Here is a 72,089-nt window from a genome sequence, read left to right on the forward strand (position 1 = left end):
GGTTCGGTCACTACAATTATGCCACCATAAAGCAAATGCAAACTCAAGATATTGTTAAGGGCTTACCTCAAATCCATGAGGTTGAAGCTGTATGCCAAACATGTCAACTTGGAATACTTAAAAGACTACCATTTCCTTTGACAATGCAAAGCAAAAGAAAAACTACAATTGGTGCACTCGGATTTGTGTGGACCAATGAATGAAACAACTCATGCCGAGAGGAGGTATCGTGTCATTTTCATTGATGATTATTCAAAGAAATGTTGGATTTACTTTCTTAAATAAAAATCAAAGGTAACAGCCACATTGAACACTTATGGAAAATCAAGCTCAAACAACCATCAAGGTAATCCGAACCGACAATGGTGGTCGGTACATTTCTAAAGCTTTTCAAGATATTTGCAAGTAAAATGGCATTATACATCAACTCGCAATTCCATACACATCACAACAAAATGAAATTAGTGAAAGGAAGAATAGAACTATCATGGAGATGTTAAGATGGTTGTTATTCGAGAAAAGCTTACCAAAGAAATTTTGGGCCGAAGCTGCCAACACAAGTGTATATCTTCTAAACTAACTTCAAAGTAAGGCAATTGAATCCAAAACTCCAAATGAATTGTGGTATGGCTTTAAACCTTCAATTGATCATTTAAAAGTCTTTGGAAGTATTTGTTATATCGTGTACATGACACAAAGAGGTCCACGCTAAACAAAAAAGCAAACGTTAGCATTCTTGTTGGCTATAGCTCAGTTTCAAAAGGTTATAAAATATATGATGTGTCAAAGATGCAGGTTTTTGTTTCTAGAGATGTTTTCATAGATGAAAACTCATATTGAAGTTGGAAAGAACATAAAGTGGAAGCAAACACCTATATTTAATCAAGAACTCCTTCCATCGATCAAAATGACCTTGATATTGTCAAGGATGATGATGATGATGATGATGATCCAGCTAATGAAGACTATGTTGAGAAGACAGGCACAAAATCAATTGTTGAACTTTATGAAAGAGCAAGGATGGCAACACCTAATCCAACAACATAAAATGAGGCTACAAAACATAAGGAATGGTAAGCTGCAATGAAGGAGGGCTTTTCATGCTAGAAAAGAACAAAATATGGAGCTAGGTGCCAAGACCAAATGGGTGTTTGGATCCAACCTAAACCTTGATGACACCTTAAACAAACATAAAGCAAGGCTGATTGTAAAGAGATATGTTCAGCAATACGAAATAGACTACATGGAGACCTTTGCATCGATGGCAAGACATGAAACTGTTTAGCTTCTACTTGCATATGCAGCCAACAATTCATGGAAAGTATACCATTTGGATGTAAAATCAAAATTTCCAAATGGTATATTAGAAGAAGAAGTTTATGTAGAGCAACCTGAAGGCTTTGTCAAAGAAGGAGAGAAAGAGAGTGTACAAGCTTCATAAAGCCTTGTACGAGCTCAAACAAGCTCCAAGAGCTTGGTATGCAAGAATTGATAATTACCTCACTCATGAAGGTTTTACAAGAAATGATAATGAGCCTACCCTCTATGATGTGTAAAATCAACTCGCAAGTGCACGAATCGTTTTCAAGTAATAAAGTGGAAAAATAGGGTTGTCGTACCCAAGGGATTAAGTATTAGGTACCAAAGATAATTAGGTTTTGATAATATTTGAACTAAAATTTAAGATGGCAATTGAAAACTAAATAAACTAAATTAAACAAAAGCAATAAATTAAAATTAGTTCAATTTCAAGTAAGAGAGAGAATTGAATAATTATGAATACTAGGGCATTTGATTTCACCACTAACTATTCCAATTTAATTACTTAAATATGTGAATTTAATTAACTAGTAATTTTGTTAACCACACTTAATCACAAAATTAATCAAAATTAGTTTCCACTCACAATTGATAATATTCTCATAACCTAATTTATTCCTTCCGGCCTATAAATTAAATCATGCAAATTCATCAAGCATAGATTAAGCAAATAATATGGCATGAGACATAACTATTTTCCAATCAATTATGCATTCATGTAAATCATTGGAGATCCATAATATTATCCTTTTCCAAGCTCAAATATTATTAAAATCATTCATTCCTTCCAGCCTATGAAAGCATTAAGTATACCAATGATTTATTAACAAAACATATTACTAGTTAAATAAAACTCAACATATATTATAATAATTAAACATTCATAGTTAGGGCTACATCATAGCCCTAGCTATGAAAATTAGTTCATGGTAAAAATAATTTCAACATCCATAATTATTAAAAATAATAAGATTCACAATTAAAGAGAAAGGAAAAGAGAATAAAAACTATTGAAGAAATTCTCCTCCAAGAGCTCTAAAACTCGTAGCCTTATTCTCCAAGCAAGCCCACGTCTCTCTGCCTCCTCCAAGCTCTCCAATTGATCTTCTAAAACTTTAAAATTTTAAAACCCTAAAACCCTTAAGAGAATCTTAGAAACTCCCAAAATTTGGTTTGCTTCTATTTAAGCCTCCTAAAAGCTCTTAAATAACTCTCTAAACTTGTATATCTTCCTTCAATGTGGTGGGGGCTATATATATAGGACCTTGGGAATCTTTTTCTCTCTTTATTTTCAATGTGAGAGTCTTGGAACATACCTTTTTTAGGCCATGAAAAGGGTTGGACGAATTTCATGTATAAAAAGGAAACTGGATATTACTTGCTCTCTACTACTTTCCTTTTATCTAATTCCTCCTAAAAAAATAGTTAATTAGTCTAATTTACCCTTAATGAAGCATGTGACATGACATGTGCCTCATTAATGATAAATTAACCAATTATTGCCACTTTTTTTTATCTTGGCCCTCAAATTGCCTTGATTCCCTCTTTTGATCAATGGTGGAGATTTAACTAGAATATTATTTTTTATAAATTCTAAACTTTAAATGATGATAACTCTTTGCTCGCACCTCGAAATCCAAAAATAACGAGACATTTGAAATCCTCAGATCGTGATGATTCATATGACATCCACTTCCATCATGAAATTCCCGATAGAATCTTTATGAAATCTTCAAGGTATCTTTTTGGAATCTTTTTAATGCTTAGTCCGTTCGAGCTCAAATCTTGCTTCCCACCATAATTCGACCCAAGGAATCCATTTTTATGGTTGTTTTCTTAAAATTCTTCCTCTTTTACCTAGATTAAGAAAAATACATAATTAAGTATCTTTCCATAACAAATTAACACAAACTAACAAATATTAAGCTATAAATATGGCATAAAATCATCAATATTTTAGACCTAACACTCTACATCAAAGCCAATACACATGAAGATAAAATGGTAACCTCTTTTTATATTGATGATTTGCTTATAACAGGTTGCAATACCGAAGCCATCCAAAAATTCAAAGACAAAGTGAAGGAAACTTTTGAAATGTCCGACCTTGGCTTAATGAACTATTTCCTAGGTTTGGAGAAAAATATGCTTTAATTTTTCTTGATAAGTTTCAAATTGAAAATGCCAAATTGTTGAAACACCAATGATTCAAAGTGCCAAGTTCAAACTCAATGATAGAAGTGAAATAGTGAATGATTTGGTCTATAGAAGCTTAATTAGAAGCTTTCTTTATCTGTGTGCTTCAAGACATGATATTGTTAGAGAATCATGGCAAGTGTTAGCCATGAAACATGCAAAACCGAGACCAAGGCAAGGTAAAAGCTGAAATGCCTTGGCCGAAATCATTAACCTAGTTTGTTTCATATTTGGTTTGTATTTTAATTCTAGCAAATTGTGTGATCTAGGCTAGATAAGTTGGTGCATAAAGACACCAAAATATGTTGTTTAAAGTATACTAGCTAAATTAGGGTTTAGGAAAAACCAAGCACCTAGATGACATGGAAAGCACCTTGGTGACATGGAGCTTCACCATTCGGCCTTTCTCTCAACCAATGCATGGAAGGACATATGTCATCATGCATGAGGACTACTTCATCATGAAGCAACTAATGAGGCAGCAACACTTGTCAACCAACCATGATGCATGTGGCAAAGTTACTTTACACATGTGGTTTTGCTTCACCATGAAGGACTTGTTTGTATTGGTTCTTAAAACCGGTCATGGTGTGCTTTCACACCTATTTTGTATGCTATAAATATGTATTACAGTTCAATGAATGACTATATTGAATTTTGGAGAAATATACCTTAGTTTCCATTTGAAATCAAGAGAACACTAAAACTGGCCTTGTTATAAATTTTCAGCAGCTTATTACATCAAAGCCGAGATACACCTTCACTCCAAATCAATTTCAATCCTTCATATCTTATTTTCTTTTGATTAACCTTGCCCTCATTCTTTCAGATATTATGTATGCTGTAAATGTGTTACCAAGGTTCATGAGTGCTTCATCTCAAAACCATTACCAAGCTACAAAAAGAGTCCTTAGGTATGTGAAAGGCATGGCCAACCATGGAATTCTATACAAGCATGGCAAAATGTGTACGGGTCTCCTCTTAAATTGATGTTCTAATTTAATAGACACATGTAACATCCCCTCCAATTCCACATATTGTTGGAATTCTAGTTGATTGGTTATTTCACATTTCAAACCACTAAGAAACTTTGCCATGGTTGCTTCTCTATCTTCATTCATGCTTAACCTCATCATAAACATCTCCATCTCCTTGTAATAATCCTCCACATACCTATTTCCTTGAGATAAAGATTGAAGTCTTTGATGCAGCAACCTATGATAGTGTGATGGTACAAATCGCTTCCTCATGGCTCCCTTCATTTGTCACCATGTTGTAATCAAGTCATCACCAACTCTCCTTTGGGTGTTTTACTCATTAGTCCACCATTGGAGTGCAAAATGGCCAAATTCTATTGCTGCCAATTTCACCCTCTTAGTCTCCGAATAGTTGTGGCAATCGAAGATCATCTCCATACGCTCCTTCCATTCTAAGTAAGCATCCGGGTCACTTTTTCAAATGAAAGGTGGTATATTTACGTTTATGTTTCCAAGATCATCATCTGCCTCCCCTCTCCTATGCCTCCATAACCTAGCCTTTCTTGGAAAGCATACATTTCATCCATTCCTTCCTCAAAATCATTTCCAAAAATTTCCTCTTCGAACTCCTTTCTAGGTCGTCCACGGCCTCCTCGACCTTAACCTCAGCCTCCATGGAATTCTTGCCTCAAATTTGGTCCACCTTGAGATGTTTCTAATCCGTTCAAATTCATCCACTGTAGTTGCTCCTAAACAGCCCTCATGTCCGTTTGCTCACCACTCCTATAGCTCATGAATCACCATGGAATCCTATGGATTCTTCGTCATTAATTCTTAATGGTGGATCTCCCCTTCTCAACTTTGAATCTGCCATGTTAGTATGAATAAAACAAAGATAAAATAGGACCTCACCAGATTCACTCCCTCACGTGTTTCACTCAATCAAGGTCTCGACATTCATGTTTTCACACTAGTTTCGGCTTTTACTCTCTTTGGAGCTCACACACTCTTGCATTTTTTCTCTCAATGAATTATCACAAAGTTCTAATTAAAACACCCATAAAACAGCAATTAGATCACAAGTATATTTTAATTAAACTTATCAACAAAACAGTAGCAAAAAGTAAGTAATACCAAATGAATTTAAAATACCTAAACTTCAGCTTTTCTAAGCACAAATAAGGCAAATTACAAGAAAACTTTTGGAATCAGTAAGAACTAGACTAGATGGTAAGAAATAAAGAATCCAAGAATAAAATTTTAGAGAAAGAAATTCAAACTCAAATAAGAATCAATTGGAACAAAAAATATAGAATGGTTGTTGGTTGTTGTTCTTTGTAATTCAAGTTTTGTATCAATTCCTTCAACTAATTTTAATCCAAATAATTTAAGCACCCAAAATTAAAATATCCAACAGTAAAATAAATTCTCAGCAACTCAAAATATTTCAATTTTCCAACAAACAAAATTCCAAACTCCAAATGCAACAACTGGACTTTCTGTGCAATTTTTTTTTATTTGGCTTTTCTTCTTCTTTTTTTTTTTTTTCTTCACTGAATATCAAACACAACTCCAGTAGTAAGAATCAACAATAAAACTTCAATTCCAACACCAAAAATCAAATTCAGCAAACCCATGACCACCAACAATAAAACACAAATTTGTAATTTTTTTGTAAATTTATATATGTTCCCGCAAACACTCCTTTTCTTTTTTCTTTTTTTTTTTGAATATATGAATGCAAATATTTAGGATCAAAACAGCAAATAAAAATCAACAATAAACTAAATTACTAAGAACAAGGATGAAAAACAACCAACACACTAAGAAACAAAAAGCTACGGTAAAAGTAGGACAACCTAATTTAACTAGGAATTTTTTTTCTTTTTTTTGTTTAAGATGCTGAACGTGTTTGAGATGGATGCAACCTTGGCCTAATACTAAAATTTCAGAATAACACAAAGACCAAATAAAGCAAATAAGGACAAATCAAACTTGAACAAAATCTTGGCCTTAATACCAAATGATACGAACATGGGAGGACCTGCACCTAAATCCATATTATATTAAACCAGATCTCATAATGTTCAAGTTCTAATGGTCACCTTAACCCCTAGCCAACCTGTGATTAGAAACCTTGGTATAATGAAGATGCCACAATAGGAGATGGATATCCTATTGATAAGTCAAACTAAAACACTCATTTTCTAATGGTGTTTTAGGTGTTCAAAGAGAACAAAGAGAATTCAATCTCACAAATAATTTTCTGTATGAGTAATGTACTGAATATTATTGATAAAAAAATCCCTTAAATAGGCTAAAAATTTACAAAACAAAACCCTAATTAACTAGGTAAAACCGGCCACCAAAGAGTAGGAAACCTAGCTTAGCCGAAATTCACCTCCTTTCCTAATCTAATTTGGATGAATTAATTCCTTTATTTTGAATTAGGAATTAATTAATTTACAATAAAAATAATAAAATAATATTAATTAATTTACAATGAAAATAATAAAATAATAACTTTCCTAAGATGATTTTTCCAGAAAATAAATAAATAAAAACCAAATGAAAGACTAATTTCCTAAAATGAAAAGTAGAAATCAAATTACAAAACCAAATAACTATCTTTTTTACTAAGCTGTCTTTGACCAATATTTGATCAATTTAAGCTCCAAATCAGCTTTCATATGCCTTATAGGATGAAAAATAGGATTATCATGGAGTTTCACACATTTCCTTTGCTTGGATCAAAGAGAAAAGTCCAACTTAGTAAAATACAGTAAAGCCAGCAAATAATACAGCAAAACTGGCCAACTTTCCCTCTCATGCATACAAACCCTTCTTGATTGCCTTGGTAGCTGAATTTAATTGATTCCATGACCTATTAAAGATATTTATTGAATCCATAAAGTGTTGGAACCATTTCTTGTTGCCCAGAGTCTATATTTGCATGAAAACAGGTACCCGGGTTCGTATCAGCCTCCACCACTCGGATGCTTAAAACAGGCTTTGTATCTTCAAGTATTGACGAGTCCTTTTGAGAATTAATTACTCCCTAAAAAAAATCAGTCAGATTGTCCTTAAATCTCTTAGCTTAAGCCCTAGAGATCGGCTCGATTTTCATCCGTATCGGATCAGCACCACAGTGGGTTGTCGGTTGACAGGCTTGGGCGGATTCTCATCATTACAAAGAGAAATTCAATCTCACAAATAATTTTCTTCATGAATAATGTACTGAATATTATTGATAAAGCAAGCCCTTAAATAGGCTAAAAATTTACAAAATAAAATCCTAATTAACTAGGTAAAACTGGCCACCAAAGAATAGGAAACCTAGCTTGGCCGAAATTCACCTCATTTCCTAATCTAATTTGGATTAATTAATACCTTTATTTTAAATTAAGAATTAATTAATTTATAATGAAAATAATAAAATAACTTTCCTAAGTTGATTTTTCCAGCAAATAAATAAATAAAAACGAAATAACTATCTTTTTATTAAGCTATCTTTGACCAATGTTTGACCAATTTAAGCACCAAATCAGCTTTCATATGCCTTGTAGGATGAAAAATAGGATTATCATGGAGTTTCACGTGTTGCCCTTGCTTGGATCAAAGAGAAAAATCCAACTTAGCAAAATACAGTCAAGCTAGCAAATAATACACTAAAACCAGCCAACTTTCTCTCTCATGCGCACAAACCCTTTTTGATTTCCTTTGAAGCTTCCTTGACTTCATTCCATGACCTTTTAAAGGTATGTATTGAATCCATGAAGTGGTGGAACCATTTCTTGCTGCCCAGAGTCTATATTTGCACTAAAATAGCTATCCGGGTCCGTATCAGCCTCCACCACTCTGATGTTTAAAACAAGCTTTGAATCTTTAGTTATTCACAAACCCTTTTGAGAATTAATTACTCCCTGGATAAAATTAGCCAAGTTTTCCTTAAATCTTTTAGCTTTAGCCCTAGTTATAGGCTCGATCTTCATCTGTATCGAGTCAGCAACCCCGCGGGTTATTAGTTGTGCGGGCTTGGGTGGATTCTCATCATTACAAAGAGAAATTTAATCTCACAAATAATTTTCTGCATGAATAATGTACTGAATATTATTGATAAAATAAGCCCTTTAAAAAGTTACAAAATAAAACCCTAATTAACTAAGTAAAACCGGTCACCAAAGAATAGGAAACCTAGCTTGGTCGAAATTCACCTCCTTTCTTAATCTAATTTGGATTAATTACTTCCTTTATTTTGAATTAGGAATTAATTAATTTTAAATAAAAATAATAAAATAATAAATTTCCTAATTTGATTTTTCCAACAAATAAATAATTAAAAACCAAATAAAAGATTAATTTTCTAAAACAAAAAGTAGAAATCAAATTAGGAAACTAAATAACTATATTTTTTATTAAGCTATCTTTGACCAATGTTTAACCAATTTAAGCTCCAAATCAGCTTCCATATGCCTTGTAGGAAGAAAATAGGATTATCATGGAGTTCCACCCGTTGCCTTTGCTTGGATCGAAGAGCAAAGTCAAACTTAGCAAAATACAGTAAAGCCAGCAAATAATACAGCAAAACTAGCCAACTTTCTCTCTCATGCGCACAAGCCCTTTTTGATTGCCTTGGAAGCTGCATTGACTTGATTCCATGACTTCTTAAAGATATTTATTGAATCCATGAAGTGTTGGAACCATTTCTTACTGTCCGGAATCCATATTTGCACGAAAACAGCTATCCTGGTCTGTATCAGCCTCCATCACTCAAATGCTTAAAACAAGCTTTGTATCTTTAGGTACTGACAAGCCCTTTTGAGAATTAATTACTCTCTAGATAAAAGCAGCCAGGTTTTTCTTAAATCTCTTAGCTTGAGTCCTAGTGATCGGCTCGATCTTCATCCATATCGGGTCAACACCCCAGCGGGTTGTCAGTTGTGCTAGCTCAGGTGGATTCTCATCTCAAGGAAGTCCACATTTTCTAGCTTAACCTTCTTAGATTCTAAGTAATCATACAGTGAAAAACCATCTTAACTCTTTGCTTCTACTCAAGGTAAGCTTCAGGATCCATCTTACCATGGAATGAAGGTATTTTAAGCTTGATACCCCCATTGTCATCCCCAAAATTACTCCTTCTTGTACTAGTTAACTCAACCTCTTCATCTCCCGAGCCATTTCTATCGGCTCCACTAGTATTTTCATCTCATCACACACCTTTTCCCCTATTTATTCTAACTTGTGAGGCGGTTTAATGTATGGAAGCATCCATCTTTGATTCAACTTCATTAATTTCTCCCTTAAGCTCTTTTATTTTCTCCTTGGATTCTGCCTTAAGCTTCTCCATCATGTCACCAATTAAATCTTGTAGAAGTCTTGGATCAAAATATGTTTTTGTGCTATTTATTCTAGAAAAAATATTAGTATAAAAGCACATTAATATAAGAGATCCTCACAATTTTACTCCCTCGCGTGTTTCACTCAAGTAAGGTCTCAACACTTGTGTTTGCATACTAATTTGGCTTTTACCCTCTAATGAGTTCACACTCTCTTGCCTTTTTCCTCTTTTGGTTAAATCTATTGGTTCTTTGCAAACTAAATCCCAAACAATACTAATCTGAAAATTAGATCCAATTAACTTATCAATAGAATTGGCTAACTTAGAAAAACAAGAAATATGCAAAAACAAATAATAGAGCAACTAGTTTCGGCCAATGAAAAAAATTGACCAAAGAATTGAAACAAATTGACCACTATAACAAATCTGGAAATAACAAGTGATTTAGATAGCAAAAAGACAATTTACGATGATAAAGAACCAATTAAACCAAAGAATCAAAGAGTAAGAAAATAATACCTTGAATCTGTCTTAATTGTATCTTTGAATCTTAAGGCTTAACGCTCCTTTTTCTAACCAAACCTAAATCACTCAATTTGCACTATACATATCTTAACCAAAACTAACAACAAGATCTCAACAATCTTCACAATAAACTTTGACTTTCACCTTCTTCTTTTTTCTTTTTTTTCTTTTTTTAACTTTTTTTTTTAACTTATCACCAAATATCAAGTAATTTAGCAGCGAAAATATCAACAAATATCTATCTCAATCCAAGTATTTCAACACAACTCACAAACTACACTAATGGATAAAGTTTGAATCAATTTGGTTCCACTAATGTATTTTGTCAAGGTTGTAATCTGATGCAATTTTTTTTTATCAAGATCCTATGATGACAATGCAAAATTAATGGCTAGAATCTAGTATGAAAAGATCACACAAAAATTGAATTCTTTAAAGAGAACAATTATGCAATTTTTGCCAAAATTCAAAAGTAAAAAGTTTGACACTCAAGAAAGCCTAAACAAAATTTAGACTCAAACAAAATCTAATGCAAGTCGTTTTTTTTTTTTGGATTTTTTTTTTTAGGGGATGTTGATGATAATGAAGAACTAACACAAATATACTAGAATGCAATCTAACCTAATGCTAACTTACAGCAAAAAACACAAAAATTAAAATTAAAAGATAATTAAACCGAAAATTAGAAACCTTGCTCTAATACAAAATTGATACGAGCCTAAGCAATCTAAGCTAGATTCAAATAAACTAATATTCGATTGTCTAATTGATTCAGGTTCTTGTGGAATGAATGGCATCACAAAGAGTTACAAAATTACCCTATTGATAAGTCAAGGATTAAACTTTAATTCTCAAGTTAGAAAAGTTCAAAGGATAGTTGTTAGAGAATCAAAAGGTTTAACTCTCACAAATATTAAATTTTACTAAAGATCAAAAGCTATTATATAAATGAAATTGAAGCCTTTTTATAGGCCAAAGTACATGCCAAAAAACACCTTCCGAAACTCAAAACCCTAAATTCTAACTTATTTCCTAATTTAAATTTGACTAGTCTACTCCTTTATAGTTTAGAAAAGTGACTAATTACATGACACATAAAGATTAGGAAACTAGTTAATTTTTCAACCTAAAAAAAATTAAAAACATAATAAAAATTAAAGGTTTCCTAAAGTCAAAATAAGACTAAAATTCTAAAACTTGGTGATCAAGCAAGACATATAATTGGCCTAACAAGGAAATAAACTAATTTCTTTCTTTTCAAGCCATGTTGGACAGCCACTTAGATGCCACATGTCCAAAGATACCATGTGATCAAAGTGCCACATCGTCATGCTCTTGAGAAATTACCAAATTGCCTCTAACTATATCTTCCCTCAAGCTTTTATATCCGCAGCCTTCAATGCTCAATATTGTTGCCAATTTTGATTCTTACTTAACAAAACTCTTACATTCTTGATTGATAAACACCTTCCAATAAGACCATTCAATATTACTTAAACCTCTTTGCACCAGCTCTAGTAATTGGTCTAGTTGGCAACTCCAATGGCTTAGGACTCCATCTTTGAATGCTACCATGATGATCCTCATCAGACATATTGTTTCATATGGGAGGACCAACAAGTGACCACATTAGGGGTCTGACATCTACCTATGGATACAAGTGTTCGGTTTCTTTTTTTTTTTTTTTTTTTTTTTTTGGTTCGTTCTAAAATTTGTATTTTGCCAAATGTTGCATGCTTCACATGTCTTAATTCAATATAGATTACCGATGGATAATTTTATGTTATATCGAGTACCTATGTAATTAATAATTGGAGTTTTTTTTCTTTATCATGCATTAAGATCTCATACATTTTATATGATAATTTTGTTTATATTTTTTTTAAAATTATTTTTGGATAATTATTATGTTATATTTTTAAGTTTTTTTGTATTTACTAAAAATCTAGTAACTTACTGAATTTTATACTTATTATTTACTGTTGTGATTTTAGATACACCATAATTTCAAGATAGTTGGATTTGGCATAGGTTATCAGTGTTTTAGTTGTTACTTCAATTATACTAAGATCTTTTAAGGTATAACATGTAATAACTCGTCCTGAAGTACACCAGAAATTTTTCAAATGTTGACTAAGTTGACCGACGTTCACCGAGTGGGGACCATGTTTACTTTTTGTTTCAGTTGGAGTTTTGCATTAACCAAGATACCATTGCAACGTACACGTTGACCTGAGTTTGTGGACTTGTAGCATGTCGAAAACAAAGTTGTGATTCGTTTTATCAAATATATATTGTACAAATAAATTGTTTGATTATTTATATTAAATGTTAAATTCATTTTATGTGTTTTTTATAGTCTAATTGTGGGTACTTAGTAGGCATTTATGTAATATATTATGATATGTTTTCATGTACTGAGATGAATCATTGGTTTTACTCCAGTGATTTATTGTTCTTTACTTTCAGGTTTAGACATATTCTTTCATCTGGAAGGACATACAAATGACCACAGTAGGGTTTGACATCTAGCTATGGGTATGAGTGTTTGTTTTTATTTTTTTTTTTTTTCTGGTTCTTTCTAAGATTCTTATTTTCCCACTTGTTACATGCTTCACATGTGTTGAGTTACTATAGATTAGCGATGGGCAATATTATCTTGTACCAAGTCCTACTATGTAATTCATAATTAGAGTTGTTTTTTTCTTTGTCATGCATTTAGATCTCATAAATATTATATGAAAATTTTGTTTATATTTTTTAAGATTATTTTTGGATATTTATTATGTTATCCTTTTAAGTATTTTTGTATTTACTAAAAATATTGTAGCTTGCTGAATTTTATACTAATTATTTATGGTTGTGGTTTTAGATACACCATAATTTCAAGATAGTTGGATTTGGCATAGTCTATCGGTGTTTTAGTTGTTACTTCATTTATAGTAGTTAGTATGGAAGACCTTGTTAGGTATTACATGTAACACCTCATCTCGAAGTACACCAGAAATTTTCCACATGTTGATTGAGTTTACTGACATTGATTGAGTGGGGCCCATGTTGACTTTTTGTTTCGGATGGAGTTTCGCATTGACCAAGGTACCATTTCAAAGTACTCATTGACCCAAGTTCGCGGACTAGTTACATATTGAAAATGAAGCTGTAGTTTAAAGGTTATAAGCAAAATAAGTTACAATCCAAGCTGTTCGAGTGGTGTTGTATTTGACTTTTAATTCTGGTAAAAGTTTAGTTTTGAGTTTGTATATAATTGTAAAGTACTCGTCAATACAAGTTCATAGACTAAGGGCATACTTATTTGAACATTTGGTTAAAAAGTTATGGACCTATGAAATTTTTTTGAGATTGTATTACTGTGTACAAAACTCTATGTGTGTGTCAAAATGTGTGCACTGAGCCAAATGATATTGTGCCATGTTTCAAGCTTCTAACCAATCCTGTGAGTGCACAATGGCACCGACGAGTGGTTATTGATTGGTTGAGGGAGGTCTAAGAGAGGAGAGAGAAAGAGGAGAGAGAGGGAGAAAGAGGAAAGAGAAAGAGGAGAGAGGAGAGAGAATTGACCTTTACTAGTTCTCCATGCTCTAGCCACCACCAAAATGCTTTCAGAAAATGTTAAAGAGAAAGCGTTGCTTAATAACAACAGTAAGCGACGCTTTTCTTCGGTGTCGATTGATAGAAGACTAAAAACATTAGCCAATGCTTTTGAAAACAAGGCGTCGGTAAAAATTTTTAATATTGGGTGACAGTTTTGTAACGAAAGTGTCGACTATTAAAATTAGACTGTTTAAAAGCTAACATGTAAAAAAATTAAATGATAGTTTTGAAGCAAAACTAAGAAAAAAAAATATATATATATATATAGTGTGTAGGTAAAGTCAACGCTTTTTACCTAAAAGCGTCGACTTTAATGTGTTTTATTTTTTTATATGTATGGTGTTCAAATTTTGTCAAAATTAATTGTTTAAAAGCTAGATTTTAAGTCAGTGTGTATTTAATGTTGCACGGTATATTGATTCAATGTTGCATTTAAAAAGTTAAATGTAATGCTTGAACATCTCAATACTTATTCAAGTATACTAACTAGCAACTTGAAGTAATAAATCAATTTTTTTTTAAAATTAAAAAGGCAAAGCCGACATTTTTAACCTTAAAAGTGTCAGCTTTGACCTTTTTTTTTTTTCCTTACTATATTGTTTAAACTTGGTCAAAATTTGACTATTTAAAAGCTAGCTTTATGTAAAAAAAATTAAAAGATATTTTTTAAGCAAAACAAAAAAAATATAAAAAAATATAAATTATAGGTAAAGCCGATGCTTTTAGGTATAAAAGCGTCGGCTTTGATTTTTTTTTTTTTTTTTTTTATATACTTGACATGCAAAGTTCATGATGGCGTGGTTGTTGTGCACTCAACCATATGCAAAACCTTATAATTACTAATATTATATTTTTACACATATACACATACAGCTTATAATTAAACGAAAAAGAGACATTATTTTTTAAATAAGGGAGGATACTTTTCTAAGAAAAATCATCACTAAATGGAAAAAAAAAAACCTTTAAAAAATAATTTTAATTAATGTAATTACTAATTCATTTTATAAATTAATTTTATAGGGATTTAAATATATCACAGTATCAAATAGTTTTTATACATGGTGTATGTTGATATCCTTTTTAAAATTTTAGAAAATAATTTAGATTACTTTATTTTATAATTTATATTATCTTTATATATATATATATATACACACACAAGTAAATGAAAGAACAGACATTAATATTTGTTTGGATTAAGGAAATTGTAAGAAATAGAAAGGAAAGCATTCAAATCTTTAGTTGAGTAATTTTTTTAAATAAAACTAATTTTTAAGAGATTTCATTTTCATAATTGTCTCGTTAAAACTTGAAAAATTATTTAAAATTTTTTTATGTTAAAGAAGTAATAGGCGACCCTTTTTTAAAAAATTGTCACCTTTTACAATACTTAGCGACACTTTTTTTTAAAAAGTGTCGCCTATTCTAACATTTAACGACCTTTTTGAAAAATGCTCTCTTAATATCTAGCGACGCTTTTTTTGAAAAAAAGTATCTCTTATTTAATAGTTATAATAGATAGGAAATAAAAATGTGATAAATTTAATTATTTTAAAAATTTTAATAGATAGTTAATAAAAATATGAATCAAATATACTAAAATATTAATCAATATGTTAATTAGCAATATGAAGTAAAATAATTAATTTATTTCTTTAATTTATTTGTATGTTAATTTTAAATTAATAAAAATTTGATATCTAATTCAAATTTAATGATAATCACTCTCATAACGGATTGTGGAGAAGGTAGGACTGTTTGGTATCTAATTCAAATTTAATAATAATCACTCTCATAACTCCAAAGACTATTTGGTATCTAATTCAAATTTAATAATAGTCACTCTCATAATGCTGAGGTCTTTTCAGAACAATTGACTTTAGGTTTGAAAAAAAACTCCAAAGTTAAGTATGCTCAAGCAAGAGCAATCTTAGGATGAGTAACGTCTTGGGAAGCTCTGAACAAAAAATCCCATAAAAGATCCCATATCAAGTGCAGCGGCTAAATTACTGACAATATCGGTAGAGAGTGATGAGTCCGCCAATGAAAGCGGAGTGTTAAAATTTCCATATTTAAATAAATCCAAAAGTCATCACCAATCAAAGAAAAATTGGTTTCTCAACTTTATAAAATAAATTAGCTCCAATTGTCATCCAAAAAAATAAAATGAATTAGCATGCTAAAACATGATATAGTATGCTCATAACAATTCTAATTAATTTAAAATATAATATATCCAAAGTGACTGTTAATCACAAACTACAAATTAGAAAGCGTGCATCATACTTAACAAAAACACATACAGTTCTAAATGTCATGCTAATGAATGTACAATTCTTAACTTTATAAAATAAATTAACTCCAATTGTCATCCAAATAAATAAAATAAATTTGCATGCTCAAAAGCATGTTAACATGATATAGTATGCTTATAACAATTCTAATTAATTTAAAATATATATATCCAAAGTGACCTCAAATAAGTAGACATTTGTAGTCCAAAAAATGTAAGTTAACTTCCCAAAAAAAGAAGTTAGTCCAAAAAATGTAGCTTAACTTCCCAAAAATAGAAGTTTAAAAGTCCAAAATAAATTAGAAACAAACTCCAATAAAGGTAAAAACAAAGTAAAACATGCATCAAAACATAAATATGGTAAAACATTCATCAAAACATAAATATATATATATATAGTAATGAAAACACTTAAAAGCACTTAAGCTTTGAAAAACCTTTTTAGAGCTTTTTAGATATTTCTGAGGCTTGGGAAAAATTTTGACAGATTTTTATAGTTTGCAATGTATAAAAAAATATTATGATACTTAATATTATGATACTTCTTGATTTTTTTAGATTTTTATTATTTTAATAGTAACCACGAATAGTTTTTCAAGGATTATCAAATTTTTCTCAGGCCTCACAATATTTTTTGTGGCATTAATATTTTTTTGAGACTTTTCAAAATCCTCCAGTGTACAAAAAGATAAAATTTCTACGGCCTTTATAAATCTAGCAAGGCTTTTCAAACCCTTTTAGTACCTATGGAACCTTTTTGAGGATGCCAAAATTATTCATGGAGTTTGGGAAAGCTTTTCGGAAGCTTATTGAAGTTCCTTTAAGACCGTAGAATTTTGTAGCATTTAGAAAATATTTTTGAGGACTAGTCTAATTTTTTTTGTGGCTTACTAAAACTTTTTTGATACTTAGAGCATCTCCTGAAATACAGTCTAAAATACAAAACATATTTTCTATCATAAAGAATATCTTTTAAGATAAAGAGTGAATTTTACATCATCCAATAATACTGTTTATTTATGTTCTCTTTTTTTTTATTTTTTTTATAAATATTTATTATTTTAATTATAACATGTGTTTCTTTGTATATGAATTATTTATTTAATATTATAATAGTAGCATTGAAACAGGTGGTGTATTAATTAAATCAATATACACAACAAACAAAAGGGAATTAGTGACTAATTTTTCAGCAACCAAAAATATTTTGTCACTAAAAGAGACCATTAATGACCAAAGGATGATTATTGAAATTTTTGGTAGTTCATATAGGAAAACGGTAGTGTTCCACTTTCAGCGACCATTACTTTGGTCTCTAATTCTGATTTTCAATGACAAAAAATAATTTGGTTTTTGAACATGAAAGTGAGAAATTATTCCCGCCTTTTTTTGATGGGAAAATGACCTATTAGCAACCGAAAATAAGTTGGTCACTGAAAAAAAGATATCATGTATCAATAATTTAATCACTAATAGTTTAAGTAATTAAAAAATGATTAGGAAAAATGAAAAAAATAAAATAAAATGAAGGAGTTTTAGTGACCAAAGTTCTTTGGTCAACAAAAATTGATACTAGTAACCAATTTGTTGATCTCTGATATTGATATACAATGACCAATCATAATTTGGTCCTGAAAGATAGAGAAATAAGCAAACCCAAGTAAACTGGCCATTGAAACAAAGTATTGGTCATTGATATTCTAATAATTGCTAAGCAAAACAAAATATTAGATAAATTACCACTTTATAATGATATTATATACAGCCAGATATATAAACACTATTATATATAATTTTGATATAAGGAAAACTATTTTCTACTTTATAATGCAAGCCATATTGATATATTAAAGATTAAGTTACCATTTTACAATGCAGATTTAGTTCGTAATCATTTTGTTTAGGTGGTAATATTATAAATCAACCATTTTAAAATAGTTTATATTATAAAACATAATATTTTTATGAGAAATTATATATATATATAGTCTATTTGAGAACAATTTGATAGTATAGTCATTATTTCTTGTACAATTATTCTAATTTATTTTCCAACTGCATACATATAGAAAAAAAAAAACTATATGATATATATAGCGATGTCTCATTTATTGAAAATTTACCATATGTTATAATATAAATCATTAGAATTGTCTCATCTCAATACATGATTAATAAAGTCCTATGCAATAGAATACAATCATTGAATTGAAAAAAAAAAAAAGATCATTGAATTTAAGTTCGTCATAATGTCCTTACTATATTATAATATATATACTTATATACATAAATATATGTACATAGATTTTTTCATAAACACAGATAAATTTATAAAACAGAAAAGCACATATATACATATTTATTTGGTATTTTACAAAAATTTTTTTATATTTAATCACATTATTAATATGTACTTTTTTTAAAATTCATTATTAATTTATTAATATGTTCAAATAATTATAAACATACATTTGTTAATTTTGACTGTGACTAATTTTTTTGAAAGAACACTTTTTTTAAATGATATTATTATGTAAATTCATTTTTGGTATAAAATATAAAATTTTTTGCTAAATAAGAATAAAAAACTTGGGTTTTTTTGGCAAAAACAAAATAAGAAAAAATATTCATTTTAACTTAGGTGGGAAATTTGCCGCCACATCCTTTTGCCCTTTTTCCCTTCTTATTGAAACATTTTGCCTTAAGCCTCATTCGAAATGCTACAAGCCCGTCCCCATTCAACCAGCCTTGTGACTCCATCAACGCCATCCCACTTACTGGCATGTCCTCTCCGGCTAGCTCTTCCCAATGTTTCCTCTCTTCGGCCAGCTTATTGACGGAGGACCCTCTCTCGCACGCCCTCTCAGGTGTGCTTTCCATCTCTATTTTTTTCTCTTTTCCTTTCACTCTCTCTATTTGTCAGTCTCCCATCAGTTGTTTTTTTAGAGTCTCGAAGCAATTTTAGCCAAATTTCAAAAACTAGAAGTAATTTTGGCCGAGAGTTTTTGTTTTGCAGCTTCCCTCTTTCACGGTTCTAACGGACCTTTTCTCTTTAATGCCTGCCTCTTTCTCGTCATTTTGGTTGAGCTAAAGCCAAACTGCGCAACCATTCTCTCTCTCTCTCTGTGTCTGTGTTCAAGATCTGTGAGAGTCTTCTACGGTGAAGTGGGAGTTTTTTTCTTTTTTAATAAAGTAATAGGAGGTTTGAGCTTCTTGAATCCTTCGTCTTTCTCTGGCTGTTGTTGCTTCTGTCTTGTGCCTTTTTCCTTTCTTTTTTTTTTTTCGTCCGAGGTTTTCAATCTAGGCTTCGTACTTGCTTTTCTTTTTTTTTTTTTTTTTTGGTCTGAGTTTTTCGATCTAGGCTTCTTACTTGTTTTTCTTCTTCATTATGATTTTTTGTTTTTTCAAAATTTTTTGGGGGCTTTGAGTGGAGGTTTTTTGATGAAAGAAAATGGAACATTTTCGGACTAAGAGGTCCAAGATTGCCAGCATTACTAAACGGGGCTCTGTTTCTAAGGAATAAGGTCTGTTCTTTTTTCTTTGTTTGTTTTTAAAAAATTTTTTTGGGGCTTTGAGTGGAGGTTTTTGATGAAAGAAAATGGAACATTTTCGGACTAAGAGGTCCAAGATTGCCAGCATTACTGAACGGAGCTCTGTTTCCAAGGAATAAGGTCTGTTCTTTTTTCTTTTTGTTTTTTTTTTTTGGGAAATTTTCCTGTTTATTTGCCGAGAAAACCAAGGAAGCTAAGAAATGGAACTGAAAAGTTTGAGTTTTTGATTATTTTGCTTTATTATTACTATCTGTTTTTTGTATAGCTGAGTCCTTCCTCTATTTTTATGTTTTTATGTTAGAAGCGTAGCTCCGAGAATTTGGGCTCTGGAAAGTGCAGAGCTGGGTCTTCCGGCCGCTGCCATTGTTCCAAGAAGAGGTGGGTCTCTCTCTCTCTCTCTCTCTCTCTCTCTCTCTCTCTCTATTACTTCCTAGTCCTATATTTATCGCTTCCATTTTTGAATTAAAAAGGGTACTGAATCTGAGCTTTTGAATTGCTTTTTTCTTTAGCAGAGGGTCGTCAGCGTTCCAGCTATAAGCTTGAAGATGGCTGATATTCCACCTGACGATTAGTGTTGGAGAAAGTACGGACAGAAACCCATTAAAGGAACTTCGCATCCAAGGTACAATTTTTTTGCTTCTCTGTGACTCTGGTCAATTTGACTCAGATTACCCGTTTGAGTTGAGTATTTACATTTTTTTGTTTGGGTTACCAAATTTGTTTCTGAAAACATATTTTTAATTTTTGACATAAAGTGGGATATTACAAGTGCAGCAGTGTCAGAGGGTGTCCAAATATATTTGTTGAGGTGATTTATAATGTATATATGAATGGGGCCGACCTGGAACGATTGAAAGTCATTTAGATCATTGTTTACGTGTTGAAGTGGTCACTCTGCTCTGCTGCCCTCTGTGCCAATAACAATAAGTGGAAGAAGTATTTTTATGTAAAAAGAAGATACCTAATCACGTGGTCTCACTTTTCCATTTAATTTCTACAAATTAAAATTTGGTTCAACTTTTCCATATAAGTTGTTATTATTAAAATTTACCGCAGATCAATAAATAATTGTTAGGTGATATCACATCCTAATGTACCTGTTTGAGCCATGAAGTGCAATCTAAAAATCCAAATTTTCAAGTAAATCTCCATATGTACGGTTTCAAAGCCCCATTAATTAAACAAAACATGTATAAAGGCCAAAATCCAAATTTGTTGAATAGGCACTTAAAAGGTCCAAAAAAACTCCTGCGGTAAATAATAAATCCTGGCCTGTTCTAACATGAGAGTTAACCTTAGGGGTTAAATAGATCAGCACATTCCTTTTGGTAATTACATATAAACTCTCATGTCATTTTATACAGTAGGGCATGCCTTAGGAAACTCGAGCAAGTCTGTACATTATGAGGTTTGCTTCCATAGGTTACCTTTGAACAAGCATCCAATTCATTTGCAGTAGTTAAGAGTTCTTTTCCTTCAGTAATCACCAGCACTAGAACCATAAACACCAGTAGCCATTCCAGAAGAAGCAATGTATGTCTCATCTCTTCTATATTTGTGATTTAAGTGTACCTGTATGTTTTATATATATAAAATATGGGTTAATCAATGAGAGCTAAATTAATTGTCAAACTTTCCTACATATTTTATGCAGATTTGGTGAATGAAGCTTGAGAGATATGTTTATTTGGAAAAGAATTTGGGGTAAGTAAAGCTGATAATGGAAACTTATAAACTTTTTATTCCTTGGTTGCATTTGAATTCATTTATTGTATTTGGGTTTTTTTATTAATCAATATTATACCATAGAGAAACATTAATGTGAAAGCACAAGCTCTTAATTAATAGAATTGGATAAGATATATATATAGAGAGAGAGATAGAGGTTCTGCTTTTTGATAACAAATGATGCATTTAAAAGTTAGTAGGAATTTTATTTTTGAGGTCTTTGTTTAAATATCAGATTTATGACCATTTGAAAAATATTATTTGCATTAATCCAGTGTCTGAGGCCACAGACCCCATTTTTGCCGACTTTCCCAATTGCATTTTGTTGGAAATCTATAAAAGTCCTTACCAGCTATATACATATCGTACACTCCTCATCCATCTCTCCAAAAACTAGAAGCAATTTTGGCCGAGAGTTTTTGTTTTTGTTTGTCAAGAACTTCAAACCCCCAGCCATCCCCAAACCCTGCAATCCCCATCTACAGAATAAGCTGAGGATTTTGATTACGTTGGGGTTTGTTGCCAAACTGATGAGGAACATCCTGTGGAGGCTAAGAATGAGGTATAAAATTGTTTTTGCTTTTTTATTAGTAAGGTCATATCTATATTATATATATATATATATATATATAGCAACTTGCTTCTTGTTTATTCAGTTTTATCTTTTTTTATTTAATCGCATGAAAAATGGGGGAACTTTTGCAAATTTGTTGATTCCTTTCCATTTGACTACTTTTTGCTCACATAATTTTTCTTTTTTTTTTTTTTTTCTGCTTAGATCATTTATTTTGTATTTAGATTTGCACTTAATCTTGCTTTATAGGTAGGAGGGGTTTCGTTTGCTAAATTTATAGGTAGCAACCAATCTTGCTTTTTTTCACTTGATGGTGCGCGGAGCATATAGGAACAAAGACTGTTGTGCAGATCAAAAGTCATGCACAAAAATTCTTTTCAAAGGTCAATTGGAACCTTCTCATCTTATACTTCCATGAGCTGTGTATTTCTACTTGTTTTTACTTAGTTGTCTGCAAAATTGACACTGTAATTTGTAATTCCATATTGGGAGTGAAATATTCATTGGTGATTTTCTTTTGTGATGTTATTGTCAATTCCATACAGTTCTTCCCTTTTGGTGCTGTTGTGACAAGTAGCAGTTTTTCTTCTATGCTTTTATCTGTAGCACTAATGAGAGAAACACTAATGTTATTCTCCAAAAGCACTTTGGAATTCTAAGAAGACACTACTCTCATTTTCGAACCACCTAATGATTGGTGACACCCAGAGCAAGAGGTGCTGATTACTACATTTGTTTATAGATTTTATTATCTATTTTTGTACATATTTAAATCATTGTATTATGTAACGACAATTATTTCGATGTAAAGTCAAATTATAGTTTTTATAAATATTATTTAAATATCTTGAATTATAAAAAATTAATAATTACATATTGTTTATTTTTGCATTATCAGTACTTAATTAATTTAAGATTTATTAATATTAATTTTAAAATGATTAAACTAAAAAATTGGTTCTATTGATCAAATTTTAGTTGCTGAAAGTCTTAGCAAATGTCATAAATTTATTAGCCATTAATGTTTGGTTGCTAAATAAGGGTATCGCTGACCAATGTTTTGTGGTTAACAATATTTTTAAATATGTAAAGTCATTAAGTGGCCAACATGTTGTTTAAAATGTTGCTTAAAATGTTGCCTTTTTGAAAGATTTTCAAAGATTAAAATTTGATCATCAAAACAACAAAATTTGGTTGTTAAAATTTCAGTTTTAACAATCAAATATTTATTAGTAACTAAAAACAATTAATTATAACGTTTAAGTGATCATACAGTGATCATGTTTTTCTGATTGCTAAAAATTTTTAACAATCAATATAAATCAAAACCAATGGTCACTAAAAAGCTTCTTTTTAGTTGTGATAATGTTAAATTAAAAAATAAATTTGGCTTTCTTACTTGAAGAGTCAAATCCTACTTTTTAAATTAATAAATTAAAAAAAAAATCCACTTGAGTTCTTTCTTAAATCTTAACTTCTAAAATAAAAAACCTAAAATGATGCTATTGCCCCTCTGCCGACAATCCTCGTGCACTTCCATGATACATAAGAATTAAGGTCCTCTACGATTTTTTTTTTACTTATTTATGCTTATTTTTTAATCTCAACCATGCATTGTCAATATAATGGATGATATGTTTCTATTTTATTAACACATTTTTTTAAAACATAATTAAATTCAAATGAAACACATATGATTAAATATTTTCGGTGTTGAAAAAATAAAAATACAGAGAAAACAAATTAAAAAAAAAAGAAAAAAGCAGAGAATCCAGGTTGATACATAATGGGTCTTCTAGAGCACAACTTTGGTATAATAGGGTATAGACAATTTCAAAAGTTAGAGGGTAGGTAAAATGTTAAGCATGTGGTTCAAGGGACATTGCCAGAAAAAGTGAAAGACTTATAATATTTGTTTGTATACGTGTATGATGCTTTGTCGTTATTATCGTGCAACTCAGTTTAGTTATCAAATTACATTGTGCATCTTAAAATAAAATAAAAAAATGAAAAAATGAAAAAAAAAATAATAATGTTATTAAGTTTTAAATTTTTTCTCTTTTTATTTTTATTTTTTTATTCGGTAACAAAAAGTTCAGAAATAAATATTATTATTTGTCATTTTAATTATATATTAATTTTTTATTTTAAAATCTTAAAATAAGGAAAATACATACTTTTGAACAGCCGCACGCGCGCAAATTTTTTTTTTTTAACCAATTTTAAATACAATTTTATACTACGCTTTTGTTGCTAGTGTAAAATTTGTCATCAAAACCAAGCAGAAAATATAATATTATTAATAAGAAGAAGAAGAAGAAGGAAAGAAAGGGACGAAAATAAAAAAAATCCAATTCATTAAAAAAAATAAAAAATACATGTTCTCATAAAATATCGTTATGCAAACATGAAACCAAGTCTAAAACAATCAGAGCACCCATTCATTAACCGTACGTACCATCCAACAACGACCGGCAAAATCATTAAACAAAAGCAAATTCAATCTGACCCCACAAAAAAACTGCTGCAAGCACAGCTCCTCCGATGGACGCCATGGCATTTGCAGTGAGACTAACTCCACTGGATGCATTCACGGACTCAGAGGCAAGCGGGCTGTCCGATAATGATGATGATGATGATGATGACGACGACGACGACGAAGACTCCTCCTTCTTAGGCTTCTTGACTCCAGGTGCGGGTGCGGGTGCCAGTGGCTTTGCCCTGGGAGCAAAAATACCAAGAGGAAGAAGCACCCTGTCGACCTTATAAATAGCCAGCTGGTTGTCGGAGTACACAGTGCCAGAAATGGTGGTATTCACAATACCGGTGGATATGTTGACTATACTGCCGGTGGTGGTGATGTTGAGGGGGTATTCATAAGTATCGCTGGCTTGTGTGCGAACCGGGTTGCTTATGGTTTGGAAACTTGAGATTGGTACGAAAGATGGAAGTAAATGGTATTGTAGGAGCTGAACCTTTTGTTCGGTAGAAAGGGAATTGAGAAGGCCCGCTTTGAGACCCGAAAATGCATCATTGGTGGGCGCAAAGATGGTTAAGGCGTTGTTTGAGTTGTTGAGTTGTGATTCAATCTGGTTGATTACTTGGGTGTTCTTCAAGATTCTGATAAAAACACTGAAGACGCCTGCTTTCTCAAGGATTTTGGTGACATTTGTGGGGCCAATAGGGGCCTTGCGTGGCGGAGCTTGAACTAGAGGAACTTCAGCAGGAGATTGAGCCACTGGTTGAGCTGGTGCTTGCGCTGCAGGGGCATGAGCTTTGCCTGCAGATTGATGACGAGATGGGGCTTCAGCAGGAGACTGGGCAAAAGTTGTGGTGCAGAGGTAGAGGAAGACAAGAAGGACCGGAAGAGAGATGAGAAGCTGTTTTGTCATGTTTATGAGTAAAAGAAGAAAGGCTGAGGTTAATGTGCTTTGCTTGGAAAGGAATGCTTTACGAGAGAAGGTTTTGCACAAGTGTTTGATGCATGGCGTTGGAGGGAGGATGGGGATTTTATATATCATTGAAATAGGTGAAATAAAGTGTACTAGTTATGCATATAGTAGTTATAATTGAGGGCTGTCTTTGTTTAGAAAGGTGAAAGAGCGTTACTGAACTGAGGTAGACGCAGAGGCTTTAGTATTTGATTTACTAGTTTCCTTAGGAAAGCAGAAAAAACTAGAGTTTTCATGTAGGTGTGGGCAAAACAGGGTACAAGATTTGCTCTTTGAGCTGATAGAAAGTTTTGTGAAATATGCTTGGGAAAAGGTATAATATTATTTATTTACTTGCAATAGGAAATCTGAGAAATAGTTAAAGGGGAATAGAAGAGCAAAGCATGAATTAAGATCGATATTGATATGCAGTTTGCAAGTTGTGTTGGATGGCCCATCCTTTAAGTTCGTGGGATGAGCTGATCTATCAATGCTGATTGATCAAGGTGGATCATCTTATCACCTAAAAGTTCTAAGGATCTATCTTTTAGTTCCCTATTATTAGATGCCATGTAGGTTTTTGACAATACCCTCACTCTAATAACTTAAGCACCCTTCCCAAATTAAACAAGAAAAAAAAAAAAATATATATATATATACATACATACATAATTATTATTCAATTTAAACAACATTAGCTTTTTAAGGAGATATTTTTTATAAATAAATATTATTCGCATATGGTGATGTCACTGGATTGCAATTTCCTCATATAGGTTTTAAATTTTAAAACAAATAAATATATTTTTGGAAAAAATCAATTAATTATCAGCTGCCAACTTATATATAATAATCATCAATACTGACAAATAAAAATTAATACTTATCTTTATTATTATTTTTTTCAGCTACGTACCTCAACTGAATAAGAAACATAGATGTTCAAAAAAAATTATATATATATATATATGTATATATAAAGAAAAAAAAAAAAAGAAGAGAAACATAGAGGTGTAAACATATTGACACTACACATGACATTAGAAAAGCACAGTACGCATCCTGTGGTGATGAGCACCAAATACATAAAAGGACCACGAGGAAAAATGCGTTCATGGGTTGGGTATAATACCAACTCATAAATATTGGCTAGATATGACACCGGAACGAAGCACGGCAAACAGGACCAAGTTACGAATAAATACAAGAGTTTTTTTAATATGACAAAATTTTCTTCTCTCATCTTTTTTCTCTTTATACTTGTTGGGGCCTCAATATTAATTTTTTTAGTCATTGAAATATTGTTTTTAAAAATTAGGCATTAGTCTCACATTGTTTGGAAATGATAATATGTCATATGATTGTCACGTGCATAAATTGAAAATTTGAAAATGGAATTGACAGTAGTCCCACATCATCAGAAACATGTGAATCTACTGAGTGTTCTCTTCTATATGAATTGAAATTTCGTTTTCTTTGAAGACGAGACACATGTACACCTCAATTGTATGATTAGATTATTTAGTTAATTATTCTTATAAATTAATTTAGTCTGATTTAATTGTTCATCATTGTTTTAGTAAAACTTGATTTTAAAGTTGTTTAATCATTAAGGCAATTAAACTTAACTTTAATTCAACTGGCACACATTTTCTTTGGTTTAAGGTGACACACTAGCGCACTAGAAAATAACAAGTAGCTAGACATATTACCAATTTTAACGTCCCATCTAATGGAGTTCCATCACTATCTTTAAAGGCTTATATATTCAAAGGTCCAAATTGGATAAATGAAATTATGAGCCCAAATATCATTAAACCAATACCATAATTCACTTGATGGAATTAGATAGCCCATTAAAACCACTCTTTGTGCCAAGTTGTAGTATTATTATTCAACTTAGCAAAAAGAGTTGTTATAATGGGCCATCTAATTCCATCAAGTGGATTATGATATTGTTTAGATAATATTTGGGCTTAGAATCTCACTAATCTAATTTGGGCCTTTAACTATATAAGCCTTTAAAGAGAGTGACGAGGCGACAATGAATGGGACGATACAAATTGTATCAGAACTTGATTCCAATCAAAAGTGTGTCAACGAAGATGCTCGCCCCAACCATTGAGGACATTGAGCCCTAAGGAGTTAAATTGTAAAACCTTTGAGCCTTGAAAGGTATAAGGGAAAAAAGTGGAAGACCAATGAGCAATGCTACATCATTGAGAAGGAGATAATTAAGTGGTGTATATATAGGCACTTCGTCCATTAGTATGGGCCTTTTGGGCAAGCAAGTGAGGCTTTAGCCAAAACAAAACCATGCATGTTGAGCCAAAAGCAGACAATATCATACTAGTTTACTTGGGATGCAAACTCAAGGCATAACAATAATGATATTAAAGCTTGCACCTTGTTGAAAATATGCCAGTGAGGATGCCAAGCCTTTAGAAAGATAGATTGTAAGACCTGTAGGCCAGGCATGATCAATGAGCAGTTAGGCATGGTAGATTGTAAAACCTATATGTCCAAAAGAATAAAAGGAAAGAAGGGGCAAGACCAATTAGCAATCTCATATTGCCCAAGTGTAGAATGGTAATGATTCAAATGTAAAGATAATCACTCCTTTAACAATCGAGACCTTTTCAGAATTGTTAGTTTAAGGATTCAAAAAACTCTACAGTTAAGCGTGCTCCAATGGGAGCAATTCTAATATAGGTGATCCCCTAGGAACTCTAAACAAAATTCCCATACTGTTTGGAGCATAATGGGTAAATAGGGGATGATGTTGGTGGAACAAAAGATGTGAGTGAAGAGGGCATTACGGATAGTATAAGAGCTTATGCCCAATCCGAAATATGCCAATAAGAATGTTGGATCCCAAGAGAGGTAGATTGTAAGATTTATGAGCCCTGAAGAATGCAGGGCAAGAAGGGGGCAAGATCAATGACCAATTCCATATTGCCTAAGTGTGGAATTATATGGGTGTTCTCTTAGAAAGTTTGAACAAATCTCATACCATTTGGAGTGCGATAGGTAAATAGGGGACAATATCAATAGTGCAAGAAAATGGGGCATTACAGATAGTATAAAAACTTGTACCTAGTTTGAAATGTGTTAATAAGGATGCTAGGCCCAAAGGAGATAGACTGTAAGACGTATGAGGTTTAAAGGAGGTAGTTACTCTTTTAACAATCAAGGCCTTTTCAGAATGATTACCTTCAGTCTTCGAAATAATTCTAAAGTTAAATGTACTCCAATGGGAGCAATTCTAAGATAGGTGACCTCCTAAGAAGTCTAAACCAAACCTCCATACCATTTCATGGTGGGTAAATGGGGGACAATGTTGGTGGAACAAAAAATGCTAGTAAGCGATGGAATACGGATGGTATAAGTACTTATGCCTGATAAAAAATGTGCCAGCACAAACGGTGAATCCCAAAGGTGGTAGATTGTAAGACTTATCAGCCTTGAACGATGCAAGACAAGAAAGGGGTAAGATTAGTGAGCATTGCTCGAGTGTAGAATGATATGGGTAATATCTTAGGATGAGTAAATGGAGGACAATATCGATAATGCAAGAAAATGAAGTATTAAAAATGGTATTAAAATTTATACTTGGTTGAATATATGTCAGCAAAGATGCTTGGCCTAAAGGAGGTAAACTGTAGGACCTATAAGGTTTACGGGAGGTAGTCACTTTTTTTAACAGTTGAGGCATTTTTAGAATGGTTGCCTTCAAGATTCAAAAGGACTCTACATTTAAACGTGCTCCAATAAGAGCAATTCTAAGATATGTAACCTCCTAGAAAGTCTGAACAAAATCCTCATACTATTTGGAGTGCAGTGGATAAATGAGAGACAATGTTGGTGGAATAAAAGATGCCAATAAGCGAGGCATTATAAATGGTATAAAAGTTTATGCCTAATTAGAAATGTGCTAGTAAGAATGTTTAATCCCGAGGTAAATTGTAAGAGTTATGAGCCTTGAACGATGCAAACCAAGAAAGGGGCTAGATCAATTAGCAATTCCACATTGCTTAAGTGTGGAATGATATGGGTGATATCCTGGGAAGTTTAAACAAAACCTCATACCATTAAGAATGGGATGGGTAAATAGGGACAACATCAATGGTGCAAGAAAATGGGGTATTATAGATAATATCAAAGCTTATACCTAGTTGAAAATATGCCAACAAGGATGCTAGGCCCAAGGGAGCTAGACTATATGACCATGAGATTTAGAGGGGGTAATAACCTTTTTTACAATCAAGGCATTTTCAAAATGGTTGACTTCAAGATTTAGAAGAACTATGCTATGAAGCATGCTCTAGTCAGAGCAATTTTAAGATGGATGACCTCCTAGAAAGTTAGAACAAAATCCTCATACCATTTGGAGCGTAGTGGGTAAATGGGAGACAATATTGAGGAATATGAGGTGTCAATAAGCAGGGCATTACAGATGATATAAGAGCTTGTGTTGATAAAAAAATGTGCCTATAAGAATACTGGATTCCAAGGGAGGTAGGTTGTAAGACTTATAAGCCCTGAAAAATGTAAGGTAAAAAGGGAGCAAGATCAGTGAGCAATTCCAGATTGCCCGAGTGTGGAATGCTATGGGTGACATCCTTGGAAGTTTGAACAAAGCCTTATACCTTCTAGAGCATGATGGGCAAATGGTAAAAAATATCGATGGTCCAAGAAAATGGGACATTATGGTAGTATCAAAGCTTGTACATAGACGGAAATGTACCAGAAATGACACTAAGCCTAAGAGAGGTAAATTGTAAACCTATAAGACTTAATGGTTATGAAGTAAGAAAGGGCAAGATCAATGATTAATTATGAGGGTGAATTATAAGATCTGTGAACACTAAAATATGTGAGGCAAAAAGTGATAAAATCAGTGAATAATCCAACATCGTCACGGAACAAGATGATTAAATGATATATATATATATATGTATGGGCACTTCTCTTACGAGTATAGACCTTTTGTCCATGCCAGTGGGATTTGGATCTAAATAAAATTGTACGGACTCATCACAAAGTAAACAATATCATACAAGTAGAGCTAGGTTGAAGACTCAGGGTGTGACAATAAACTTGGCATAAAATGAGCCATATAATTCCATTAAGTGGATTATGTATGGGATAGATAATATTTGGACTTTTGAATGTATAAGCCTTTAAAAAGAGTGACAGATTAATGGATAGAACGTCAGAGATAGTATGAAAGCTTGGTTCCAACTAAAAGTGTACCAGCAAAGATGCTAGGCCTATCCCAAGCTGGGACCTAAGGCGAATAGATTATAAGAATTGTAGGCCCTCAAAGATGCAAGACAAGAAGGAGTAAATTCAGTGAATAATTTGACATCACTTGGGAAAGAGATGATTAAGTTGTATGCATGTATAGGCACTTCTCCCACTGGTATAATGTCTTTTAAGCATGCTAGTGGAACTTGGCCAAACCAAAACCGTGTGGGCTAAGACCAAAGTAAATGATATCATACTAGTGGAGCTAGGTCATGGACTCGGGGATGTGACAATAATGGTATCAGATATTGTACCCAGTATTTCAATGTGCCAGCGAGGAAGTTAGTCCCCAAGGGAGATAGATTGTGAGACTTATGAGCCCTGAAGGATGTGAGACAACAATGAATAAGATCAATAAGCAATTAGGGGTGGTAGATTGTAAAACTTATAAGCTTTGAAGAATGCAAGACAAGAAAGGGCAAGACCAATGTGCAAACATCGCTCGGGTATAGAACAGTAAAGGTTCAAATATAAATAGAGTAATAACCAAAGCCTTTTTAAAGTAATTGGCTTCATGGTTCAAAGAACATTATAGTTAAACATGCATCAATAGAAGCAATCCTAGGAGGTCTTGAGAGAAGTTTTTTTTTTTTTTTTTTTTTTTACGAAAATAAATTATTATTTTTCTATTATACTATGCCACTCACTGAGATTTCTTTATCTCACGTTTTATTTGTTTTAAATTCATTTTCCTAGGTCCAAGCAGTTAATAACAGTTTACCTTGCGCTCAATTGTAACTTCATTCTTCCGTAATAGCAGCAATATTTATTTTTTCTTATCTTACCATTATCTTTCCAGACTCGTTCATTACTTATTTGTACTTCTAAACTTTGTGAACACTCTTAGAATGCTCTAATCTATGTTTTAGATTAAGTAGAGACCATATTACTTATATGTATAGTTATGGCCTGTGGTACAATAGGTTGGTTGTGGACTTGTGCTATTGTGGATTTATTTTATATTTATATGTTGAGGTATTATTGATATTGCTTGTATTCATTATCCACGTTTAAAGTGAGATTCCATTGGATATCCTTTAAGGATTGTCCGGTAGGACTTCACTAGGTAGGACCCCACGGGAGATCCTGGGAGGGTTCCTAGGGTAGATCCTATCACAAATCATGAAAAGTTCTTACTTGGATGATAGAAGTAGGTTTCGGCCAATCTTGTATAGTTTTCACCTTGGATTGGTCAACCTTAATTTCTGCAGCACTTACAACAAATCCTAGAAAAACGAGTTCATCTTTGCAAAAAATGCACTTTTTAAGGTTAGCAAATATCTTTCCTTCCAAAGTACTCATAAACTAACCTAAGATGTTCTATATGCTCGTCTAAATTTCAATTATACACAAGAATATCATCAAAGTAAACAACTATAAATTTTCCAATGAATGGCCATATAACATGGTTCATCAATCCCATGAAAGTGCTAGGCGCATTAGTTAGACCAAAAGGCATGACTAACCACTCATACAAATCATATTTAGTTTTAAATGCGGTTTTCCATTCATCATCCTCTTTCATTCTAATTTGATGATACCCATTCCTAAGGTCAATTTTAATAAACATGCATGCACCATGTAATTTATCAAGCATATCATCTAACCTAGGAATTGGATGCCTATATTTAATAGTGATATTATTAATAGTCCTATAATCACCACACATGCGCCATGATCATTCTTTTTTAGGTGCTAATAAAACAGGTACAACATATAGACTCGTGCTCTCACAAATATAACCCTTGTCTAACAACTTACTTAACTGCTTTTGTAGTTCATTTGCCTCCTTAGGATTACTCCTATATGCAAGCTTATTAGGAATTATAGCTTTCGGAACAAAATCAATTTGATATTCAATCCCTCCGATAGGAGGTAAATCATTAGAAATTTCCTCTGAAAAGACATCTTTAAAATCCTGTAAAAGAGAAGAAATAGAACTTGGCAATACAAGCTCTTCAAGGTTAGCTTGATGATTTAAATAAGCATCTTTATAAATCATAACCAGCATTGGTTTATTACTCACAAATTCCTTTTTAAGCTCACCTAAGCTAAGATAATTTTTTTTTTCTTTTCTTTCCTCTCTTTTTCTTGGTGATCCACAGATTTCTCTTTCTTTCTCATGCTCCCGACTTTTACTTGATTTTTCTCCCTCTTGGCCTTTTCATTCTTTTTTCCCTCACCATTGAATTTAGAAGACTTAGCTTGGACATTAAGCTTGGTCTTGCCCTTATGCACACTTGTTAAAGCCATGGGTGCCATACTTGCTTTCTCTTTGAGCCACTCGGGCTCCCTCCTTTGTTGCATATGAAGTTGGTCTCTATATATTTGCTTTGGAGTTAATGGCTTCAGCTTAATATTCTTTCCCTTAAATTTAAATACAATGGAATTCTCTCTACCATAGTGTATGGTGTCTTTATCAAATTACCATGGCCTACACAATAAAATATTTCCAACATGCATGGGAACAACATCACATAAAACAATATCCACATATTTATTAATGCTGAATTTTACCTTGGCTTATTTGTTTACTTTCATCTCATCACTATAATTAAGCCATTGTAATCTACAAGTTCGGGATGTTTAATGGTTGTTAACCCTAATTTCTCAACTGCCACCTTACTAATTACATTAGCACAACTTCCACTATATCATACTACAAATGCTACCCTGAATTTCACATCGGGTGTGGAAGATTTTCTCTTTGGATTTGATCCTCATCATCTTTGTACACGGTTAAGACCGTCCTTGCCACCAAACTTAATTCAACCTTTGAAGCTTTGAGAGTCTCGACTTCTTCATGTTCTTCAACTCCAATTTTTTCATCAACAAATTTGGCCTCTTCCTCCGATTCTTCACTTTTGAACTCCAACTCTCCATTGCCTTTCAGCATCATTATTCTTCGATTCGAACATTGATTGGCAATATATGTTAGGATTTCTAGAAGGTTTAGAGTCAAGTTTACCATTCGATTTAGGTGCTGGTGGGTGTTCGATCAGATTGTCTTTCCTTGGCCGGTTGGAGCTCTCTTCACCATGTTTTGGTTTTGGCTTTGTGTCATATGTGGGATTACTTCTCCAAACACTTGAATTAGGCCTCCTAATGCTGGAAACTCCTCCAATCCATGAGCTTGTATCCCTCCTCTTAAATTGGTGCTTGATTTTAATTGCCACATGAAGCATCTCTTTCAATTCCACATATTGTTGAAATTCCACTTGGTTGGCTATCTCTCGGTTCAAACCTCCCAAAATCCTTGCCATGGTTGCCTCACAGTTCTCATTCATACCTAATCTCATCATAAGCATCTCCATCTCTTTGTAGTAGTCCTCCATGGTCCTACTTACTTGTGATAATGATTAAAGCTTTTGATGCAGCAATCTATGGTAGTGAGTCGGCACAAATCTCTTTCTTATGGATCGTTTCATTTGTCACCAAGTGGTAATAGGTTCATCACCAACTCTCATTTAGGTACCTTGCTCATTAGTCCACCATTGGAGTGCATAATGTCCAAATTCCAAAGCAACCAATTTAACCTTCTTTGCCTCGGAGTAGTTATGGCAATTGAATATCATTTTAATATGCTCCTCCCACTCTAGATATGCCTCCAGATGCGCTCTTATACACTTAGTATTTGTAATATAAGTATAATCTAGTTTATATATTATTTCCATATATATATATTTTCCATATATTTAATTTAATATATATTATATATTTAATGTATGTTAATATGTGTATATAATTATTATGTATTTAAAATTAATATTCTATTTAATATAGAAATGTAATATATTATTATTTCTATATTATTATAGAAAATAATCATTACAAAAAACAAAAACTTTTATATTTTATAATTATTTTTTTTATATTTTATTTTAAAATATAAAAAAATTTAAATAATTCCAAAAATAATGGGATGTTCACTTTATCATTCCCAAGGTCATCATCCTCATCTCCAGCTTGCCTCCTACAGTTTTGCCTTCCTTTGAATGCAAAAATATCATCAAACTCCTCCTTTACATTGTTTCCAAAATTAACTTCCTTAAATCCTTTCCTAGGATATCCATGGCCTCCTCGATGTCGTCCTTGGATTCCATGTAAATCCACCCTAAGATTCGGTCCACCTTGTGAGTTCTTAAATCTTTCCATTCTTTTATCTAGGTGATTAAAGCAAGCATTCATCCTTTGGAGTTGTTCCAAGATCGCTATCATGTCGGTAGGTTCACCTCCACTTCCCGTTGCTAGAGATTCACCCTTGAACCCTACGGATTCCTCTTCTAGATTCCTTAATGAACCATCTCCTCTTCTCATCCTTGAATCTATCATGTTAGCAAAAATCCTCACCAAATCCACTCCCCCACTAGTTTCACTCAAACAAGGTCTCAACACTCATGTATGCACACTTGTTCGTCTTTTAACCCTCTTTTTGAGCTCATACTTTTTTGCCTTTTTCCACTCTCAAGAATATCTCAAAATTATATTAAAACACACTCAAAATAGCAACTAGATCGCAAGTATGTTCTAATTAAACTTATCAACAATATAGCAACTAAAAAAAGCGACTACCGAGACCGAGTAAATTGATAAAACCTAGTCTCGGTTGAACTAACCAAAACAAAAGAAAAATTAACAAGGAAAATTTTTGAATTTAACAAGTGATAAATCAGAATACTAAGGACCAATAATTTAAGGATAAAATCTGGAAAAGAGATTCAAACAACGAATAAGAAACAATTCGACAGAATATGGAGTAGTTATTGGTTATAGTTCTTGTAATTCAAGTATTTGTCTCAATTCCTTTAACTAATTTTAATCCAAACAATTTTAGCACTCAAAATTCAAAATCCAGCAACCAAAAAATCAACAACCCAGCAGTTACAATTGTTTCCCAAAAACAAACAATCCCCAATAATGATCTACCAAAACCGGCCTTTGTGCAGTAAAATTTTTTTTTTTAATCTTTGGATTTTCTTCCTTTTTTTTTTTTTAAACACTCATAGATTATAAACACCAAATCCAGTAGTCCAATTCACCACAAAAATGTAAACTTCAATGCCAAAAATTCAACAAACCTAATCCAAACTTCAACAAAAAAATAAATTACAAAAATTTGTAGGTTTTATGCAATATGTTAACAAATCTCTCTCTCTCTCTCTTTTTTTTTTTTTTGAATATATGAATACAACTACTTAAGATTAAAACAACAGAGAAAATTAAAAAATAAATCAAATTGCTAAGAACAATTATGCAAATCAACAAACAAACTAGGAAAAAAACAAAAATTTGTCTAACAAGGAAACAAATTCGGCTATGAAGAAAAATCTTTTTTTTTTTTTATGCAGAACATGAATAGATAGGAAACAACCTTAACCTAATGTTAAAATTGTAGATTAACATAAAAAAAAATAAAGCAAATGAGGTAGATCACACCTGAACAAAATTCAGCTTTGATACCAAATGATATGAACCTAGGTCGATTTGCTCCTAAATCTGTATTATATTAGCTTGGATCTTAAATAAGTTCAGGTTCTAATGATCACCATAACCTCTAATCAACTTGTACTTAGAAACCTTGGTATATGAGAAGACGCCACAATAGGTGATGGATGTCCTATTGATAAGTCAAACTAAAACACTTGATTTCTATTAAATGTTTTAGGTGTTCAAAGAGAACAAAGAGAATTATTTCTCACAAATAATTTTTGAATAATAATCTAAGCTGCTATTTCATTGAAAAATAAGTCTTTAAATAGGCTAAAGTTACAAAACAATAAACCCTAAAGCTACTAGGTAAATTTTGCCATCAAACAAAAATTAAGAAAGTGGCCAAATCTTCTATCATTTCCTAAACTAAATTGGATTAATTAATTCCTTATTTTTGAAATAGGAATTAATTAATTTATAATCAAAATAATAAATTATAAACTTTCTAAGTTAATTTGTCCAAAAAATAAATAAATAAAAACCAAAATAAAGATTATATCCTAAAACAAAAGTTAAATTACAAATTAGGAAACTAGTTGACTAGTTTTCAAACTAAGCTGTCTTTGTCCAATCACCAGCTAGTTTAGGCTCTAAATCAGATCCAATATGCCATATAGAATACCAAATATGATTCATATTGATTCTCATACATTTCCCTTGATTGGAACAAAGAAAAATTGCTTGAACAACAAAAGAAAATAAAGTCAGCGCCAAAATGAGCGATTTCAGCCAAAAAGAAGACTTGTGCACAAATACTAAATTTGGATGCTTTTGCTTCTACCTTGACATGATTCCATGGATTCTTAGTGATATCAATTGATTTCATAAAGTGTTTAATCCGTTCCTTATTGCCTGGAGTCCACAGATGCACCAAAACAATTATCCGAGTCCATCTCAGCCTTCACCACTTGGATGCATAAAACGGGCTTTGGTTCTTCGGGTTTTGTCTTGTCCTCTTGAGATTTAATAACTTCTTGTATGAAGCCAATCAAGTTTTTCTTAGATCTCTTAGCTTGTGCCCTATTGATTGGCTCAATCTTCATATGTATAGGATCAGCACCCCAGCGGGTAGACTGTTATACGAGCAAAGGCGGATTCTCATCACTGTGAGCCTTAAAGGAAATGAGATATGAAAGGACAAAAGATCAGTGAGCAATCCCATAAAGATTAGTGAGTAATCCCATATCGCCCTGATGTGGAACGACATTGGTTCAAATGTAAAGATAATCAATTTCTCAAGAGCCGAGGTCTTTTTCAGAGCAATTGGCTTTATGATTCATAAAAACTTTGGGGTTAAGAGTACTCCAATTAAAACAATTTTGGGTTTGGTGATCTCTTTAGAATTCCCACAAAATCCAATAACATCTGAAGTATGATAGGTAAATTGGAGCATTATTGATGATGCAGAAATGAGAGATGTTATACCAACAATATTACTACCTTAAAATAAATTATTTTTATCAAATACTATTTACACTTCCTTTTAATATCTAAATGCAATATGATATTAACAAATTCGAAAAAAACCTAACTTCTTATACAAAATTACAACACGTAGAGGTTGATTTTGAGGTTTAAGTTTGAATCACAAGATATTAAAGGTTGAACTCCAAGTTTAAAGTTTAGATCACAAGATGTTCAAAACAAAGAGGCTGAAACTTTCTCCCTCTAAAGGAAATTTGTTGACATGATAAAACTTTGCTTCATTCCTCCACTAAAAACTACTAATAAGTATCACTCATTAATCAAGGGTAAATGGGTTTACACTAGGATCTATACATCAAAAGAGATTTTAGTTTAACTAGGATCTATACATTAAAAGAGATTTAACTAGAGCATGGAAAAATGAATTGAGTAGTGTCAAACTAATGTTTAACTCCTAATTTTTCCAACAAGTTTTGATTGCTCGGATGATTATTATTGAACATACCTATTTTGTAAAAATGACAAGTTTAGTTGTTAAAATTTAAAATATCCATGAAATTTTGGTTGCTAATACCTAAATCCATATGATGGTTGTATCCAACAGATCCATTATAGGTTTGGATGTGTCCAACCCAATGATAAAAATATCGATATCGATGAAAAGATCGAAGGTATAATATTTCAAAAATGTCTATTGATGTTAATGGAAATGTTGAAAAAATTATGAAAGCTATAAATATTTAAATTAAAATATAAATTTTTGCATATGAGATATTTAATATGGCAAAATAAATTTGAAAAAAAATCCAACAATTAGAATAAAAATGGTAATAAATAATACATAAATATTAAAAGTTATTTTATATAAAAGAAATGCAATGCTTGTTAGTACCAAATATATAAATTTGACTAATTAAACATTTATCTATAATTCTAAACAAATCAAAGCATGCAATTTTACCTAAAACTAATATATATATATATATATAATTTACATGTTGATCAATCATAATTATAAATTTAAAATCTTAATAAAAAATAATTATTAAATTTTCTCTTTTTTTATTATTATTATTACAAGTTGATTGGGAAGATTTTCATCGAAGGTGAAGGTTTTTTTTTTTTTTTTTCTTTTTGGCGAAATCCAAGTTGAGGTTTTTTTTTTTTTTCTTTTTGGCGAAATCCAAGTTGAGGTTTGAAACTTAATAAATATAATAAATATTATTTAAAGTACAAAAGTTCGTAACTATGGTGATTAATCTTTATTCTTATTAAAAGTAGGAAAGAACTTCAAATAATTGGTAATCAAATAGTGAATAGCAACACCAACAACATATCTAGTGACAATCACCTATAAGTTCGATATTTCTCCAATATTTCTATAAAAATCAACCTTTCTACTTAAACTTCCATCGATAATTGTTAACATCATCAACAACTAGCAATAAGTTCAATATTTTCATAGATGTGGATTATAAATATATTTTACCCCGTTATCAGTGTTAAAAGTGTATGTTGATGTAAAAATCAACAATCAAAATACTGTGCATCTCCTTCACCATTGATGAACCCATAATGCCTCGTGTGGCACGGGCCAAAGATTCTTCAACGGTTAACTTAGAAGAGGCCATTGGATTTTCTGTGAAAAACAAAGAAGAAGAAAAAGAGAGATAGTAATAAGCTTGTAGAAATTATTCCTTCACACCTTGTATAATGGCTTAAAGCCTTTATATAGGCTTTTAATTAGGGTTTCAGTAGAAAAAATAAATAAATAAAAATATATTAGTTTAGAAAAGAAAATATTTTACTTACGATATCTAATCTATTTAAATTTGGACAATCCAAATAGATTGGACCATAAAATCCCAATTATTTTAGATAGTTTAGATTTACTTTCATTTTTTGTGCAGATATTTAGGAAATGATAAAATATACCCACAAAGTGTCAACGAATATATGTTACCTCCCTTATAAATTTTGAACATGAAAAAATACAGAAATCTCGACAGTATCATGGATATTCCATGGTCCAACCTATTATCTATGAATGTCTATTTAGTAATTTTGTATAAAGTTATAAGAAAAATAAATAAATAAATAAAGAATTAGCATTGTGAGGATATTTTTTTATCATATAAAAGGAGAGATTCTAAACATATTTTGTGTTTACTTCTATATTTTACTAGTTTGCTAATTTTTTTAAATTGGTCAATATAATATTTTATTTCAAATTTAGATTTTTAGTTGTTTGTTATCATATTTTTTTAGTTATTTTAATTTTTTTTGGTTACAAATTTATGTAATGAATTTAACGATGTCATTTTTTCCTCGCTTTTATGTAAACACTCATTACCTATATTATAGTAAATTTACTTTATTTATTATATTTACTTTTGATGATCTATTAATTTAATAAATTAAATAAGCAATCAAGGCAAATACAAAATTTGTTTGCAATATGGTAAATAAATGTGTGACCAAAAACACATTATAGTAAATGGACTGCCACAAGACAATAAGCTAGCAATAAAATGGTTGGGCATTCAGGTATGGCATGCTTCATTTTACACTAATGGACAAACACAACAAATTAAAATGAAATCCAACAAGGCAATATATGTTACTGAATGCTCAAAATACTTGTTACTTTGATTTTCTACAACACATGATGATGTGGCATTTAGCTCACTGTATCCAATGTTGGAGAAATAGTTAACATTGCTACTCTAAGGTTGATTAGGTGCTCATGTATAGGATTTGAAATGGCATGAAGGTTGGCCTACATGACAAGATCGCTGTCGTGTCCCTTCCAAACATTTAAAGTGGTCCTGCCTAAAGAAGTCCCGCCAAATTCTTTATCAAAAATCTCGTAAAATCTCTTTGTAAATTAGATATAACCTAACAGTACAAATAAAATATCATCAACATTTTTAATATAATTTTCACAAAATCATCAAACATAAGCATCAAGGGTCCAAAGTCATGACACGAGAGAGAAAGAGAGAGAGAGAGAGAGAAAGAAAAAGAAATAATATAAGAGGCACAAATATTAGGTTAATTCACCAAAGCAATCTATAGAGCATAAATAAGCAAATGCAAAACATTGAAAATGCTCAATATAATTTATACATCAAAATTGGCAAAAGAAAGAATATGTACTATCATCAAAGTTAAAGGAAAAAACAATGCATCAGCAGCAGAATAATCTACAAACAACAAAAATCTCTTGACATGATGTATGTAACCTATCAGCTTAGAAGATGTCTAAACATGATATTCATAACTCGTCAATTGAGGCATAAAAGAACAATTTAAAAACAAAAGTATAAAACAAGCTCAGTAAGTAGAATAAAATAACAATATAAAAATACTCATTTATCTTCAAAATCTCACTTTTTTTAAAGTTCTCCCATTTTAAAAAGTGTCTTTCACAAAACCCATGAATTTCCTCCAAAAATATAGCATATCTCATATTTCATATGAAAATACTAGTACATATGATACTGGTCATAAACTCAAGTGCTTAAATGAATAAATTATATTTTCCAGAAATAAACGATAACTAATAATAATAGTAACATAACCATAATCCACATGACAACTGAACATATGCCCCATGCCCAATACCAAACCTTGTCATATGACACTTAGCATCCCATGACATCACTACGCCAATCAACGAGGAAGAAACTATCTATCAAAACTTAACGTCCTAAGATACCAAGATCAGGACCTTTCAACTAGCCTCTATATCATGTAATAATAGTAGGCACTAAACAATATATATATATATATATATATATATATATATTTATATATAATCATAATTGTGTCCATAATTGTATACATATCAGCATCTATAATCATGTATCGCTTGGCACATAATATCACAAATCCACACCTCACATATATCTCATAACAAAAATATCATTTATTTCTTCATATCCATACCCAAAATGTAATACCCTATCCCGATAAATGCACAAAATTTTGAAATTTTGTTGGGGTTTAACCAACTAGACAGCTAGTATGTCTCAAGTTTAACTTTCTAAATTTTCAAGAATTTTGATTTGACCAACACACCATAATATAGAGCTTGTCAATACGAGTTTATAGACTCGTAACATATGCCTAATTCCAAGTTATGATTAAAAATTTATGATTATAAGAAATTTTGATCATCAGTACTATATCAGTATCCAAAATAGTCCTAAATTTTAATTTGCTAGTGATCCAAGGATCTATATATATATGGGGAATCATGCCTTCATAAACCAATTGAGAAAATATCCAAAAGGTCCCTAAAACTCTCCCAAACCCGCGAACTTGAACTGGGTCAGCCCGCAATCTGCTTTTCCCACCAACTAAGTCAAGTTGGTTTCTTCTTTTTCAGAACCAAAGCATGTTGCTTGTCGTCTGGTGACCTTGACCTCGAAATCTTTGGCCAGATTACTGTTGAACACGCCGAATTAGGCCAGTGTAGCTAGCGGTGGCAATCCGATATGTCATTGGAGATTTTAGCTTTTTCCAATCACTATAGATCTACTTATATCCCTTATCCACCATTTTTAGACTCTTTGAGATTGAATCTGGCTCCGTTTTTCAAAATTCTTCACATTTTGAAAGATCCATCAACATCAAGTTTAGCCAAAATTTTTAGCCACCAGTGACATTGTTGGACTAAGGTGTGCTTAGATTCTTATTACCCAATTCACAAGCTTTCCATCGATATAAAATTTGTGAATTTTGAACATAGTTTGATGATTTTTCTATTTTTGGTTAAATAATCGAACACCAAATAAATTTGAATTGTGTTTGGACACAGTTGGACAAATTGGATAAATATGAAGTTGGATTATTGTAATTAGGTGCTAATGAGATCTAATAAAAAGTTTAGTTTTATTAAATTGGCCTCGATATGAAAATTTTCAATTTTGGGTACCAAGTCCTAAAGGATCATAGTAAATTGGATCTTTTGGTATCTAATTTATATGATCAAAGAGTTGTACAGAGTATTTTAAGACATTTGATATGTATTAATGCCTTAGATTTGATTTTTGGAGCCTGAGAAATATTTTTATTATATTATAATCACCAATATTGAGATTAGAGGCAATCCTGTGAAGGAGTAGGAGTAAACATCAACAATATCTATGAGTGGATTATGTTTTTACATGATTTTGGACATACTAGTACAATATATATAAATGGTTTGAATATATTATCTATATGGTTTGGTTTAAATGCCATTCATATACATATATAAATTTATGCTCTTATAAATATGCATTATTATTTCATATGACTTGTGACAAATGATTAAATAATTTTAAAATCTATTGAGTTCATGATAAACATAGAAATCTTAATATTTAAGTATCTGAGAATTTGAATTGATATTGTAGTATTTTTGGAAAATAATTGATTTTAAGGAAGGAAATTAGAAATTTTATATTTTGAAGTATATATAAATGTTTTGTATTTCAATGTGCTTAAAGTGGTTTATGGTGTTATATATTTTATTATTGATACTTAGATTTTGGCATGAAATGATGATGTGGAATTTTTGAAATATTTAAATCAATGGTTGGGTTTGAATATTAAATTCTGGATTATGGTACTTTATTTGTTTAGGAAAACCAAAAAGTATGATTTTGAAAAGGTTGTTATGAATATTGTACATTTGTTTTTACCATATAGTACCAATGGTTCGGTTATATGTTATTAGCCATGCACAGACTTAGTTATTCTATGTGTAGTGCAATATGGGAAAATGATAATGAGTTTTGTATCATTATCTCAGGGTGATAATGTGTTATGTGCCACTTCATAATCGTAAGATTAAGGATTGTTATAAAATGAGAGAATGATGATTGAACCGTGTGTCATTCTCTCACAGTGATTATGAGTTACGTGTCATTCTCTCATGATACTGGTTTCCCTTATCTCTTTACTATCTAGTGCTATTATGGGATGCCTTCCACCAACTGACAGGGCTTGGTATATTGTATGGTTTATTGTATGAATTTCTAGCAGATATACATATATTGGTGGTTTTACTATGTTATCGTTATCGCTTCTATGATTATGATTATATTGTTTATTGTTCAACATTAAATTAATGTTTCAGTTAGTTATTAATATTTTAAATTTCTTAATCATAAAATGATCATTTTATGATATTGATTTGGAGTACAAGCTTAGTTTTGTGAAATGATTTTTAAAAGGGAAACTTTTCAAAAGAATAAATGTGATGTCTTGAGTGAAAAGTTTTAAAATCAAATGATTATTTTCACATTATTATTTTATTCCACTCACTGAGTTCATTTTATAGTTTATATTTTAAAACTATTCTCCTAGGCATTAGTTGATAGTTGGTGCATACTGCGTTTAAACACTTTTCATCATCACCTTCATATAATTTGTTGTTCTCACATCTTCATCTTCGTTACATTCCCGCTATTCATGTACTATTCCTTTTCTGAACTTTTATCAAACTATTATTATGTTATTTTATTTATTTTCGGACTCATTTACTTTCTTTAGTATGCTTTGGTGGATTAACTTAATATGTATATTCTATCTCTATATTATCTTTCCGTTGGGTCTTGAGTTGGAATCCTTCTTAGGTTGACTATGAATTACGGAAATTATATTAAGAGCATTTATTTTTCTTTATTTTACTAGTGGGTTATATCCTATTTACATGAAGGTCCTATTGAATTTTTTTGTAACAGTTCAATGGAATTTCCTTAGGCGGGATCCATCTTGGTCATTCAGAAAGGGGCTTGGAAGCGGTTCTGTCATAAATACTCAGTCTAAATATTTGACATAACATATGAAATCTTATATAAATAAGATAATATGATCAATAAAATAATCAAATCATAAGTGTTTTTTTATGTCAAAAATAGTATTAATCAATAATTACGTAAAATGATAATTTTTGGTTAGTAGTAATCAATAAATTTTATCAAGATTCACAATTTCACCATTAGCATATTAGAATTTGGAAACATTTAAAAAAACTTACCAACAATTACATCAAATGATAATTTTTATATATATTCACATATATATATATATATAAAGATATATAATTTTATAATCATAATTTATCATAATTTCCATAAAAATTCAAAACCATTAACTATTAATTTAACATGTCCAAAAAATATTTATGAAAAATAAATCCAATCATAGAGATATAGCTCACTCCTAATTCATATTCAAATCACCTCTAGTCTCATTCCGGTGCCTAAAATATAACAAGAATATTTCTTATACTTCTGAAAGTTCAATCAAAGACGTTGGTGCTTATTAAATGTCTTAAAATAACCTTACAACTCTTTAACTACCAAAATTGAACACCAAAAGGCTCACTATATACTGCGAGCCATTAATACCCACAATCCAAAATTGGAGTTTTTCATTCCAAAGCTAATTTTATGAAATTAAACTTCTTATTGGGACTTATTAACATCTAATAACATAATAATAACATCAATTTAGTCCAAGGTTGTACAAACATAGTCTAATTTTATCCGGTATTAAGTTAATTGATCCAAAAATATATAAACAGTAACCAAAACTGACAAATCATATACGAAATCAAAGTTTGTGGAATGGGTAACGAAATGGTAAGCTCATCTTCGTCCAGAAATGTTGTCAGTGTCCTAAAAATGATCCAAAGTTTCAACCAAACTTGAGATTGATAGATCTCCAAAATGATGAGGAATTGAGGCAAATATAGGCCATGTTTGAATTTAGGGGTCCAAAATAGAGGGGTGAAGGGTATGGGATGCCTTGGGTTGGCCAAAATTCAGGTTAAACACAAGGTTATCAGAAAACAACATGTCATTAGAAAATGCCTTGATCAAGGCATTTTCAATGGCTTTTCAACAAGATTTTTGGCATGTTGAATGGCAAATCCATGGGAATGGTCAAGCTAGGGTGTGCACAGCTTAACTCCAGCAAGAACAGGGTTGATTTTGGTAAAATCCAATGAAATTTATTTTGGTTGGAATTTCATGTCGTCACTGGAAACTCCTTCAATCCAACCATGTCGATCCTTCTACTATAATTTTAGGTTTTCGTTGGAAACTTAATGGGTTACATAGTGAGGTGGCACATGGTCATTGATTTGGAAAGGAAGAGTTCATGGTGGAGGGTTGTGGTGGCAATTTAGATCCAACAAGTTACTCATGAATCATAGGTTTCACCCGTTTTGAATAATTTGGGGGACAAAATAGGCATCTTGATTTTGTTTTTCCAAATGCAAGGTTCCCAATATATATATATATAGATCTTTAGGTTCACCAAAACAAAAAACAAAATGCAAGACTGGTTTGAGCACAAATAAAATATTTATGCTCAAAACTTTCCAAAACCATAACTTAGAATTAGGCATGTCACCAATCTATGAACTCATGTCACAAATCTATGAACTCATATCAACAAGCTCTATACAATAGTATAAGAGTCAAAATCAAATTCCTTCTTTACAGAAAAGTCAAACTTGATTTCATATAAAAGTTCAATTTGGCCAAATTTGATCAAACCATAAAAAATAAAATTCAAAGGGCTTTCTCAAAACAGGTCGTTACATATATAAGTGCATATTGCTATATATGTGTATAAAGTGTGTGAAGTGAGATAGGGTGAGATTGAGCATTCTTTCTTATAAGAGCCGTCTATAGAGGATAAACCTCTACTTAGCTTATGCTGTGAGATGCCATTAATAAGCTATTTATCATCTTAAGTTTGTATTACTTTTGAAAATTAATATAATTTGTATTTTTTTTGCTTGCCCACGAATCTAGGTTGTTACCTTGACAACTAAACCATGGAAATCTTATGTGTCTACTTAATCTTTTACTTTTTCATCTTACTTTCCTTCTATGTTGTAAATTTGCTTCTAGTTTATATATTTGTATGAGCATTTATCTAGCCACTAAATCCTTAAAAATTGGTATCAAAGCTTGGTTAGCTAAAATGAGTTTAGCAGCTATTTGATAAATTACCTATCTGAATGTTTTCTTTGAAATTTCATTATTCCATTGGTGAAATTGTAGATCTGGTTGTTTCTTGGCCTAAATAACATACTTATGTTAAACTTTTAAAAGATCCATACTTATGCAAGTAGTTTTTAGTATGACAACAAAGTTTAAGGCGGAGAAAATTATTGATTCTAATGGCATTAGGCTCTAGAAAATGAAGATTGAAGCTATGCTGGTTAAGGAAGGCCTAGGCTACTAAACATGAAAGAGGACAAAAGCTTCCTAATACTATGAAGGTTTAAAAAAAGAAGGAATTGATGGACAAATCAAATAGCTTACTAATTTTTATTCTTGGTCACAACTTCCTAAAAGAAGTTCCAAAGGAGTGTGCTGGGGTAGATGTATAGGGAAAATAACAAGAGCTCTACATGTCTAAGATAGTTTCTAATCATCTATACTTGAAGTAAAATTTCCTTCGAATCAAAATGGTTGAAGATAAGCCTCTTACTACAATCTTGATGATTTCAGAAAACTGATACAAGATTTAAAAGGTGTTCAAATTAATGTCTCTTATTAAAATCAAGTTGTTATACTTTAAATTCATTGCCTAGTAGAAACGAACACTTTATAGACAATCTAAGCATGGTAAGGACATCTTAGAACCAAAAGAAGTATTATCTACTATAATAGTTAATAGTGCTGAGAAAAGGACAAGTGAAAAGTCCTAAAATGAAATGAAGGGCAGAAATCTGGAAACAGATATGGTTCTATGAAAAAGAATGGCCAAAGTAAAGGTAGATCTAAATTTATAAGGAAGATTATATGTTATCACTGCAAGAAGGAATGACCCATTCAAAGGGAACATTTTGATACAATTGGGAACAAACATAAGAAAGAATCAGATAGTGGTGATGCAATAGCCACTTTTGAAGGCTATTAAAGTGTTTATGTGCATCTTATAACAAATAACAGTGACTACTATGATTGATTTCTAAACTCTAGTTGTTTCTTTCGTATGGGTCCTATAGAAATTCCTTTTAATCTTTCAAAAACCCAGAATGTAGAAAATTGTTAATACATAACAATAAAATTTGTAAAGTTACTAGAATTGGACCTATGAAGTTTAAGCTGCATGATGGTATCATTAGAACATTGAGTAATATGAGGTACATTCCTGAACTTAAGAGGAATTGATCTCATTAGGCATGTTGGATAATAATAGTCACATATATAAAGCTATAAGTAGTATTATCAAAAGTAATATGGTGGTTATGAAAGCTTCCAAGGTTAATGGGTTATATGTTCTTAAACAAATAACAATTTCAAGTAAAGCTTCAGCTGCTGTTACTAAAGTTCTTAGGAAAACTACTACATGACTTGGAAACTTTGGATTATATAAACTCTTAGTTATGGAGATCAGCAAGAACATAGTCTATGGGAGGGTTTAGATACGTTATTAATCTTACAAATGATCATTCAAAAAGGGTATGGCTTTACATGATGAAAAACAAAGATGAGGGTTTCCAAAAGTTTAAACAGTGGAAGAATATTGTAATGAGGAATTTAATTCTTATAATAGTGAGGATGGAGTTGTGAGACATAAGATACAACAAAAAGACTTGGCAAAGAGAATGAACACGACCATTTTAAAGAAGGTTAGCAGCATGTTGTCTAATTTAAAGCTTCCCATTTAGTTTTGGGCAACAGTTCATACAATAATCTATTTGATTAGTAAGTATCCATTTGCTATAATTGGTTTTAAAACTTCAAAGGAAATATGTTCTAAACAAGCACTAGATTTGAGAAAATTGGATTTTTTTTAATATACAAATTTTGTACATGTCAGTGATGGTAAATTGCAGCCTAGATCGATGAAATGCATTTTGTTAGGATATTTAGATGGGGTTAAAGATTTTAAACTTTAGAACCCTTTGACAAGAAATTGTTTAACTACTAAAGATGTAATTTTGAAAGAACCTAAAATTCCTGGTTTGGTAAAGGAGAAACATATTTTTGAAAATGTTGTAACAAGTAGTGATACTTGTGATCTTGAAGTGGGGTTACTTGATTCTCCAATAATGAATACACTTAAAAATTAAGTTGAACGGCCTATATTCGAAAGCCAAAACAAATTTTAGATGCTTTAAATCATGAAAAAGCACATGAATGGAGGTGAAGCTTTAGATGACTACAACTTGACCATAGACAATGTTACAAAGACGATAAACTAAGATATCTGCAAGATATAGTTTGCTGATTTTATTGCCTATGTAGTTGAAGTAGCTAAAGATTTATATTTTAAAGAGTGATAGACTGATAAATGGAAAGTTGTAATGCATAATGAAATTTACTCTTTGCATAAAAATCAAGCTTGACAGCCAATTCATAAACCAAAGGCAACTAGAGCTGTTGGTTTCAAGTGGTTATTCAAAAAGAAAAAAGGAATTCCAAGAGTTAAACCTTCTAGTTCAAGGCAAGACTAGTAGTAAAGGGTTTCATAAAACGGGAAGGGACTAACTTCAACTAAATATATCACCTGTTGTGAGACATACATCAATTCAAATTCTCTTATCACTTATGACTCACAAGGATCTAGAATTGGAGCAACTTGAAATCAAAACAGCATTTTTGCATGGAGATCTTAATGAGAAAATTCTTGTGATATGACTTGAAGGTTTTGAAAGTTGAAAAAAGAGCAATCAATTTTTTTCTTTTTTCTTTTTTTCTTTTTTTTTTTGTGCTCAAAAGCTCTCTTTGTAATTTGATGTAGTCACCAAGTGAATGATATAAGAAATTTGATACTTGTTGTGGTTAAACTAGTTTAAAAATAAGCAAATTTAATGATTGTATTTGTTACATTAAACTATTAAACGGAGAGTATATATATTTTTATTCTAAGTTGATAGTTTGCAAGCATAAGCTTGAAACTGAGAAGTTAAAAAGTTTGATGAAATTTGAATTTGAATGAAGGATCTTCCTAAGGCCAAGAAAAGTATATAAATCAATATACATCAAAGTAGGAAGAAATAAATGACCTTTGCACACAAGAGAAGTATGTTGAAAAGGTTCTTGAGAATTTTGGAATGCAGGATACTAGAATAGTTGTTGCACCTGTAGTACCTCATTTTAAACTATCGGCAACTCAATGTCCTAAGGATCAACAAAAGATGGAAGATACGGCAGATGTTTCATATGCAAGTGCAGTAAGTCATATAATGTTTTTGATTGTTTATATGTGAAAATCAGAAAAAACAAAAAAACAAAAAAACAAAAAACCAAAAAAAAAAAAAAGGGGAGGTTGAAAAGACTTTTTTCAGACTTTGCGCTTTTTTTAGACAATTGAAACAAAGAACCTACAGAAGTCTATGTCTACTTCAAATCGTATCTCTGAACCTTAAAACTACATATTCAAAATTTATATAAGTTAATAATCAAGGACTTCATCTTCCCACAAATTGATAATAAAAATATAATAAAGTAAATAAATGAGGACTTTGTCCTCCCACAGCAAACAATGTAAAAGTAAAGTGCAAAAATTTAAATTACATAAAAATAAAAATAAAAATAAAATCAGGCACATAAATTTTTACATGGAAATCTTATATAGGAAAAAGCAGGGATTCTAACCACCATCTCTATTCTGAAAATCCACTCAGTCAGCTATAAAGTACAATCACATAACTATCCTATCCTAAGTTTAAGGAATGGTATGAACATTGCTAACTACCATGATAGTGGATGATTAGCCTTTGAACTAAGGATCAGTAAATTTAAGCCCAAACCTTTGTAGTGACCACATCTCACAAAGAAAACTCTTCAACTCTATCTTCAAGACATCCCTCAAAAAGGCTCTAATATTCCAAGCTTTGTCATAACAAGTCTCGCGAAGCAACAGTTAACTCTAACGAAGGAAATATGTTTTGAGGATTTTGGAATGTGGGAAAACCTTAAAGGTTTCTTTATAAGTAAGAAAATTAAAATCCCAATAACTCACAATGAAAACTTAAGAGAAAAATAGAACCAAAATCAATCCATGATCATAAAAGTTATAACCAATAGGACTTTTTTTTTTTATCCAGAAAGTATATAACTCACAAAAACCTTTAAAATGTATACTAGTTAGGGTATGGTGCTTTTGGAGCTCTCTCTCACTTTAAAATCCTAAGAAATGGTAAGTTTTATCAAACACGAGAATGTTGTTCAAACAACATAAGGGGATTGTTCAAACAATGTGTAAAAATTAAACTAGTGCATACAAAGTGTCTAGACATTGTTCAAACAACATATGAATGTTGTTCAAATAACGCTAGATATAGTAATGTCAAATTGACATATGGTAGAATATTGTTCGAACAACGTAGATCCCCCTAAGATATTATCCCACCCATCTCCAACTTAACACATGATAGATAGTTGTTCGAACTACACCCAATGTTGTTCAAACAACAGCTCAAAAATAGGTTAAACTAGGTATTCTGATTTTCACAAATTTAGTAAAAATCATTTTAAAACAAAATCGAAATACCTTAAGTATAAAAATAGGTAAAAATACAAAACGTAGTGAAAAACCAAAATAGTATAGAACAATATATGCCTAATTACCTAATGAATAAAAAAGGCCTCTATGTCGCTTACTATTCTTAATGAGATTTATTCTTCATTCTTTGGCACTCACTGAAACAAACTTTACATTATAGTGTTTAACTCATGAAAATTTGCCAATGTACAAAAACTAATTTAATAGTATAAGACTTGATCTAGTTCAAGCGTTGAGTGTAGTGAGTAAATACATGAGTAGTCCTAGTAAAATTCATTAGAAAGCAATGAAATAGATTCTTAGATACTTAAAAGGCATCAAGTCAATAGCCCTACATCATATAGCATTGCAACATGCAGTACATCGAGGCAACAATGAGGCATACAAAGATTCGAACCACAACTTCTTAATCCGCAAGTGTAATGATTGAGCTGGCTTCCTTCCATTAAGTTACAATCCTCAATAGTTATAAATCAAATTAAATGACAGCATTGCTTATTACAAAAATTAAAAATAATAATAATAATAATAAGGATTTTTGCCATAGTTGCCCTAAACTTCTAGGTTTTTGGCAACAATGGCTGTGAGCAAGTTTTAGGTTTACCACCATCAAGCTCAAGGGGCATTACTACTAGGCTACAAGTTCAAGGGGCATCGGTGCTAGACATGAAGTACATGGTGCCAATCCGTTTAAAATTCAAGAGGCAAGGGTGCCAAAAACCCTAATAATAATAATGAAATGAGAGCATTGCTTAGTTGGACATCGGTCAAAGGATTAGCTTTTACAAAATGCATTATTATAGGTATATATAAATATTATGCTTGACTAACTATTGTGTTAACTCTGAAAATTTCTTGTTCATTTGATATTATTTGAGTCTCAAAATTGATATTCATTTTTTTTAAAATCCTAAACAGAGTTTAAGATCCCTTTTATTAATTGGTATCAACCCATAAACAATTTTTTAATCATTTTATAATGTTAATCTACTTAATTGTTTGAAATTTATAATGAAAATAATATCATACAATCTCATAGGAATATTTAACAAGAGCTTTGCAATTTCTCCCTCCTAATTTATAAAAATTAATTAATAGAACTTTTTTTAGAGTTTTATTATTTGTCATCATTGTCGATGATGTACATAAATGAAATCCATTGCTGAGAACACAAATACTAATTGGATGCACTTAGAGCATATGTAATGATGAATATAGATTGCTATCTATGAGCATAAAAATTGACATTATCTAAATTCAAATGGTATAAATGTACAATTAATTGTAAAATTGTTCTTCAATGGTAAAACACATAAAAATATTTATGGCTATCAATTTATTTTATATATATATATATATCTATATAATCAAGTTTTTTTTTTTTTTTTTTTTTGAAAAAATTGAGATTTTAAGAAAAATTTTACCTTTAAGGAAATTTCACAATATCTGACAGAGCCTTCAAAAGTAAAAGATCACTTTGATGGGTTTTTTTTTTTTTTTTTTTTGGTTGCACATCAACTTGAAAAAGTGTTTAGACAAACCCATTGGAGAGATTTTTTTAGCGGCTGTCTATTTTTCTAATATAATAAAAATTTTCGTAATAAACAAAGTTATCGGAAATATTTTTCATACTAGAATTCAAATATGAAAAAATGAACTTTTTGAATACTGACTTAAATTGTCATATGTCATGTGAATCCTACTTGTGATGGTCAACAATAATTTGTTTTTTTAACATAAAAGTTATCTTTTGCCCTCAGTATCATCCAACTTATTTTAAAAATTAGTTATTATTATTTCTTTTTTTAACATTTTAATTTCTTTTATTTCCTTGTTAGTATTTTTATATGATGTGGCATCATGCCATTGCTCGATGTATATGGGAACTAAAAAAACGGATTGACTGATCCCAATTCCAATTATATCGTCATCCTTTTCCTCTTTTTATTATTTTATTCTATGTCTATTCAACTAATCCTTATATAGCATCTAATTCAATGGCAAATGCTATTTTGACATTGTCGTTGCTAAAATTCGGCATTGATATAAATTTCTGATGATAAATGCTAATATCAAATTTTAATATTTGATTCTCGAATGACGTATGCTAAAAAACAGCATTAGTAAATATAAACATTTATATATATATATATATATATAAATGTAGATGTATATGTATATATACAATCAGATTCAAATCAGATTTTTAAGTTTAGAACTTAAGTGGACTAGCTAACATGTAACAACATACTGTAGGAGAAATTTTATCATGCAATATTAATCTGCATTAAGTTCTGAATTTATAAACCAAACTTAAGTTCTGAACTTATAAAGCGAACTTAAGTTCTGAACTTATAAAGCGAACCTAAACATGGTTGTATATATACATATATATATATATATAAACAGAAATTCTATGGTGAGGACGGTCCGCATGAGGACCGTAGTATTAGTAATGGTTTTTCATAGTATTAACGACGGTTTCTTAGAAAATCGTCATCAATACTATGAAAAACCGTCACCAATACTGTGGTCCGCATGAGGATCGTCCGCACCATAGACGGACTGTATATATATATATATATAATGTAATCAAATTATTATGCTTCTATTATTTCCCAACAAAAGAAAATTACTGTGCTTCTATTATATTAACTTTTAATCACAAATACACATCATATCTTTATCTATCACCTTTTTTTTTTTTTTCATCTATTCTAATTTTATCTACTTTTTTTTATTTAAAATTTTATTAACTACCATGTTTTATTTTCTATATACTATCAAAATATATACACCATTTTTTTTTTCTTTTCATCAACCATTCTTGTACCCCTCAATATTTTTTTTTTTACTTACCATCATACCTACTCTATCAATATCTTTTTAATCTATCAATCTACAACAATTTTTTTTATCTACCAACATAATATTTTTCGAATGCCGTAGGTCAGTCCAGATATAAAAAATAGAAAATAAAAATAAACGCTTTTGCAGGAAGGGATGGAAAATATAAACAGTAGAAAGGGCCGTCAAGAAAGACAAATTGGCCACCATCAAAATTTGCCAATTGTGTATTTGATACCAAATTTGACACCAATAATAGAATAGGTAAATTTTTACAATGTACTATACCTATGTCACATTTTGGCAATACAATGGGATAATGCAATGCGAGTGGAGATGCTATTAGCTACCTTTAAATGCATGAGGCTTTTTTTTAATAAGTGAAATCAGAGAAACAAAACCATTCGATAAACAAAAAGTAAAGCTTCGCATCAAAAACCAACGTGTAAGCACAAAATCAACTAACAAAATCTAACACAAGCGCCGCGCCCCGATTGATCCAAATCTGGCGCAATCATTTCATAACAATCAAATTCAAAACTGACTCCAAACAAAAACAGCAGCAGCAAAAGCCACGCCAATGGACACCATTCCATTTCTGGTGAAACTAACACCCGCAGATGCATCCACCGCAGCAACGGGGCTGAACGGTGACTCATCCTTGTTAGGCTTCTTGACTCCAGCTGCCGGTGCAGGAGCCGGTGGCCTTGGCCTTGGAGCAAAAACGCCAAGAGGAAGAAGCACCCTGTCAACCTTATAAATAGCCAGCTGGTTGTCTGTGTAAACTGTCCCGGAAATGGTGGTGTTCACAATACCGGTGGAAATGTTGACGATACTGCCGGTGGTGGTGATATTGAGTGGGTATTCGTAAGTGTCGCTGGCTTGTGTGCGAACCGGGTTGCTCACAGTTTGGAAACTCGAAATTGGTACGAAAGCTGGAAGGAAATGGTACTCCAAAAGCTGGACCTTCTGTTCGATAGAGAGGGAATTGAGAAGGCCCGGTTTGAGGCCAGAAAATGCATCATTGGTGGGGGCAAAGATAGTTAAGGCATTGTTTGAGTTGTTCAGTTCAGTTTCAACCTGGTTGATCACTTGGGTGCTCTTCAAGATTCTGATGAAAACACTGAATCCGCCAGCTTTTTCAAGGATTTTGGTGACATTGGTGGGGCCTGTGAGGGCTTTATGGGGCGGTGCTTGAACAAGGGGAACTTCAATGGGAGGTTGAACCGCTGGTTGAGCTTTGGCTTGAGCAGAAGGGGCATGAGCTGTAGGGGCGTGAGCTTTGGCTTGAGCAGACGGGGCTTGAGCCGGAGACTGGGCTACAGTTGAGGTACAGAGGTAGATGAAGACAAGAAGGATTGGAAGGGAGATGAGAAGCTGTTTTGACATCTTTATGAGAAAAAGTAGACTGGCTTTGGTTTGCTTTTCTTGGAAAGAAATGCTTCTACAAGAGAAGTTTTTGAGCAAATGTTTGGTGCATGGTGTTGGAGGGAAGAGAGGGGTTTTATGAGCGTTGGAACTTGGAAGTGAGTGAATTAGGTGAAAAAGGTGGAAATTATAGTTAAGAAACTTTAGTGGTTACAAGGTCTGTCTTTTTTGGGGAAGGTGAAGGGAGTGATCAGAGAGAGGTTTGAGGCAATCAGAGTGAGTAGCTTGCTTGGAAAAGCAGGAAAAACCAGGAGTTTTAAAGTTGGTTTGGGCAAAACAGAGACGTAATAGTTATGTTACTAGAATATTTGCTTTTGCTTGTAGGAGGTTTATAAGATTGATTTTAATAGATAGTTTTGCAGTTGGCGATTGGATGGCCCAATTTTCATGGATAAAAGTGCATGCTCAAGGTGGACCATTTGCATTGTCAATTAGATTCCAAGTGTAAATTCTAGGCTAGTATGTCTTGCTTCTGCTCATGGCACTAGAAGAATGGATTTCAAGCACAGTTCCATTAATTATCTGACCAAATATTTAATCCAGATGAAATTCGTAGTGACCCAATAAATTGTAAAACAGGTCCTCACCAGGCCTATATGCCTCTAGAAATTATAACGTTTTAAGGAAGTATATAGAAATAAAGAGATAAAACAATGGAAATATTTTTTAATCAAAAATCAAAGAGCATCTAATTAATAAGTCGAGGTATTCTGCACGTAACAGTTTCTGCTAATTTGGTTTTTGTTTTCACGACTACGATTTGCCTCTGTCATGAGTGTAACCATGTGCCTAACAACTTAACTTTCTATTCCTTAATTTGTCATACTTGGAAATTAGTATAACCCTTCTTTTTAATATAAAATAAATTACATGAACAGAACTTTTAAATTTTTATCTCTTATTTTAATCACTTACAAAGTTCTATCTTTGATGCATGGCAAACTCGTTCGCTGATTTTTTAAAAGAATATAACCTTAATGTTGTATTTATATCAAAATATATGAATTCATATATTTTGAATTTTAATGTGAGGTTTCTAAAGAATTAACATTGTAGAAAAAGAAAATGGCATAAAAAATTGACGATTAAATTAAAAATTAAAAAAAGGAAAATGATATAGTTGTTCGTTATCGATGGTGATAAAGAATAATATAATGTAAATTCAGAATATTTGTTATTATTAAGTGTTTCTCCTTATGCAACCGATCCAAAATTTTGGACACGGGCAAAAATATTGTGTGCATACATCATGTATCCAAGATCTCCAAAAGAAAAATGTTATTTTTTGCCTGATTATTATAGATGGAATTCATAAATTTGTCCGCATCACATTTTAATCGGTTATCTTTATAGGTTTACTTTTCTAGATTTTTAGTTTTTAAAAATCAAATACACCTAATTACTATACGTCAGGTAATATAATGGAACTTAAGATAATAGAATAAGTGAAAAGACTGTATTTTTGTATATTGAATATAAATGATTACATCTGATGAGTATTTATATGCAAGCACTACATTAGATAAAGATAAATACATTACAATCAACCTCTTCTAAAATAACAGTACATAATGATCTGATAAAACTAAACAGGATAAATAAGGCTGAACTGTGTTGACCATTTTTCACCGAGTGACGCTAATCCCTGTTAATAATGGATTCTACTAATGATAATAATTATCACAAATTGCAAAATTAATTTAGAATAGAAGCTATTTTACGCTATTTGTAGTAATTTAAATATCTACTTATGTAATTTAAATATATACTGTTAAAGGTTTCATTTTAAAATTTTAAAATGAGAAATAATAAAATTAGATACCCACTTAAAATTTGACACCGCAAGACCTTTTTGTGAGCAAAGAAAAGAAAGGAAATTAATAAATCAATGCGAAAGGAATAAAATAGATCTCATGAAAAAAAACCGGTATACATGCAAGAAATCAACCACTCAGTGGACTACTAACAAAAACAGCCAAAGTGGCATGTTCACCGGAGCCATATCCAATCCCAGTACAATCATACAGTACGAGAAAACTCAAACTGAAACCTCAGAAAAATTGCAGCTACCACAGCCACAGCAATGGATATGCGATTTCCGGTGAGACTAGTACCATCAGATAGATTCAACTCTGCGGCAGGCGGAATTTCATCATTCGATGATAATGAAGATGAAGATGAAGAAGAAGATGAAGACTCCTCCTTCTTCGGCTTTTTTACCGGAGTGGGTGAAGGTGCCGGTGGCTTGGGTGTCGGTGCGAAAATGCCAAGAGGAAGAAGCACTTTGTCAACCTTGTAAATAGCCAGCTGATTGTCCGAATACACGGTGCCGGAAATGGTGGTATTCACAAGACCGGTGGATATGTTAACGATATTGCCGGTGGTGGTAATGTTAAGAGGATAGTCATAAGTATCGCTAGCTTGTGTACGAACCGGGTTGCTCACTGTTTCGAAATTTGTGGTCGCTATATATGTTGGGAGGAGATGGAACTGTAGGAGCTGCACCTTTTGCTCGGCATTGAGAGAATTGAGAGTGCCGGATTTGAGACCCGAGAATGCGGCATTGTTGGGGGCCAAGATGGTAAGGGAATTAGAGTTGTTGAGCTGATTTTCTATCTGATTAATGACTTGGGTATTCCTGAGGAGGCGGACGAAGACGCTGAAGCCGCCTGCTTTTTCAAGGATTTTGGTGACATTGGGGCCAGCTGGTTCAGGTGTTTTAGGCGGTGGGGCTGGAACCAGAGGAACTAGGGACGGAGCTTGAACAAGAGGCTGGTCAATTGGTGTTTGAGCCGGTGCTTGAGGCGATGTTTTGGCGGGTGCTTGTGCCTCTGAAGGGGACTGAGCCCGAGAGCGAACGACAGCATTTGTTCCAGTGCAGTGGTAGAAGAAGATAAGTAGGATTGGAAAGGAGATAAGAAGCAGCTTCACCATGCTTTTAGTGTAAGTGTTTTGCTTTGGAAAAAATGTTAGAAAGATGAAGGGTTTTCGAACGAGTGTTTATGTATTTTCTTTTTGATTGCAACTACTTGTTTGATATGTTGTGGTGGAGGGAGGAGAGGGTTTTATAATTAGGGCTCGGAGGGAAATATTACTTGGTAGAAATTTAAGAGTGCAAATTAATTTTAGTTAGGAAAACTTAGAGCTTAGTGGTTGCTGGCAGGAAAATATAGGAGCTTTCAAGTGGGCGCTGGCAAAAGTACGCATAAGATCTGCATTGCTTTCACTGCTACTGTATATGATTTTCTGTCATATGATAGAGATGCATATATAATGTTGATGGCGCAGCATCATTGATAAAGTGGTATTTCATTTTCATAGCACATACTAGAATTATCTATAGTTTTGAAAATTTTATATAAATTAAACATCACTATATCATATCATATAAAAAATTTCAAGTAAAGCATAATTTTTCTCTCTTATTAGATACATATTAGATACGTTATATATCAGGTACATTTGTTAGTCTATTGGAAACAAGGATACATATGAGAAGCTTCATGCCATTTGAGTCCATAATTACTCAGTATTCTTGTATCAAACTTTCCTTTATTTTAGATGAGAAATAATCCATCTTAGAGAAAGAGCAACTCAAGTAACTGAATGAGAAATTATATTTATCTTGTACACTTTAATGGTATATAGTAAAACGATGTTGTAATTGATTATGTATTTGATTCTTATCAATAATGAGTTGGTTAATTCAAGTTATCCATCAGATTTTATATTTTGATGTGCAATATAATTTAACTTATAAACAAGCCAATTTTTCCGTGAGATCCAGTTCCTTTGCTCTATCAAGAGAAGGCAGCACCGAACGAACAGTTCAATTCATGAAGTTGGGACATAAATCGTAGTTACACACGCCATATCCGGTCACACCTACTTGAAAACTACTTTATATGTTTTTCCTGCTTTTACAAGCAAAGCTGATGATCATGACAATTAATAACTCAATCTCCATCAATAGGCACACAAAAGTAACCTCCAATTGAGTTTTCATCCAACATTCTGCATCTTAATTAATCTTTCTCACCTAACGGGCTTTTCCCAGCGCTAATAAAAGCCCCCTCTTCCCTGCAGACCAATACACACATCAAACACTTGTCTAATTAAACCTTCTCGTGTATTTCCACTTTTACTAATCCAAACACTACCACAAACATGGCGATGAAACTGCCTCTTGTTTCCCTGCCATTCCTACTTGTTTTGTTCTACCACTGCACCACAGCTATAGCTCAGTCACCCGCACAGTCCCCGGCCAATTCCCAGACTCACTCCCCTGCTCAGTCCCCGACAAAGGCTCAAGCCCCGTCTCAAGCGCGGGCTAAAACACCGCCTCAAGCACCGGCTCAAACGCCAATTGACCAACCTCTTGTTCAAGCTCCGTCTCTGGTACCCCCGGTTCCAGCAGCATCGCCTAAAGCACCTGTACCAGCTGGCCCCAATATCACCAAAATCCTTGAAAAAGCAGGCGGCTTCAGCGTGTTCGTCCGCCTCCTCAGGAATACCCAAGTCATAAATCAGATCGAAAATCAGCTCAGCAACTCTAATTCCTTAACCATCTTGGCTCCCACCAATGCCGCATTCTCGGGTCTCAAATCCGGCACTCTCAATTCTCTCAATGCTGAACAAAAGGTGCAGCTCCTACAGTTCCATCTCATTCCTAACTATATATCAATCACAAATTTCCAAACAGTGAGCAACCCGGTTCTTACACAAGCTAGTGATACTTATAATTACCCTCTTAACATTACCACCACTGGCAATATCGTTAACATATCCACTGGTCTTGTGAATACCTCCATTTCCGGCACGGTGTATTCGGACAATCAGCTGGCTATTTACAAGGTTGACAAGGTGCTTCTTCCTCTTGGCATTTTTGCACCCAGACCAAAGCCACCGGCACCTTCACCGGCTCCGTTAAAAAAGCCAAAGAAGGAGGAGTCTTCAACATCTTCATCGGGTGATGAGGTTCCGCCGGTTGCGGCTTTGAATCTCTCCGGTGGTCTTGGTTTTACTATAAATGTCATGACATCCATTGTGGTAGCAGCTGTCGCAGCAGTTTTCATCATGTGAGGATCAGTTTGAATTTTTGTGTGGTGAACAATTTCAGTGGAGCTAGATGGGCATGGCCAATGGCTTTGTTTTCAATAATGGTTGTTTGTTATTTGACTAGTTAGTTAATATCATGCATGTGTATGTACGCCGGTTTTGATGGTTTTGGATGCATGTGAACCAGTACTGCTTTTTACGATACAATTCTTTTTTGGTCCTGGAATTTGATTAGTTTTATTTATTTATTTTTGAGTTTGATAGATTTTACTTGAGATAGCATGTAGAAATTAGAACTATAAAAAAAGCAATGACAAACACGTAATTAATGCATCAAGTAAAATAAAAGTTGACTAAAAGTTTAGTGTTCACAAAGTGTGGTTTGATATGTTATCACTAAAGTTATAAAAAAAATAAATAAATAAATAAAAGTGGACGCTTTACAAAGCGTCGCCAAATTAGGTATCTAGTGATATTTTTTTTCCTAACAAAAAACCATTGTCTTCCCCATTTTTTTTATTTTGAATAGTGCTTTTAATTTTATCAAATTAAGATTGTTTAATAGCTAGTTTCACACAAAATAATTAATAAACAATAAAATTCAAATGAATATTTACATAACAAAATAATAATTCAAATAAATTATATATTAACTTATGTGGCAATTTTGTTATTGGATCAACTATTTTATATAGTTATGTACAAACAAAAGCAATTAAATTATTATACTCATTGAGATGAAAGGGTTGAGATAACAATTTATGCACATTCAGTTCTAAACTGGTTGACATCATCTTGTGATCAAGTTACATTCTCATACTGCACATGAAAAAATTATGTTAAATAATTATTAAAATATATACAAAATAAATAAATATTAATTAGTATAAAATACTAATTAATTATAATAAAATGTTAAAATTACTATTGTTCATAAGTTTTGTCGAGGTACATTTCTCCTAATAATATCTCTTATTATCATCATCACCACATTTGGTGTTCCTAGGTTGCTTAGGCGTCTAAATTTGCAAACATTAATTTAAATATAATATTAGAAAAGAAGTTCATGTGTAAATAACAAATATGTAAATTAACAACTAATAATGCCCACTTTAAATGTAATAATTACCTTTACTAAAATTATAGATATATAATACTAATATACATCCAATTCAAACTCATATAATATTTTAACTTCATATTATTAACCAATAAAATAAAATTAAACATATCTTTTTCAACAATGCCAAACCTGACACAATCCTAGTAACCAAACCCAAACATAATAGCAAACTTGAGGCCAAGCTAGTGACCTAATCGAGCAAACTTTGGTTGTCGTGCTAACCTAAACCACTACATAACAAGCAACCAACATAAAAAGGAAAACCCCAACCCGATGCAAAATCAAGAACAAAATCTCAATCCTAAGAAAAATCATGACAAAAACCCAATCTTAAGCAATAAAATATCAACCCAAATAAGATTAAGAAAACCCTCGGTTATATTTGACGAAAAACTGACAATCAAAGTTTTTCCCACTTGCAACCCGTGCAACACAGCAACCCAACAAACAACGAACAACATAGCAACCCAGCAACAACGTAGCAACACAGCAACCCAGAAGCTTCCACCGTTGAACCCAGTAAGAAACACACTAAAAAACCCAGCAACCCAACAAGGAAAAAAAAAAAAAAAAAAAGGAAAGATGGTCGAAAAATATTACCTACGATAAAAACCAGCACTGTCGCCGTTCAAAAATGGACAAAAAACTAGAGAAAATGTGTTTGCCAACGTCGACAAAGGAAAAGGAAAGAAGAAACCCGAAAAACCTATAAAGGAAATCCGACTGTTCAAGACTTAAAGCATGGCAAACACATAGGGCTTGTGCCTTGGTGAAACAAATGGGAATTGAAAAATGCACCCAATATATTTATTTAAAATATTAATGATGAGACGGTGAGATTTGAAAATTTTTGAGGCCTATACAAATGATTTAAAAATTTGAAATAAAAATTAATTTGCTTAATATTTTATTCATTTTTATGTATATTGATAATTATTTTTAATATTTTATTACATATGATTAATATTCTAAATGGTATATTTAATTAGAAAAAAATGGAAAGAAAAAATTCAAATGAATAGGCGACGCTTTTATCATAAAAAGCATCACCAAATCTTTTTAAAATAACAAAATCTATCATATTTTTATTAACTACCTATTAATCATATGTGTTAACTATCTATTAAATTATTAAATTGAAATAATTAAATTTATCATTTTTTATTAATTTTCAAATAAGTTATTTTAAAATTGAAATACGAATAAATTAAATGAATAGATTAATTATTTTGCTTTACCATACTTCTATTAACTTCACAAATAATTAATTTAAAATATATATATAGATAAATTAAATGAATAGATTAATTATTTTTCTCTATATTTCTAATTAATATATTTACTATTTATATACATATAAATAAAATATAAAATGCATTAAAATTTTACAAAAAGCTGATATTTTTTATTAAAAAGTGTCACCTAAACCTTTCAAAATTTAGAATAATTAAAGTATTATATTTTATTGATTTAAAAAATAATTAATTTAAAATTGAAACACAAATAAATTAAATGAAAAAATTAATTAGTTTGCCTTATATTATTAATTAATATATTTAATATTTATATACATATAAATAAAACATAAAATTTATACAAATGCTTATGCTTTTTAACCAAAAAGCGTCGCCTAAACCCATTCAAAATTTTAAAAAATAAGATTATAATATTTTATTAATTTAAAAAATAATTAATTTAAAATTTAAATACAAATAAATTAAATAAATATATTAATTATTTTGATTCACATTGCTTATTAATATATTTACTATTTATACAAATATAACATATAAATTAAATGAATAGATTAATTATCTTGCTTCGTATTGCTACTTAATATATGTACTATTTATACACATATAAATTAAACATAAAATTTACGCAAAAGCCGATGCTTTTTAACCTAAAGCATTTGAAATTTCAAATAATTAAATTATACTATTTTATTGATTTAAAAATAATTAATTTAAAATTAAAACATAAATAAATTAAATGAATATATTAATTATTTTGATTCACATTGCTTATTAATATATTTACTATTTATATACATATAAATAAAACATAAAATTTATTAAAATTTCAAAAATTTATACAAAAGTCAACTCTTTTTAACCAAAAAGTGTCGTCTAAATCCATTCAAAATTTAAAAAACTAAAATTATAATATTTTATTGGTTTAAAAACTAATTAATTTAAAAATAAAATACAAATAAATTAAATAAATCGATTAATTATTTTGATTCACATTGTTTATTAATATATTTACTATTTATACAAATATAAACAAAACATAATATTAAAATTTAAAAATTCATACCAAAATCGATGGTTTTTGATCGCAAAAGTATCGTCCAAAACAATTTAAATTTAAATTAATTAAATTTATCATATTTTATTAATTTAAAAATAATTAATTTAAAATTGAAAACATATATATTATATAGAGAAAAGCATTGCCATTCTTATATCTAACAATGCTTTTTTAAAAAATTATTATCTTTTTTTGTATCTGGTGATACTTTTTTAAAAAAAGAATCGTCTTTTCCTATATCTAGCGATGCTTTTCTGTAAAAAAGTGTCACTTGTTGTTAAATTTAGCAACTCCTATTCTATGTAATTAGTGACGCTTCTGATAAAAAAAGCATCGTCTAAGCCTTTCAAAATTTAAAATAATTAAAGTATAATATTTTATTGATTTAAAAAATAATTAATTTAAAATTTAAACACAAATAGATTAAATAAAAAGATAATTATTTTACTTCATACTCCTAATTAATATATTTATTATTTATATACATATAAATAAAACATAAAATTATTAAAATTCAAAAATTTATACAAAAATTGATGCTTTTTGAACCAAAAAGCATTGCCTAAACCCATTCAAAATTTTAAAAAATAAAATTATAAATATTTTATTGATTTAAAAGATAATTAATTTAAAATTAAAACACAAATAAATTAAATGAATAAATTAATTGTTTTGATTCAAATTGCTTATTAATATATTTACAATTTATACAACTATAAATAAACCATAAAATTTAATAAAATTTCAAAAGTTCATATCAAAGCCGAAGGTTTTTATCACAAAGCATCACCTAAAACCATTTAAATTTAAAATAATTAAATTGATAATATTTTATTAATTTAAAAAATAATTAATTTAAAATTGAAAATATATAAATTAAATGAACAGATTAATTATTTTGCTTCATATTGGTATTTAATATATTAATATTTAAATACATATAAATAAAACATAACATTTCTTAAAATTTCAAAAATTTATACAAAAGCCAACGCTTTTTAACCAAAAAGCATCGCCTAAACTCATTCAAAATTTAAAATAATTAAATTATAATATTTTATTGATTTAAAAAATAATCAATTTAAAATTGAAATACAAATAAATTAAATGAATAGATTAATTAATCTGCTTTACATTGCTTATTAATATATCTACTATTTATATACATATAAATAAAACATAAAATTTATTAAAATTTCAAAAATTTATACAAAATATGATGCTTTTTAACCAAAAAGCCTTGCATAAATCCATTCAAAATTTTTTTAAAAAAAATTATAATATTTTATTGATTTTATTAGAATAAATTTTGAAAAAAAATAAAATAGCCAATGCTTTTTTTACAAAAGCCTCGCCCAATATCAATATTTTTATATACGCTTTGTTTATAAAAGTGTTGGCTAATGTTTTCATTCAAAGAATAGACGACGCCGAAAGAAAGCATCAAGTATCGTTGTTATTAAGCGACGCTAGTATTGTAAAAGCGTCAGTTGATATTGACATTATAGCAGATGCTTTATGCTCAGCATCGCAACTTTCTTTTATCAAATGCAATTTTTGTATAGCGTCATGTAATTAGTGTCGCTAGTTTTATATTTTGGCATAGAGTAATGTATATACAAAACAAATGATGAATACGCATAGGTAATATGGTTTTGGTCTAATGCCATTTTCTAGATTCAATTAAAGAATGAAGCTCTTTTATACAAATAATTAAAATTTTGCTAATCACTTACCCTTTGATACCCAAACAACCTTTATCATCAACAAATAAGGCCTCTTTCTATAAGGAACCGAGAGGAAGAAGGATGGAAGTGTTTATCCTACATGGTTCTCTTATTTAGAGAACAACTTGAACTCCATCCCATAACATACATTTCATGGCAACAAACAGAGAACTTTTTTAAGAAACTCATGATAAAAACCCGAAGGGTTTCTAATGAAAGTCAAAAAGTTGCCTAAAAGTTGAAGAAAAATTTATCGAAGCATCTTTAAAGGCAAATGCCATTTTGCCATTGACTTTCTGAAAATTTGGAATTGGCATGAGCCATCCAATATTAAAATGTCAACATCAATGTAAATGTCAGATTTAAGATCAGCTGTCCAATGTAAATTTTAAAAATTAATATTGTCAAATGAATATTCTTAAATGGTTTTGGAATCCATTTTTACCAATCGAAAAGCAAAATTATGATAATTTTAGTGAACTCATGATGGATCTTACTCATTTTTATTTTTATCAATTAAAAAATAATTATATGGAGTCCATTACCAAAATTGTCAATTACAAATTTCGTGCCAAATTTGACACCAAGAATGGTATTGACAAAATTTGTTACTTGCCATTGGAGTGGGAAAAAAGTGCTCCCATGCTTTATTTTGCAATGCAATGCCAAAATGCTACCTCACTGGAGATGCTCTCATACCGAAAATAGCAAAACCTATTAAAATTCTTCCATCTAAATTAAATATTCTGGATAAGGGAAAACTGCCAATCAAAAAATCAAAGAAACTAAAAGATAATATTTTTTATTCAAAATTATGCGGAGGAAAAAAAGGGAAAACTTCCTAAACACGGATTAAAACAATGAAATATCTAGATTAAAAAATTAATGCAAAATTCAATTAAAAATTGTTAGGGAATAAGAGGGCTAAACTACTAGCTTCAACCAATTTATTCATAATAGGGGTTCAGAATCATCTAGTTGGGTTAACCACCTATAAGTAAATTTGTAATGACCCATCCTAAAAACACTCTAAATTTGAAGTTTTGGATAGTTTGATGAAGGTTGATTAAGTTTGACGACATTTAACCTTTAAGTGCGATTAAGTTTGAATTTTTTAAAAATAGAAGTTGGCTTTGACTTTTATACCATTGCGTAGAGTTTGTTGATACGAGTTCATGGACATGCGGATTGAAATTAGAGCTATGATTTGAAAGTTATGATCAAAACAACTTAATGGCATTTTTGTAATTATGGGCACAAAAATTTAGTTAAATTAGGTCATCATCTTCCTCTCCCTACCCCAAAATAGCAGCCACCATTGTTGTCTCTCTCTAAAGCTTTTTCTCTCTAAACCTACAACTACAAGTTCTCATAGCTTACTCTATCTACCTCCGTTTGTTTTGTCATTTATGGCATTGGAAAGTTTGCATGATGAGGAATATTTTCCAACAAAAATTTGACCAAATAGTCATCAGAATGTTGCCAAAAACTTTATAGATTCCAAATTTCATTCATCAAAATTCCGAACACTTTGGTGATGGAAGAAGGTTTTTTTCCATATGTTTTTTACCTTATGAGTTCATTTTTGACATCCTCCAAACACAAAAGTATCTCCATTTTTCCTAACAGCAAGATAAAGTTTCAGTAATACTTTGTTTTCGATTTTTGAAGAAACTTTGACCACCATTAATTTTATTTCAAGGTTTATTTTTACTCTACATCTCTTGAATATCGTTTGATATGTAGATTGAATAATTTGGTTTAGTATTTTAAAAAACCAAATTTGGATATCGAGTATTTGGTTTAATAAAATTGCATCATCTAGGAAATTTTCTACAGTTAATCTTGGTATATTTAAGCTATTAATGGTGTATAGGAACTTCTTGAAACATTAATTTTGAAAATTATCAAGTATATGAAAAATATCCAATTTTTGATAAATGGCTTAAAAGAAATTATTCTTGATTTGGGCATTAACGAGATAACCTAGGACTAAATTGAAGTTAGAATTGTGTAATGTAGATGTAAATATGATGCAATGACAGGTTTAGTTTCATAAATTAGTCTTATGGTGAAAAATCTCAATTTTGGATACTGAGTATTCAGGGATCGCAATATAATTAGACCTTTTAGTGATCGATTTTGGTAGTTCAAGAATCATAAAGCCATACATTTAGTACGCACCACTATCTCTAGTTTAATTTTTGAAAGCCTAAGAAGTGTTCTTGTTATAATTTTAGGTACTAGAATAGAGACTGGAGGTAATCTAATAGGAGTAAGCTATGTCTCTGTGAGTGGATCTATTTTCCTAAATATTTTTTGGGCATTGTTAAATTGATTGTTCATGGTTCTTGAAGTTTTATGAAATTTTATATAAATTTTGGTTGTATAATTATATATGTGTATATATGTTAGTATATATAAAAGTTATTGTTTCATGTGATTTTTGGCAAATTTTTAGTTATGTCAAAATTTTAATATACTCATGGTGAAATTGTGGATTTTGGTAATAGAAAAGTTTTGGTAGTTGGATTGATTACTATCATATAACTTTACATGGTAATATTGTTTGCATTAAAGAAATACTTATGATTTGGTTATTTTATTTAGCTTATCTATATATGATTTGTTTATAATTACATTGAGCTTTTGAGTATGGGCATAAAGAAATAAATGATATTTTGTTATGGGATATATGTGAGATATGAATTGGTAATACTGTATGTCAAGTAATACCAAGGTTACAGATATAGATAAGGATTTTGTTATGATACAATTATGATTTTATACATATATATATATATATATATATAACTTAACCCCTTGTTATTATTACATGATATAGAGGCTGATTGAGATATCCTAGTTTTATGACACCCCAACGACATCGAGGGCTGTATGACAGTTTTCTGCTCCCTTATTAACACTTTGATGCCTTAGGATGCTAAGAGTTCGTATGATAGGATATTTTTATAATATAATACACTTTGATATTGGGCACGGTAAACAAGTTATGGTATTACGTGTATCATGATTATGAAATTATTACTTTTGCTTATTGTTTTTAAAAAAAATATAAAGTATTTGTTTAAGTATATGAGGTTATGACTGTATTATATTTACAAATATATTTATATGAAATATAAATTTGCTATATTTTTGGAAATAAATTCATGAATTTTATGAAAGAGATTTTTCAAAACAGGGAATTTTTTAAAGAAGTGGAAGTAAGGTTATGAGAGAATTGCTTTAAAGATAAATGATTATTTTTATATTATTATTTTATTCCACTTACTAAGCTTGTCTCATAGTTTTGTTTTTAAACTGTGTCCCTAGGCATCAACTGACAAGTTAAGTCCATTACATCCAAGCATTTTCGTTATTCATATGTTATACCACTACTGATTTATTGTTCTTTTCCTATGACTGTGATGATAGTAAATATTCCTATTTTTTTATTTCTTTTTTTTTAACTGACTCTGATATATATAGTATATCGGGCATTTTTTATATCTTGCGTTTGTTTATTTGTATTCCTTAGATTTTCTATGGTAAATTAATCTAATATGTATGAATCTTATATTATCTTTGATTGTTAATACTTTATCTGTACTATTGGATTACATTCAAATTATTAGAAGGTTTTATTGAATTTTTAATAAAAAAATTTCGGTACGACTTTACTATGCGGGACCACTTGGGGTGTCCTATAAAGATCCAGGAGCGGTCCTATCAAAATTGTATCTAGCTTATGTTATAGTATTGTTTCAACCAATCCATTTCCAATTTTACACTCAAAACTAGCTTGAATTTATCCTCAATTATGTTAACAATTGTTCAAAATGACTAATAGCCCATTGGGTTGTACTAATACAAATTTAACATATAACAAGGGGAAAATTGCATGTAATTTTTGGCCCTTCACATATTATGAAAATATCTTGTCTTCTTTTGACAATATCTTCCAAATCATAGTTCCAATTTGAGCATGCAACATATCTATGAACTCGTTTAAGTGAACTCTCAGTAATAAAAGCAAAATAAAAAACCAAAAGTTATTTGTATCAAAAAGTCAATTTTGAACCCATGTTAAAACTCAAACTTGGTCAACTTATTTAAAAATTTTAATTTTTATGTATTTTTCCAATTCAACTTGTTACATTCACCTATTCATTTATCAAATCTTCTTAAGTTTTACTGATATGAATCTGACACAATATAGTCAACTATGACTATTTTGATTTGTTTTACTTTAAATTTAAAATTTTAAAACTAAAATTTCATATATATGAAAAAGAAATTTATAGTACTATATATCAGGGTAAATTACACTAAACCACTTTCAGCGATTAGCTCCTTAGAAAAAAAAATAGTCTTCTAGTTTGATAATTAACCCCCTAAACTATGAAAACTTACAATGAAGGACAAACTAGCACAATTTTACTAATAATTATTTGAAAATAACCTTAACACCTTTAGATACAAAATATTAAATATATGTTTAAAAAGTAGAAACTTAAATCTCACATAAAAAATAAAAATAACAATAAAAAAATATATAAATTTATATATAAACTAAAATAATTCATTTTTCTAACAAAAGAATATTAATATGTTTATATTTGATAAAGTTTTATCAATTGTTTTAGTTTTCTATAATTTATATTTGTACTTAATAATATTTGTTACAAACTATTAAGATTGCAAACAAATTTTAGTTAAGTTTATTTCTAATCTCAATCATATTATACCACAATTTTTCATTTAATTTAAGCAAATCATATTATATTATTTATCAATTTTAATGGAAATATGTAATTTGTATATATATATATATATGAAATAAAATTAAAATAACAAATACATAAAAAAGGGGTATTGTTGTTAAAAATTTTATTATAGAAGTTTTGTTAATTGCAAAATTGGTAAGGAAGGTAAATATGTACCACCGAAATAAAACATAAAGGGTTATTTGTTATACACATAGTTTAGGAGAGTTATTTGTAACTAGGATAGTTCAACAGGGATTTAATGTATTTTCCCTACGTATCGTGCCAAGAATCATACGAGGACACAAATGGGCCAGGTGCCTCTCATTTTCTTTCATTTTATATTTTTGATAAAATGTTTCATCAATTTACAATTTACCCCAAAATCTACAACTATAACCACTCTCCCACCACTAACCCATTTATTAATCGCATTAAAATTGCTTAACCCAAACATGACTTACTTATTAATCGTGTCAAAAAATAGAATACTAACATAACCTGTTTAATAAATAAGTAATATGACACGATCTTTGTAACTTGTTTATTAAATAGGTCGATTTGGGACAACACAAACTATTTATTTGAAATTAACCCATTTACTTACAATTTTACCTAAATTAATCTACTTACATGAATCAACACGTTTACACAAATTGATCCATTTATACGGAAATCAACCTATTTATCCGAATTCACCATTTAAATAATCTAAAAATTTAATTGTTTTCTTCCCTCTAAAATCACGACCCGTAACTAAAAGTTAAATTCATACATATTACAAAACCATAATAATTAAATCACAATACAAAATTATAAGATAACATTGCAAAGCCAAAATAAATAAATGTAAATCCATGTAACAATATAAATTATAAAATATGCATGTAACAACACTTCCATCTCCGAGGCCTTCCATCCCCAATGCCTTCCATCTTCAAACTCAATAACTTCAAAGTATGTTGAACTTGGATTACCTTGACAATATATATATATATATAAACACAAGTTAGTTAGATAATTAACTTTCAAAGTATAATAAAATAATTAATTAAAATTTTTAAGATGAATAATGCCTTAATTGTTTGCATCATTAGAGTATTGAGTTGAAGCGTCATCGTTGCTCATATAACAATTCATGACATCTTAAATAAGTTCATCCAATTGTACTTGAAGTTTTCCTATCGTGACATTAAACATAACAATCAAGTGGCAATTAATAAGCACACATATTAGCAAAATAAATAATAAAAAAATATTAATAAAAGCAATTATTTTTATCTCTAAACAACCAATCTCTAATACAAACTATTGATTCAACTGTGCTAGGCCTAAGTGTACTATAACATTGGTCTAACAGTCACCCACCTATACTAAAAATGGATCCCAATGCCACAGTAGATATAGGAATAGTTAGAAGATCATGAATCATTGAAGCAAGTTTAGGATATTGTAATTCATTTGCTTTCCAATATTCAAGAACATTTGATTAAACATTTATATCCGTCATTGGCT

The 72,089-nt window shown here is 30.8% G+C and overlaps 4 protein-coding genes and 1 long non-coding RNA gene across 10 annotated transcripts; 2 read left to right on the forward strand and 3 right to left on the reverse strand.

The window, feature by feature from the left end:
• The first annotated feature begins 18,966 nt into the window (after window positions 1-18,966).
• Window positions 18,967-22,939, forward strand: LOC112490726 (uncharacterized). 6 transcript variants are annotated; one of them, XR_009634369.1, is made up of 5 exons: window positions 18,967-19,935; window positions 20,117-20,193; window positions 20,328-20,437; window positions 21,470-22,500; window positions 22,663-22,939. It is a non-coding gene; the product is annotated as an uncharacterized LOC112490726 (long non-coding RNA). The 6 variants fall into 6 exon arrangements; XR_009634367.1 differs by having other exon boundaries at window positions 21,470-22,105; window positions 22,367-22,938; XR_009634368.1 differs by having other exon boundaries at window positions 21,470-21,519; window positions 21,819-22,938.
• Window positions 22,940-24,453: 1,514 nt separating this feature from the next.
• On the reverse strand, window positions 24,454-25,619 carry LOC107411299 (fasciclin-like arabinogalactan protein 12). Its single transcript, XM_016018855.4, has one exon. It carries the CDS (start codon window positions 25,507-25,509, stop codon window positions 24,601-24,603), a length of 909 nt encoding a protein of 302 aa, XP_015874341.3. The 5' UTR covers window positions 25,510-25,619; the 3' UTR covers window positions 24,454-24,600.
• Window positions 25,620-54,542: 28,923 nt separating this feature from the next.
• LOC107411303 (fasciclin-like arabinogalactan protein 12) lies at window positions 54,543-55,823 on the reverse strand. Its single transcript, XM_016018859.4, has one exon. It carries the CDS (start codon window positions 55,543-55,545, stop codon window positions 54,691-54,693), a length of 855 nt encoding a protein of 284 aa, XP_015874345.3. The 5' UTR covers window positions 55,546-55,823; the 3' UTR covers window positions 54,543-54,690.
• A 1,573-nt stretch (window positions 55,824-57,396) lies between these two features.
• LOC107411304 (fasciclin-like arabinogalactan protein 12) lies at window positions 57,397-58,736 on the reverse strand. The gene has a single exon (XM_016018860.4). The coding sequence runs from the start codon at window positions 58,516-58,518 to the stop codon at window positions 57,604-57,606; it is 915 nt and encodes a 304-aa protein (XP_015874346.3). The 5' UTR covers window positions 58,519-58,736; the 3' UTR covers window positions 57,397-57,603.
• A 934-nt stretch (window positions 58,737-59,670) lies between these two features.
• LOC107411302 (fasciclin-like arabinogalactan protein 12) lies at window positions 59,671-60,863 on the forward strand. Its single transcript, XM_016018858.4, has one exon. It carries the CDS (start codon window positions 59,752-59,754, stop codon window positions 60,664-60,666), a length of 915 nt encoding a protein of 304 aa, XP_015874344.3. The 5' UTR covers window positions 59,671-59,751; the 3' UTR covers window positions 60,667-60,863.
• Window positions 60,864-72,089: the final 11,226 nt, after the last annotated feature.

Source organism: Ziziphus jujuba, chromosome 10, assembly GCF_031755915.1.
Source record: "Ziziphus jujuba cultivar Dongzao chromosome 10, ASM3175591v1".
Lineage (NCBI taxonomy): Eukaryota > Viridiplantae > Streptophyta > Magnoliopsida > Rosales > Rhamnaceae > Ziziphus > Ziziphus jujuba.

Bases quoted from the DNA above. Each gene is read 5' to 3' on its own strand.
- LOC107411302 (XM_016018858.4), top strand. From the start codon at position 59,752: ATGGCGATGAAACTGCCTCTTGTTTCCCTGCCATTCCTACTTGTTTTG.
- LOC107411304 (XM_016018860.4), bottom strand. From the start codon at position 58,518: ATGGTGAAGCTGCTTCTTATCTCCTTTCCAATCCTACTTATCTTCTTC.
- LOC107411299 (XM_016018855.4), bottom strand. From the start codon at position 25,509: ATGACAAAACAGCTTCTCATCTCTCTTCCGGTCCTTCTTGTCTTCCTC.
- LOC107411303 (XM_016018859.4), bottom strand. From the start codon at position 55,545: ATGTCAAAACAGCTTCTCATCTCCCTTCCAATCCTTCTTGTCTTCATC.